The following is a 71,208-nucleotide window of genomic DNA, read 5'->3' as shown; positions in this document are numbered from 1 at the left end:
GCTAATGATGTCTTTGGAAACTTCCAGCAGGATAGATAGATAGCATCTAAGGAGTGACCAGGTGAGGTCTTCATGAATGTTCTCCAAGACCACTGACTCCAAACACCTTGATGCTAAGACCCTTGACTCCAAGGCATAAATGACTTATGGAGGACACCTGGGCACTTGTTCTTGTTTGATCGGTTCTTGGATGCCTAAGAGACACATCCACCAGATTATCATCCTCAATAAAAACGTCAGACCCCTGAGCAAAGACAAGACTCAGGCTTTTCCTTTCCAACTCTCCCAAACACTGTCTGTATCTGCTTTCTCTATGTCTTCAATCAACTCTTCTCTAATTTCCTCTTGGCTCTTGTTTGATTTCCACCCTGTATTAAGCCAAAGACCCTCTTGGTCCTCAGACCCATCCTATCTGCATCACCATGAGATCCTAGAATAGGGAACCTCAGCCTGGTCAAGGAAGGCTTCCCTGAGGAGGTGACCTGGAGCTGGTACTGAAGTATGAGTAGGAGTTCACATAGTGATGAGAATGGAGAGGAACACATACCCTAGGATGGTAAGCATTCAGTAAGTGTGTGGGACAGAAGAAGGCCAGTAGGGGATGAGTCTAAAATGGTAGAAAAGGCCAAACCAAACAGGGTCTTCTAGGCCATATTAGGAATTTTTGTCTTTATCTGACAAGCAATGGAAGCTATCAGATTTGTGTTTCAAGGGATGCCTGGGTGGCTCAGCAGGTTAAGCTTCGGCTCAGGTCATGATCCCAGGGTCCTGGGATGAATCCCACTTCGGGCTCCTTACTCAGCGGAGAGCCTGCTTCTCCCTCTGCCTGCTGCTGTCCCCGCTTGTGTGCACACACACTCTCTCTCTGACAAATAAATAAATAAAATCTTCAGGGAAAAAAAAGGAAGATTTGTGTTTCAAGCTGGTGAGTGGAGAGATGATTGGCCATGGGCCAGAGTGGATCTAAGTGGACAGTTTAGAAGGCCACCGAAGTGGTCTCAGGTAATGGTGGTGGAAGAGATGCTGAAAAGAATTCACTCTCAGGCCTGGATGAAGTCCCCCTTTTCCTACAAAAGCGGCTGAACCCACAGAGCTGACTTTCCAAAAACACATAGAGAGCCATCACTTCACCAGAAATCTCCTCTCTGAACCTGAGGGATTGGGCTGGCGAAGGAGTGTTCTGCCCTCACCTCCATTCATTCCTGCAAAGCACTGTATGGAAACATTTGTCTTAGGAATAGAGATGTGCTCTGCAGCCTCTTCCCTGGGATCCAGAGAGAGTCCCAGGGCCCTTTTTCTAGTCTAGAACCCATGTTCTTTGGGGACTGTCCTTTACCCTATGTGACTATAGGTTTGAGTCTAGATATCTGGGAATTTCAACGCTGGGAGGGATCTTGGAGATCATTTCACCCTGACCTGTTGCAAGGATTCCTCCTACATATCTGAAGATGATTCAAACAAAAGTCAATTCATTCTACCCCCAATTACACTAATGATTAAGATCCCAGATATAGCTTTCTCACCCTGCGGCACCCCCCCCCAACCTCTGGGGTCTTTAGAAGTTTAAACACCATCTCATGACCACCCAGAATAATTCCTCGCATACTCATAATACACATACCACCTCATTTGCCACACAATAGTTCCAATTGACAGAGAGGTTAAGTAAGTGTCCAAGATTACACAGTAGGGAAATTGAGGGTTGGCACCCTTTACAAAACAGCGTTTGGAACCTAATCAGAATTTTACACTGTGCATTCTGTATTGCCTGGAATTTTACAATGAACACATATAACTCTCCCGAGTCCGCACTGAGCACTCCCATCATGAAACTTTTATACTTAACTCTTTAAATTTTACATTTTAACAATTCACAGATTAAGTGTACTTGATTTTTGTCCCCATCCAAGCAAATTCCATTTTGTCATCCAATTCTCCCCATATTTTCACTGTGCTAGGCACAAGGAACATGCATTTAAAATAAAATGGACTGAGTGATAGTTAAAAGACCTCATAATTTTCAAAAAGTCATGGAAAGATTGTTTGTGCTCATGCTATGTACACACAAACATTCGCAGAAGCCCATTATTTCCACTAGATGATTTACGGCTGTGTTGAGGGACTGGGTTTTTTCCCCCAAAGTCGATCTCTTCTCGCTAACAGTGGGCTCACAGAGATGGCCTATGAGGTCTCAGGAGTTAATTGCATTTGTGTGAGAAACATTATGTACTAAACATACCAGGACACATATGAATCTTTTTGTCCAACTGAAACGTCATTGGTGACAGAACCATTCATGTTCCATTGGCTTTGTAACCACACTTGTCTTTATAGGTGGGTTGAATAGGACATGCAAGAGGGAACAGACTATCAAGAGTGGAATCTTCACCCAACACCGGCAGGACCAGGAGGATTTTGCCCAACATCCAATAAGGTACAGCAAATCAAGCTTTAACTGCCTCTGACTTCAGAAGCTTTGTACAGTCATTGAGAGTAATTGAGAGTCCCCGAATCCCCATATTCCTTGCAAGATGTCTAATTTTGCCTCTACACTGCCTACAATCAAATGAAATGCTCTCTTCCGGTTGCTGTGAACTACAGAGTTTAAAGCACCATTCTTAACACTGGCAGATAATAACAGTTACCATATATTTTCCCATTACAGTACTGACCTATGGAATTGTTTATACCACTTGTTACAAAATTTTCCCCGTCTAAGCGTTTTTCCTGTTCCTAGCAAAGGAGGGGAGAATGGCTATCAGTCAGGCAACCAGGTGTGTTCTGAAGCATGACTTCAGATCGAATGTTTTTCAGAGACTGGGAAAAACACAAACTCTTCCAGTGTACACGTATTATTCTTCTTAAATATTTAAAAAATATATTGAGCCTTTAAAACTCAGTTTCCTTACTTGCGAAAGGGGAGCATGAGCCTGTCTATCTCCTGGGGTTATCGTGAGGGTGATGGGAGCTAACGTGAGGGAGGTTTTAGCAGAGTGCCTGGTAATGTAGTATGCGCCCAACAAACGCTGGCTTTGGTTTTTATTATCTATTTGTGAATGGGTTATGTAATAGGACTAACTTGTTTGGATTTCTACTTTTGGGAAGGAGAGGCGGCTGCCAGAGGTCCGTGTCATTTCCAGCAACCTAGTGCCTAAGGGATACAGTGGAAAGCGCCCCACAGTGGCCATCAGCGGACCTGCTTCTGTCCCAGTCCCTGCTGTTTATGGGCCAGACTACTGAGAAGGTCACAGAGCAAAGAACTGCAGGATTTTGTGGGAGGTAGGTTCTGTCTAGAGGAGCTAGAACTCCAGAATGGTGCCCCTGCTCCTTTTGCTTTGATTCTACTGCCTCCTTCTTTAAAACAAATCAGACCCAAACTACCACCAGCAGCAACTATAATTAGCCTGAGTCTTAAGTTTCCTAATCTGCAATTACAATCATATTTGTCCTAACTCATATGATTACTATGAGGACCAAATTGGATAATGCAAATGAAATCGTGAAATGACATGTTTTAACTGAATCCTACTCAGCACCACAAGCTGGGCATGCATCACGTCATGTAACTCACCCACGAGGTAGTAGAAGAGACTGCTGGTTGACCCTAATGTCTACTCTCCCCCTTTTCCTTAGCAACAAGGGCCCTGATTTTTAGCCTGGCTAAACTAAATAGAGAATACACTTCCCAGCCTTCTGTGCTGCTAAGTGTGGCTATATGTCTACGTTCTGGCCACTGAGAGAGAAGTGGAATTTTAGTGAATTATTTCCAAGAGGCGTCTTCCAAGGAGAAGGACATGCTGTTGTTCCTCCCTCCTTCTTCCATGCTGCTTGACTGGAATGCTTATGTGGTGGCTGGAACTTGAAAAGCCGTATCAGATCATGAGGCAGCATAAGGGCAATAAAATGGAAGGAAATGATACATTTCTTGAAAAAGTTTTCTGAAGTACTTATTATGAGCTAGAGTTATTAGCATGCCCCTTTCCAACCTTAACTATTTCAGCATGTGCTGCTGAGATCAAAGGGATTATCTTGATAACCATAGCGTAATGATCAAACTCAGGAAATATAACATCGAAACATTATTAGTAGCTAATTCACAATACATATTCAGATTTAATTACTTGTCCTTGTATTCTTCATTATGGCTTCTGCCATTTAAGATATAATGTGGCGTCATGCATTGACTTTATTGTCACCGTTCCTGAACTTCCTTTACTTTGGAAGAAATTTAACATCTACTCATGATTAAAAACTTTTAGCAAACTAGGATAACAAAAAGCAAACAGACAAAACGTGTAATAAACATCATCCTAAATGGACAAACATTGGAAGCATTCCCTTTAAAATCAGGAATAAAATAGGAGTGCTCACTATCATTCTACTTAACATTGTGTCCAAGATTCTAGTTAGCAAAATAAGACCAGAAAAACTTTAAATTATAAGGATTAGAAAGGAAGAAATACTCTTATTATCTGCAGACAGCATGACTGTGTGCCTAGAAAACTCAAAGTGATCTATATGCTAAATTAATAAAAACAGGACAGTTTAGCAAGTGGCTGCAATTCAAATCACTGATGACAAATTGAAAGTGTAACTTTAAAAAAGACACTATCAACAACAACAAACCATAATAAAAAACATGCAAAGGTACTGATAAAACTACAAAAACTTTGTCAATGGAAATTAAATAAGATCTAATTAAATGAGAAGATATCCCTGTTCACCGAAAGGAAGACTTAATTACATAACAATGTTACCTTTCCCTAAATTAATCCATAGATTTAATGAAACCCCAATCATAGACAGATGTTCATGGAGCTTGATGAATTGGCTCTAAAATGTATAAGACAAACAAAATTTTAATATAGGTGAAAATATTGGCAGCAGGATTAGAGGAAGTGAAGAGGATTTCTTAGGCAAGATACAAAAAGTGCTAACAACAAATTAATGAAAAGATAAGCTGTGTATGGCCATGGTCGCCAAACTGTGGAAGGAAAGAGATGCCCTTCAACGGACGAATGGATAAGGAAGATGTGGTCCATATACACTATGGAGTATTATGCCTCCATCAGAAAGGATGAATACCCAACTTTTGTATCAGCATGGATGGGATTGGGAGAGATTATGCTGAGTGAAATAAGTCAAGCAGGGAGAGTCAATTATCATATGGTTTCACTTATTTGTGGAGCATAACAAATAACCTGGAGGACATGGGGAGATGGAGAGGAGAAGGGAATGGAGGGAAATTGGAAGGGGAGATGAACCATGAGAGACTATGGACTCTGAAAAACAATCTGAGGGTTTTGAAGGGACGGGGGGTGGGAGGTTGGGGGAGCCAGGTGGTGGGTATTATGGAGGGCACGTTTTGCATGGAGCACTGGGTGTGGTGCATAAACAATGAATTCTGTTACACTGAAAAGAAATATAAAAAAAAAGATAAGCTGTGAACTAGAAAAAACGTTTGCCATATATCTATTCTACAGAATATTAGAATCAAGAATATATGAAAAACCCCTACACATAATAAGAAAGATCTAATTTAGTAGAGGAGCAGAAGACATGAACAGATATTTCATAGATGAAGAAACATATGGCCAGGAAACTTAAAAAGCCATTCACAACATCATTGTAATTGGAGAAATAAAACATCAAAACCACAGAGGGATACTATTTGACATCCATTTGTTTGGAAAAAAAAAGTTATAAAATGCCAATGACATGGATTAACAAGACCTCTTACACATTGCTGGCAAGGATATAAATTGATAAAAAAGAAAACTTTAGAAAACAAATTGGCATGTTCTTATAAAATTGACCATTAAATATTCCCTTTATTCTGGTAGTTCTCTTCCTACGTATCCTCTACCCACCACCTCCCTATCCTATCCCAAAGAAATTTTTGCATGTGTGCCTCAAGACACATGAATAAGAACCTTCATAGTAGCACTGTTCAAAATAGCACAAAAACAGAAAATAGCCCATAGGTCCATCAGAGGAGGAATGGACATATAACTGGTGGTATATTCAATACAATGGAATATTTTACAGTAATGGAAATAAACATAGCTACATATGATAACATGAAAGAATCATAGTAACATTAGGAATGAAAAATGCAAGTCTCAGAAGATTACAAATATTATATTGTTCAAATATAAATTTGTATAAAGTTAAAAAACAAGCAAAAATACTACGAACATGCATGCCCATGCATGCATGCGCACACACACTTTTAAAAATTCCTTCAAAAAATTCTTTAAAGTTCTTGGGGCACTTAGGTGGTGCAGTTGGTTAAGCGTCCGACTCTTGGTTTTGGATCAGGTCTGATCTCAGGGTTGTGAGATTGAGCCCCACACTGGGCTCCATGCTCAGCGGGAAGTCTGCTTGAGATTCTTTTTCTCTCTGCTCCTCCTACCTGTGTTCTGTTTCTCACTTCCTGGCATAAATAAATAAATCTTAAAATAAAAGAATAAAACATCTTTTAAAGTTTTTAAAACCAATCAAAACAAGAAATTATTAAACACCAGATTCAGGATAGTAGTTACCTATGAGAGTAAGCAGTGGGATAAGGAATAAGGATAAGGTATTTAGGTAGATGTAAATTACCAGTAACATTCTATTTCTTGGTTTGAGTGGTAGTTTCATGGGTATTCACAGGTTGTTGATAAAGAGATGAAAAGCTCTTTCATCTCTTTGGATGGGCCATTGATGATTATGTATCATGAACTGAGGATTATGATTACTCCAATTTTATGTACCCAAATTAAAAAAGAAAATATATTAGTAACAACAAACATATTTATAGTGCTTACCATGTACCTGGCACTGTTCTAAGATCTTTATGTGTTTTAACCCATTTAGTCCTCCCAGTGAAGATCCTAGGATTATTCCCATTTATGAATGAGAAAATGAAAGCCTAGAGAGATTAACAGTAACTCTTCTGTCCATGGCAGAGCTGGGATTTAGTCCACACTGGCTGGTTTCAGCATCCATGCTCTTAGCCACTGCCCTATAAGACGTATAAATATGTGAAAGAGATAATCATATAAGGTCATAGTCATGCAGAAGTTATAGTAGAGTGCTTTCTGTAACAATGTTAAAAGGGTGAACCACATACTCTGAGTATACTAAAAACCATGGAGTTGTATACTTTAAGTGGGTGAAATTTATGGTATATAAATTATATCTTTTTTTAAAAAAGATTTTATTTATTTATTTGACGGAGATCACAAGTAGGCAGAGAGGCAGGCAGAGGGAGAGGAGGAAGCAGGCTCCCCGCTGAGAGAGAGCCCGATGCAGGGCTCGATGCGGGGCTCGATCCCAGGACCCTGGGATCATGACCTGAGCGGAAGGCAGAGGCTTCAACCCACTGAGCCACCCAGGCGCCCCTGTAAATTATATCTCAATAAAGTCGTTAAAAATAAAGGCTACAGACCAAAATAAGTAAATGACTTTAATAATGCAAGCTAGAGGGGCACCTGGGTGGCTCAGTGGGTTAATGCCTCTGCTTTTGGCACAGGTCATGGTCTCAGGGTCCTGGGATGGAACCCCGCATCGGGCTCTCTGCTCAGCGCGGGGAACCTGCTTCCTCCTCTCTCTCTCTGCCTGCCTCCCTGACTACTTGTGATCTCTATCAAATAAATAAATAAAATCTTTAAAAAAAATAATGCAAGCTAGGTCCTAACTGTATTTGCTATTTTAGGATTTAATATACGCCTATGGGTAAAATGTATGCTTTTTCTGCAGACGAACAAAATGAACCTGTCAAGAGACCACTCACTTTTATGAAAGATGAAATCGAAAATTTTAATCTACTATTGTGGGTGGGAAAATAATTCCAATTCCCAGCTTCAGGCCTTTTTGCATCTGCCAGGAAATCAACCAGCTTTCAGCTCCCAAGATAAATTTCATATTGCAATCATAATTGTCTGTGTACTGAGGATACAGAAACAATAAAATGTAGGAGGGTTGAAAGAAGACATTTGATTGAAAGCATACTGATAACTTTTAATTATGCAGTTTCTTCCATAACTTTCATTTTGCTTTTTCCTTTTAAAACTGATTTTAAAGGATATGGAAAAAAGCACTTCATATAGAAAGCTAGTTGTGGCTGCTTTCCTGCTGGGCTGTGACCTCCGGGACCTTTGAATTATAGTTTCAGGGAACCAAGTTTGACGCCAGAATGGGCTATGGTAGCTTTTCCTCAACTCTATGTCTTGGTTTTTGACAAGGCATTTCCAAGCCCATATGAAACCTTGAACTGGACCTCAACAATTCCATCACCAATGCCAGAAAAAAGGTTTAAAGTCCTGGTCTTCTAAATCCTGGATCACTTTTATCCTCTTTCAGCTCTCTCTAAAGCACATATGTGAACATAAGCTGATACGACCTCACTAAGCACCTTCATGCTTTAAAGAACACTAAGGAAATAAAAACACTCACTGTGACTACAGCATGGGCATATTTTGTCATTATCCAATTCTGTTGTGGACATACACACATACACATACATCAAGGTTCTATTTTGGCTGTTACTAAATACAGAATCCAGGGCTCTTCTGTCTACCCATTCTATTTACCAATCCTTTCAACAGCAGACAGGCTACCAGTCCCCTTAGGCAAGCTCTCCTGCCACCTACAGCTCTGTGCAGTAGCTTCCATCAGGCTCCCTGGTATTTCAAATGCTAAGCCACACTGCTAAGCTTTGCAGAGCCTTAGGCACTGCCCAGTACCTGCTCCTTGAATTCTTCCCCACCATTCTCATTCCCTGTCATGTTTGAGAAACTACGCTGATTTGGTCATTACTTTTTCTCTGGTCATTCGCTCACCTACGCAGGTCAGTTTAGGCCAAAAATAGTCACTCTGGTTTGTTTGGATTGGCTGTTACATTAAGTAATCAGATAATGGCTTAACTTCAGTTTTGTGCTGTATTTAATATAACCTTGAAACAGATTAAAATCCCCTAACAACTTAAAGCCTTTTGTTTTGTGCTTTTACAAATACTGCGTTGGTTGTTGTCTTATCTCCTAACATCCATATTTTTATCTTTAAATATCATTTCTCCCTAAAAGGAACCAGATCTCCTTGGAGAAAAGGCTGCTTTCATGTCTGGGGCAGGAAATGTACCAGATAAGCCTGGAACAAAATAACAAAGAGGGGGGAAGAGTGGGAAGAGAGTGTATAGGAAACAAGATTGACAGGAGTTGGTAATTGTTGAAACTGGGTGTTGGGTACATGGGAGTTCTTTATAGTATTCTAATTCTGTAATTTTTTTTCTATAAATTTAAGGGAAGCTAAAAGTAATTGCTATTTTAAAAAAATGGAACAGTAATAGTATGCACATGGTAAAACAAGTTTCCTTTTAATAATGCAGAAAGATATACAGTGGAAAGTTGAGTCTCTCTCCCACCCAGATCCTCTATCCGCCTCTCAGGGTGATCTTAGTAACCATTACTAAAGTACTCTCAATGAAGTTTCTATGAATATATTAACAGAAACACTTGCACCTACGCATATATATTATTTTTTTAAACCACAAATGGTAGTAAGTTTTAAAATAGTCTTAATACAGCAAGTCAGTCAGTCTACATACTACAATCACGCAGATTTTAATGCTTTTATCTATTAGGCTTCTTTCAAGCTTCTTTGATCAAATCAAGAGATAAAATTCATATTCACTTTCCTCAAGATTTCTAGAAAAAGGATGGCTACGGCAGGACTAAACATGTTGCTGTCCCAATCGTAACACAGCTTTGAAGTTTAGGTTTGTTTTGGCAACATTCATATTACCTTGAAAAATGTTAGTGTTTAAAAATCTCGTTCTCTCCTACGTATTGGACTTGAAAGAAGTGGCAGAAGAGAGGATCAACACAAGAACCCTCATAACCTCCGTCAGGAGACCTGGGAGGACGGCAACAAGCCTAACTAACCGCTGTGATGAACTCAGCACTTCCTCCCTTCACCTGACGAAGGGCACCTGGCACACGTGCTTTCTGTACCTCAACGCAAGTTGGGTTTTGGAGCGGATGATGCCTGAAGGAGCCAATGAGGTTCCTCAGGAGAGTCGGCAAGGTGGCTGTGCTACTGGCTTCTTACACTAACCGGATGCCGGGAGGTACGAGAAGCTGCAGAAAAAACGCGCGACATGTCTGCCCCTGGAGCGTCCATGTGACTATCATTTAACCGGGAGGGGCATTACATGTACGAAGCGAAGGGACCTAGATAACCGGATCTTGTACAAAATCCAAAACGCACGCGACTTCGCAACAGAAAACTGGGAACGCAGTGACACGCGCGCCTGCGGCGGGGCCTGGGCGCCGGGCATTCCCCCGCCGCTCCCTCCGGTTACGCGGGGTGCTTGGGCTGGAGCGGGGAACGCCAGAGCGCCGGGCCCCGGGCGAAGGCTGCAGCTCGGCCGCGCTGCCTCCCAGCTGCTGGTCCCCGAGAGCCCCAGGCGTTAGTGGGACCGGCACTTGGCGAACTGGGAACCCGCGACCTGGGCCAGTCCGCCCCCCGGGGACCCCAGCTTTTTCAGACTGTTCTGAGGCCGGAGGGACTAAGATGGTGTCCGCTGAGGTTCCTTCCTGAGGAATTCGCCCCGACAGCCCCTTGTCCCAGACAAGAACAAAGCAGGCGGGGCCAGAAGTTTCGAGTTCCAGGAGTCGAAGTACACCCAACACCACGCGGGATCAGATTAATTCTTGAGGAGAAAACGCAGAAAGCGCGAGGAGGCGGAGCTGGCACTGGGTCACCATCTCGCGACGTCTTAGTGACGTCGCACAGCAAGCGCGTGTTCTACTCTTTCACCTTCAGTCTGCCTCCCCAGTATGCGAGCCTTCCCCTTTAAGCGAATGACGGACAGTTATTTCAGCCTATCAACTTCCTGGTCAACATCCAATCAGATTTAAACTTCTTTCAGCCGCCCGAGGAGTTGGAAGAAGGGGTCGAAAAAGGGAGCGCTTTCTCTCTCGCGAGAACGCTGTAAGCGGGCCTCTCAGAAACAACGCCAGAACAGATGGCCCGACTTCCCAAATAGTGAGTTAAAGGACGGAGTCCCAAACCAATGAAAGGAATGAGGAGGTGGGATCACTGCTTTTACCGCGCTAGAAGTACCGTTACAGGGCAGACTTTTTGTCCAATCAACGCCTCCAGAGTTTGGGTCAGGTGACCCTAGAGTGCGAGGGGCGGGGCCACGGCCTGGCGCGAGGAACCGTTAAGATGGACAACAAATACAACCAATGAGGTACTCAGACTAAGGCGTTGGGAACCCAATAACAGTGGTTGGGCGGGCGCCTTTCCGGAGCGCGGGGAGATGTAAAGACAGACAAATCGTTTTCCCAATGAGACTGTAGAAGAGAGGAGCTAATTGACCAATGAGGACTGCGGGGCGGGATCCTTTGCCGCGGCGGAGTCCAAGATGGCGGCGTGCGGTTCCGCTGTGTGAAACGAGCGCGGGCCGGCGGGTTAATCATCTCCGCGGAGACGACCTCCGACGACCCGCAACAATGAAGGGAAAAGAGCGTTCTCCAGTCAAGGCCAAACGCTCCCGTGGAGGTGAGGACTCGACTTCCCGCGGGGAGCGGAGCAAGAAGTTAGGGGGCTCTGGTGGCAGCAATGGGAGTAGCAGCGGAAAGACCGACAGCGGCGGCGGGTCGCGGCGCAGCCTTCATCTGGACAAGTCCAGCAGTCGAGGTGGCAGCCGGGAGTATGACACTGGCGGGGGCAGCTCCAGTAGCCGCTTGCATAGTTACAGCTCCCCAAGCACCAAAAATTCCTCGGGCGGGGGCGAGTCGCGCAGCAGCTCCCGGGGTGGAGGCGGGGAGTCACGTTCCTCTGGGGCCGCCTCCTCAGCTCCTGGCGGCGGGGACGGCGGGGAATACAAGACGCTGAAGATCAGCGAGTTGGGGTCCCAGCTGAGTGACGAAGCGGTGGAGGACGGACTGTTTCACGAGTTCAAACGCTTCGGTGATGTAAGTGTCAAAATCAGTCATCTCTCGGGTTCTGGCAGCGGGGATGAGCGAGTAGCCTTTGTGAACTTCCGGCGGCCAGAGGACGCGCGGGCGGCCAAGCATGCCCGAGGCCGCCTAGTGCTCTATGACCGGCCCCTGAAGATAGAGGCTGTGTATGTGAGCCGGCGCCGCAGCCGCTCGCCTTTAGACAAAGATACTTATCCTCCGTCAGCCAGCGTGGTCGGGGCCTCGGTAGGTGGACACCGGCACCCCCCTGGAGGAGGTGGAGGCCAGAGATCACTTTCCCCTGGTGGTGCAGCCTTGGGGTACAGAGACTACCGGTTGCAGCAGTTGGCTCTTGGCCGCCTGCCCCCACCACCTCCGCCACCGTTGCCCCGTGAGCTGGAGAGAGAGCGAGACTACCCGTTCTATGAGAGAGTGCGCCCAGCATACAGTCTTGAGCCAAGGGTGGGAGCTGGAGCAGGTGCTGCTCCTTTCCGAGAAGTAGATGAGATCTCTCCCGAGGATGATCAGCGAGCTAACCGGACACTTTTCTTGGGCAACCTAGACATCACTGTGACAGAGAGTGATCTAAGAAGGGCTTTTGACCGCTTTGGAGTCATCACTGAGGTAGACATCAAGAGGCCTTCTCGGGGCCAGACCAGTACCTATGGCTTTCTCAAATTTGAGAACCTAGACATGTCTCACCGGGCCAAACTGGCAATGTCTGGCAAGATTATTATTCGGAATCCTATCAAAATTGGTTATGGTAAAGCTACACCCACCACCCGCCTCTGGGTAGGTGGTCTGGGACCTTGGGTGCCTCTCGCTGCCCTGGCACGAGAGTTTGACCGATTTGGCACCATTCGCACTATAGACTACCGCAAAGGTGATAGTTGGGCATATATCCAATATGAAAGCCTCGATGCAGCTCATGCTGCCTGGACCCATATGCGTGGCTTCCCACTTGGTGGCCCAGATCGTCGCCTTAGAGTAGACTTTGCAGATACAGAGCATCGTTACCAGCAGCAATATCTGCAGCCTCTGCCCTTAACTCATTATGAATTGGTGACAGATGCTTTTGGACATCGAGCACCTGACCCTTTGAGGGGTGCTCGGGATAGGACACCACCCTTACTATACAGAGATCGTGACAGAGACCTTTATCCTGACTCTGACTGGGTGCCACCCCCACCCCCAGTCCGTGAACGCAGCACTCGGACTGCAGCTACTGCTGTGCCTGCTTATGAGCCACTGGATAGCCTGGATCGCAGGCGAGATGGCTGGTCTTTGGACCGGGACAGAGGTGAGCGAGATCTTCCCAGCAGCAGAGACCAGCCTAGGAAGCGAAGGCCGCCTGAGGAGAGTGGGGGCCGGCACCTGGATAGGTCTCCTGAGAGTGACCGTCCCCGAAAACGTCACTGTGCTCTTTCTCCCGACCGCAGCCCAGAATTGAGCAGTAGCCGGGATCGCTACAACAGTGACAATGATCGATCTTCCCGTCTTCTTATCTTGGAAAGGCCCTCTCCAGTCAGAGACAGACGAGGTAGTTTGGAGAAGAGCCAGGGTGACAAGCGAGACCGTAAAAACTCTGCATCAGCTGAACGGGATAGGAAGCACCGGACAACGGCTCCCACTGAGGGAAAAAGCCCTCTGAAAAAAGAAGACCGGTCTGATGGGAGTGCACCCAGCACCAGCACTGTTTCCTCAAAGCTAAAGTCCCCCTCCCAGAAACAGGATGGTGGGACAGCCCCGACAGCTGCAGCCTCTCCCAAACTCTGTTTGGCCTGGCAGGGCATGCTTCTGTTGAAGAACAGCAACTTTCCTTCCAACATGCATCTGTTGCAGGGTGACCTCCAAGTGGCTAGTAGTCTTCTTGTGGAGGGCGCAACGGGAGGCAAAGTAGCCCAGCTCAAGATCACTCAGCGTCTTCGTTTGGACCAGCCCAAGTTGGATGAAGTAACTCGACGCATCAAAGTGGCAGGGCCCAATGGTTATGCCATTCTTCTGGCGGTGCCTGGAAGTTCTGACAGCAGGTCCTCCTCTTCCTCAGCCACATCAGACACTGCCACCTCTACTCAGAGGCCACTTAGGAACCTTGTGTCCTATTTAAAGCAAAAGCAGGCCGCTGGGGTGATAAGCCTCCCTGTGGGGGGCAACAAAGACAAGGAAAACACCGGGGTCCTACATGCTTTCCCACCCTGTGAGTTCTCCCAGCAGTTCCTGGATTCCCCTGCCAAGGCACTGGCCAAATCTGAAGAAGATTACCTGGTCATGATCATTGTCCGTGGTGCGTCCTAAAGTACATGTGTAACTTGTATTTACTACTTTGACATGGTTCCTGTTTTGTGATGTGTAATGGGATACAGCATCAGATGAAATTTCCTTTTGAATTAGTTTTAGTTGTAGCTTTTTTCTTTTTTATATTTTTATAAACCTTTAAAATAGAAGTCAGGACAGTTTAGCTATTATTTTAAGTGAAAGGGATGCCCCGAAGGTAGCAGGCAGATGGATTTATTTTAATTAGGAGTTCCTACTCTTTTGTGAAGTAACTTTTTCCCTCTTTTTTTCTTCAGTTTTTTTTTCCCCCTTTTGTAACCTTGAGCTTAAAAAAAAAAAATCCTCAGAGTTACAAACCCAAAATTTTCTTGAAAAGTCGGGATTTGGAGAAGAGCCCACTGACTTTTAAAGATGATATTACACCTAAAAGTGGGTTGATTGGTATGTAGGTAAATAATTCCTGTACCAGAAATGTTATTTGGGTGGCTGAAATTTGATCAGGAATCTTAAAAGTACAAGCTGGTAAACTGTATAGCAATGTAATTATTTTAATCAGGTATTTGAGTATTTCTCTTAAAGTACATGGTTTATTCCTGGAGTTTGCTTTAACATACACATTTTTATCATTAGTTCTTAAGTTCTGTATCCCGTATTTGCACTTTTGGTTTGTAGCTGTAACTGTTCAGAAAAAATTGAGGAGTAGGTTACAAACCATCTATGTCTTATGCTAGTATGCAAGAAGTGAGTAGGTGTTTTTAAAATCAGAATTCTTTGGTTAGTTATGGTGTGTGGTGGTGTTTTTACTGACTTTCAGAGAGGTATAGCAGGTACAGGTCTAATTTAATTGTGCATATTTCAAAACTTAAGTGTTTTTCATCAAAGATGAGTTTTTTGGTATCCATGCAAATTTCTGATTTCAATAATAGAAAGAAGAGTTGTCTGCAGGCTCATAAGTCAGCTTTTGTTTTAGTGGGCATTAATCAGCCATATCTGGATTGCAGAAATTTTTAAAGTCATCGTGAAACGCCTTTGACATGCTCTTTTTAAATTTTGCCTGTATTTTTATTTTCGTATATAAACAGTAGCGATGACATTACATTATTGAAAATGTTGAATATCTTTGAAATTTTGTGTTTAATATTTTCACGGGTGTCCAGCCACAGAGAACTGAAATGTCAGTGTAGGAAAACCACTTTTTATTGTTTTATTTCCCAAACACCTGAAATTAATACAGAATAATTTAACCCACCCTCACAGTTTTTTTCAAAGCTGAAGGTTATTTCAATTTCTGGTTCTTAACAAGGGCTTTTGCTGCATAACAGTAATGGATGATTTTCTTTTTTGTCTTGTTTCTTTGATCTGTCCCCTTGTCCTCACCCCTAGTTTCTCAGGTCATTAGTAAGTATATTCCCCCCCGCCCTTGATATATATGCTGAGGACTTTAGCTAAGGCCCTTGATATTTAATTATGATTAGAAACTCTAGGACCTTTTGGATCATGGTCATGTTTCTATTCTGTGAAAATGACTTACAGAAAGCCTGGCAGAACTCAACTGTTTTCTTTCTGTTATCAAAGCTGGTAGTTTTGAAATAGCACCAATAATAACCCAGGGAAATGTCATGTAATTTTTTTATTTTCCGTTATGACAGGTGTCTAATGCATGTCAGCATGAAATCCTCATCACTGCTGTGTCATCCTTTTGGTTTTCACTATGCATTTATAAATTTCTTTTTAAGTTGGGAGGTCTTTGTGGGGTTTTTTTGTTTGTTTTGTTTTTAAACTGGAAAAACTAGCTATTTTGACAGAAGGAAGGTACTAGGCAATGAGCACAAAGGTCTTTGGTGTCCCTGTAGGAAAAATATCTGAAATCCTACAAGTAAGATTTGGCTGCTTTTTGTTTTTAAAAAGCTGTGCTTAGCACACTAATATGGAGGAGACACTTCAGAAACTAACGCAAATTTGCAGTGTGTGCATACATGGGGTCAAAGTACAGTTTGGCTAGATACATTTTTCCAGTTTAAATAATCTCACTAACCATTAACTTTTGAATATCTTTTGATAAGAAGGCTGGACAGATGATTTTGCTCTTTTAGAGAGTGAAGTTCATAACATTTAATTTTACTCTAATCCAAAATGTGGTTTTTCCCATTTTCCTTTTTATCTCTCTCTTTTTTTTCTTTTTTAAGTTGATGTGACAACTTACCGAAGAGTACTGTGGTTTTTGCTCCATGTTTGTTTATTTGAATCTTTATCTGACATGGCGGCTTTTGTTAGATCTGGGCAATTTGTGCTTCTGTTTTTGAAACAATGGCTTGATACCATTTCTAAATGTATGTATTAGAAATAACTAATTATGTTTAGTTTGGTGCTTACCTACAGAGTGCCATCATTCAGATGAATTTCTTATTTGTGTTGCCCATTCTGTTGTGCCGGTTCATAATACTGTTAAACTATTTAAGCCTTCAGGATGGAATGAAAGCGAGAGTCTAAAGCTATCTGGTTCTAATTCTCATTAGCCAGAATTTCATAGTCTCAATATTGGATGTTCTTTGCAACAACCACTTGTTTCTTTTACTTAAAAAAAAACAAAAAAACAAAACTCGTTTAGCTAAATTGATTTTTCTGGAACTCTGTTGAAATGAATGCAAAGAAAATTGCAGTATATCATTTAATGACTTATTAAGTATTACTGATGAAGAACATCAAACTAATTAAGACTTAGATCACAACTTCAAAGTTTATGGAAAATTAAACAATCATTCAGCTCCTAGCCAGTTTTTTAAAGATTATTTTGTTGGTTGTAACCGGGATTCCTATAAAGCGTTTTCTACACAAACATTTAAATTCCTGGTTTAACATGTATACTTGGACTCTGTAGATTGAGTTTTCCCTTTAAGGATTACATCTTAAAATGTCCATCCTCTGGCTGGCATAAGCTTTTGTCACATTTTGAAGGTAACATACTCTGGCCCTTAATTCAGTTAGATCATTTGAGATACAGTAGGAAAAGTGAGGTGTGTAAGTGTTGCTTTCAGAGTCAAACACTGTTTCGGTTTATTTAAAAATTTTATGAGCAGGTTTTCACTGACAGTATTTGTTTTTTTACAATTTGAAATCCATGTCCTTTAGACCATGAAATTGCTCATTATGCAGGTATAGCTTGAACTGCAGTTTGGGTCCATATAGGAACTATTCACCAAAAACTCTGGTAACAGAATCAGGAAATCCTCTTGAGAAGAGGGCCTTAATGACCTTTTATGTGAAAAGTTTTGGAGAGAATTTCGGGACTTCTTTTTTTCTGTCTCTGCTGTGGTGTTTGGTTTTGAGATGGCAGTTAGGTATGAGAACAAGAGAAGTGGAGCTGACCCTGTTAATGTGCTGGTTATAATGATGTCCCTAAAGGGAGAAAATGATTTCAGGTAACCACAGTGAACTGTCTGGCTAAATAAAAAAGGTTTCTATGTTTGATTTAAATAGTTGAAAAGTAAAAGTCCTAAAATGTTCTTTGGCTGTTTAGCAGTTGTTCGTATGAGTTTTCTTAAAAGAACAGCTGCTGTCTTTGGTAACATGGATGAAGGTGGATTTTTAAGTGGCTTCGTATCTTGACCCCTTTTTACAACGGAGTAGTTCTGGATTGTTCCATGGAAATTATGGAATGAAAACAGAGGGGTAAAAGTTTGACTAAACTCCACCTTTTTTTAGTTTAATTTTTTAAGTTATATTTAGGATATATTGATCATAAATTGGTTATAAACGTCCTTTCTTCTGAATTTTTTTGACATGTTTTACTCAGTTACATGAGTATAAAGGGTATTTTCAATCCTATGATCTTTGCTTAATTGCAGTCCTTAAAAAAATCCACCCTGTTGTTCTACTTGTTATTTGTCTATTCATACAGTAAATTCATTCAAGGTATGTGCCAGTGGGTATTATTGGTGCTTTTTGAAGTCAAGCTGGACTATCCAGGAAGGTCTTGTTAATGTTATGTTCATCTATAATGGCATAGGGGAAATATATATATTTTTAATATTGTAAACATTTGTACTGAATAACCTTTTTTTCCCCCCCCGCAAGCAAAACTGGTGAACTGCGGATTGAAGATATGGAATTCAAAGCTCTAATGGACCTTTTTGAAGAGAAGTTGTGGCTTATGTGGAGTTTACATGGGCCTCTTGATGGAAGAAAGCTAATCTGTTTAGTATTTGTGCATTTTACTAAAATGGCAGCTTAAAGTTGTGTATCTGCTATTGTGATGCCAATGCCGGTGTTTTAAGTGGAAAAAAAAATGACCTCTTGCTTTGTGCTGTGTACACAAGATTTCTGGAAAAGTAAAGAAAAACCCTTTTTATGGCTCACACAGCTTAAAAGTAGCTGTCACTCAAACGTGCGCTCACAGTTGAGCTGCTTTTGTTTTATTCTAAATAAATTGTTTCTTTTGAGGAAAATGTTTTTCTGCCTGGAAGTGAATTGACGGCAAACCTTTGACCCCTTTGTTTGCAGCCGAGGGGGTACATGCTGCTGCTCAGATCTTGTATGTCTTGAGCAAGAAGCAGGGAGACCATCATGTTGACTATCACGGTGTGTCAATTCTGAAGGATCACTAGTGTTACTGTGACCCCCTTTGTTTGCAGCGAAGGGGATCTTTGGCCTCTCAGTCCTCAACTTGATGAGGAAATGGTGCTGTTTGCTGGCACACAAGAAGCCGGGGCAAGCACCGTAAGCCTCACCACAGTGCACGAGTCGGGGGCTTTGCTGGTTTGAAGAGCCGGAGTTGCTGAAATTTAAGTTTTGATTTATTTTGTTCACCCGTCACGTTTGGCCTTAGTTTCATTTTTAATTTGAAGAGAAGTTTGAAATTGCTTTATCTTGCACTTAACATTTGCACCAAATTGCCAAAAGAAGGAGAAATGCTCCGATTGCTTTTTAAATGTTAATGATGATGTTAATAAAGCCTTTCCTGACACATTTGAGGAGCTCCTCCGTCTCCAGGGGCTTCTTACCAGAGTTATGCAGTGATGGGTTTAGTTCTGAATGGATGAAGAGTTCCTGAGAGCTAGCGTGTGTAATTAGAACCGTTACTGTGGTATCTGTGCCTTATTTGACCTGTGGTTCCACATGCCTCGGATGTGCATGCACCGTGACGGTTTCGTAGGTACGAACGCACACTCAGGCCCGGTCACTTCGGTTGGTAGTACAGAGTGTGAGGAAAAAATGGAGGCGTCCCTAAGGAGGAGAAAGTGTTTGCCTTTAGTTCCTGCGTTATCCTGTACAGGGGCTCCTGAGCTTTGGAAGCTGTTCCCAGTACAGGAGAACAACTCCCCTGTTTGCAGCAGGAGACTTCGGTGCACAGTGACAACGCTGGAGTTCAAGAGGAAGCCAGCAGTGCTGCACCATTGGCTTCAGACACCACTGTTGTTTGCCAGTTTTAAACTTACCTAGTTGCAGACGAAGACCACCTTGAAATGCAGGCTTGTTGGGCTTGTTTTGAATTTTAACCTCGGATGGAAGAGCCCTAGTGCTGTCTGTCTCCATGCGGGATGATGCTTACTTAGGCAACAGGTGATTATCAACAAAGGATGGCACGGTTATACTCTGCAAGGTGGTGTTCCAGTGGCAAACAGCTGTATAAACTTGTAAACAGGTAAGAGGGTTTTTAGAGGTCAAAAATGCATTTGGTTAACAGGGTGAGGGCTTTTACTGGTGGGGATATTGTTTCTCTGATTGGAAGTCTTGAGGCACTCTGCTGCTATCACTAGCTTCCTCTCCTTACCAAAGTGTTGTGTTTGTAAAATTCTGGGCCAGAACTTCTGTTGTACTTGGTGTTTATATGTATGTATTTTTTTTTTTTTTAATTTAACGTGTGAAAAAGATTTTGTATCATGGAAGCGAAAAGTGTTAAAATCCTGGTTATGGGTTTAGGACTTAACAGCCTGGTGTCCTTTAAAGTTTGGACATTTTCCATTAACCCTAGCCTTCACCCTCTGTGGTGATTTAATGGTACTGGAAGAACTTGCTACTGTAAAATGTTGCCATTACAAACACTGATTCTAAACCTCTGGGTTAGTATATAGCATCAAAAAAGAAAAAAAAAGTACCATCATGCTGGGAATGATAGTTTAGCCAAAATGGTTAGTTTTCTTTTTGGCTTGCAAAGAGATTGAATTATGGAAATAGGCAGCTACAGTTTTGGGAAGTGAATCGGCAATGTTAACGAGAAATCTAGCTTTTGTCTGCTCTTACCATTTTTGTTGTGCCTCTAGTCTACCAGCCTTCTGAGCCCTTCCAATTCACGCCCCCCCCCACCCCCCCGCCAATTAATCTGGTATGAGGCTTTGGCAACTTGATATAAGCACGGCTTTTTTAGTGTATGATTAAACAAGGTTTCCTTTATTTTAAATAGGGTTGAAATGTTGAATGTTTCTTTTTCACAAAATTCTGGTTTTTCATCTCTTTCGAAAGGGGAAAGATGAAGTGCGGTTTTGTGTTTTTGCCTTTCAGTTTGTCATTGTGTGATTTACAAGTTTTTAAAACCTCTGCTTATGAGTTGGCTGTCATCTAAAACTGCTAGATGATCTCACCTACATTTCTTCAGACGTTTTATACCTGTTGGAAATGTCAATTTCCTATGTATTTTCTTTCTCTGGCTAGTCCACACTGAAAGCCCATTAAGTAGTTTTTCCAACTAGTAAGCAAGTATTTTAAATCACTATAATGATTTAAGGAAGATTATGTGACACTGCGTGTTTCTACACGTTTGGTATCGTTCTAAGATCTCAGGTTTCATCTCAAGAACAAGAAGAAAAGTTTGTGAATAGAACATTTATTTGTATATGAAAGCATATCATGCAAAATGGTAGGGTACACAGCATGACAATCTTTTGAAACTATTCATGAAATCATTTTATTTCTAGCTATACCATGAGGGAAAAATTATTAATTGGGCTGAGTGTTAGATCTAGAGTTCTGGTTTTATAAATTGGGACCTGCCTGTTTGAATTCTTTGTGTGGTTTCTCAGTATCTTTCATAGGGTCTAATATAGGATTCTACTATAAAGGAAATTATTCCAAGAAAACCTTTGAATTGACTTGGGCTTATTTTGAAAAGCCTGGCTGTGGTATTAAAATGAGAATAGGGAGTACCTGGATTTTAGTAATACAACTAATAAAAACAACTTAGAGTCTATAAATTGCCACTTCTGTAGCTTAAGTCACGTTCTGGTTTACAAGCTGTTTATCTGAGGCAGTAAATTTAGTGCTTATGGCTGGTTGCAGCATCTGTTTTTCTTTTTACAATGGGTTATCTGATTATGGCTTATCTGACCACCACTTACATCTCCCTCTGGTTCCCTAAGCAATTTAAGGAATGACAGAATTCCTTCAAACTTCAGACAAGATTGTCCTTAGCAGCCAAGAAGAGATTTTGACCTTCAGGTCAAATTACTTAACATGCTTCTACTCAAATGCCATAACATTAAGCTTTCAGGTAGAGTTGCTGTGTAATCATTTGAATGCTGATTGTATCTTAAGAAGTAAGGTGCTGAGCATATAGAGGGAAAATATCAAATAGGCTCTACCAGTATCAGCAACCTATACTGTCATTGGGGACACTAGATATAAACAAGTAAATGGTTAAATATCGGGGAAAATTCACAGTTTAAGACCGTTGTAAGAGATGTCACAGGCCGGTTTTTGATTAATTGCTAATGAATTTTACAGGTGATATGGGTCTATGCGTATATGAATTTAAAGGTTCCTTTAAGCTGGGATAGTCAAGAAAGACTTTACAAATAATTTGTTAGTTGGAGGACGATGTGGAATGATGAGGGAGATTGGGATTGAAATGTTGGGCAGATAAACATGAATAACAAAACAGCTTGTTGATCAATGGAAAAGTTGAGCAGGTGGAAGCCTGGAAAACTTGTGAAATGGTCAGTTTAATGGAACTAGGGAGGGAATCCTGAAAGGCAAGGCAGTTTGAGGAAGGTGGGAAGTGAGGATGCATAATTGAGTTTGAGGCAGGTTGATGGAAAGGGACAGTACTAATAATAGCAATTGTTTATTAAATACCCACTTAGGCCAAGCATTCTGCCAAGGCCTATGCACACATTGTTTCAGTTAATTTTCACTGCAGACCATAATCTAACAGCTAGAACTGATAGAGCCGGGGTTGTGACCAGGCCTTTGTTTCACCTAGAGTTCTTGGTTGCTGTGCTGTCAGAACTTACTGCTTTTTTCTGGAGGCTGGGATGGGATAAAGCTGAAAACTTAAGAAAATGGGCAGTGGGTTTCCAGCTACAGAGTGTATCAGCACTTGTGGTTTTTGGGAAGCATTCAGGCCTTTGACTCCTACCTCATGCATTCTGGGATTTGTTAGGGCTGGCATGGCCCAGGAGTCTTTGTTGGTCTATGAGCATCCCCGGTAATTCTGATGGAGTTTGTGGTGGTTGGCCACATGTTGAGCATCACTGGCCCAGATGCTAGTGAGTAGAGTGCTGAAATATAAACTCTGGGGTAATGTCATGTATAAGGCATGGGAAGGGGAGATGGTGTGGAAAAGATTCCCAAGGAGAAGAGCCAGAGTAGTGTTCTGTCTCTGAGGCGGAGGGGAGGTATTTCCAGAAGATAAATTCAGAGCTGTTACGGAAACAAACAGAATGAAACTGCAAATGCCAGGGAACTTATCACTTAAAATTGTCACTTAAGTAACCGTTATAGTTGTGTAATTATTTTTCCAAGGAATTCAATCTAGCTTAGTATGTGATTTTTGCCTTATAACAGTCTGTAAGAAGGGCCACTCTTTAAAAAGTTTATAAAATGCTAAAGGAGTACCAGGAAAGTTTTGTGAGTTTGGGTAGGGGATACACAACCAGAAACTGATAGGGGTATCCTTGAGGTTTCAGATGTTAATCTAAAAATACTGTGAATTCAGTCTATTTTAAATTAAAATGAAAGCGATTCTAGGATTATGAGTATGTGTATGTACACGAGCAAGTTTTCCATGAATGAACCGGCACCTATATATACTACCTCTGAAGCAGGTTACTGATAGGATTGAGACAGAATGGAATTAGGAAGTTGAGTGTATCTTTGACTTCTAGATGGTTGAAGGATTTCCTATTTTGGGTTATGTAACCTGGGTTTGTCTTCAATTAGTGTAGAATTAATTCATTCTTTAAATATTTAGATACCTGTTACGTACCAGGAATTATTCTAGATTTTGGGAGTATATTAGTGAAGAAAACAGACAACTTTCTCTTTTCTCATGGAGCTGACATTCTGATGGAAGAAGGGAGATAGTGAACTGTAAGGGCCAAGTTGCCAAGGACAAATGCTGAATGCAATAGAAAGCCATTGAAAGTTTCCAGGGGGCGGAGTGATGTAATTTGATCAAGATTTGACTACCTGTCTCAGGAAAGTAACACAAATTTCCCTCAACTTTTCCCAAGATCTAGAATAATGCCTGGCAGATAATAGCTACCCAAATATTTGAAGAATTAAGTAGCTACATTAATTGAAGACAGATGCAATATAAGTGATTCAAAATAGGAAATCTTTCAGCTGCTGACAAGTCAAAGATACTATTTCCTCCAAAGATATATTAGCATTTCCTATTCACTGTAAGACTGAAAATGTTCTTGTTCAGAGATCAGGGGTGTTCTTTTATTTAAATAAGCATAGTAGAGATTGTATTTCTTCTTCAGGCTCAGAGTTGCTGGCCGCCCTGAGATTTCACATCAAAGCAGTCTTCCTCCTAGTACATCTTATTTCCTCAACATGTCGTCTCTTATTTTCTGCTTTCAGGCCATTGTCAGAAAAGCTTCTGCTATAGTCATACACGCTTCCTGCTATGTTACATTAGCTTCTACTTTAGCATCACCTGAGGAACTTTTTAATGCCAGTGCCTGCAAATCACTCAGATTCATTTAAATTGATCTAGGTGGAGTGGGACTTTGCCAAGGCCCCGGTATTATTTTTTTGTTTGAGGTGCCCCAGATGATTCTAATGTGTAGCTGGGGTTGATAACCATTGCTCTAGAAACAGGTCTTAAACAGCCTCACGAACACACATAATGAGCCTCTTAAGCACTGTTTGAAAATCAAAACCAAAAACTTTCAGAGTACAGTATATATATGTTGCTTAGTCTTTCAGTAGCCTTAACCCTTTAACGTGTGGGCCTCAGACCAGTAGCATTACCATCACTTGGAAACTTCTTAGAAGTATAGAATTACAGGGTCTTCCCCGGACCCATTGCGTGAAATGAGATCCCCAGGTAATTTGTATGTACTTGAAAGTTAAAGAAGCAGTGCTTAAGCTATAGATACATAAATATTTTCTATGCTAAAAATGGATGATTAGAATCTTACTCCTCATGGGTAAGATTTTCTGATTTGTTCATTAGGATGTGGCATTTACTTGAAAGCATTCAGAAAATATCTTCATCAAGAAAAGTAGGAACAGAGTTCTTAGGTAGTGAGCTTCTGGTGACCAGGAAATTACTAGAGGTCTCTGTCCCCAAGACAGGGGGAGGGGTTGTTGTTGCCTGTCTTGGTTAGTTCTTGCTTATTGGTTCTTGCTTATTTTGTTATGCTTCTTTTTTCTCTCCTTCCTATTCTGTTCTAGTCTACTCTTTTCATTGTGAGATAGAACATGTTATTTTTTACAGACATGGGTGAGGATAGTTGAGATGCTGTTTGCTGATAGCTGCCTCGTACTTTAGAAAATTTGGTAGAGGTAGGTTTAGATCTCTATGAGGATGAATATAGACAGGATGGAGGAGTGGGTTTGAATTGCTTTGATTTTTAATTGTAATGTGATAGTAACTTCATAAATGAACTGATTTTCCCCACATAGCAATAAGAATCAAGAATCTAATTCATATTAACCAGTGATAAAAAACTATTAATAATAAATATAAAAATAATAAATATAAAATAAAAAATAAAAATAATAATAAATATTAAGATCCATATATTAAGGAGAGTGGTCTGGTATGAATGATCAGGGACTACTCTAAATTGCAGTGTATCAATTTAGATATAGGAATGATTTTTACTGTGTAAATTTTCATGATAAATGACTCTAAAAAACCAAGCAATCCTGTTGATATCAAATGAAGAAATGCAGCAAGATTATTCACATTCCACAATGTTTTAGTTTTTAAATTGACATATTTGCTTTGGAGGCAGTCAGCTTCTCCAGAAAACTTTTCTAGGTTCATTTCTGATTTATAGATTTCTCCTGAGACCTGAGATGTTTGTTTTTAGTGGAGACTTAACCTATATCATCATTTATCGCTCCTGACAAACTTCATTTGTCTGCAGTGTTATAATCTTACTGAAAATACATTTCACAGAAAAGAATGAATTCATCCAACTTTTAAGGTTTGGTGGTTGACAGTACTTTATTTCTGTGATATATGAGTGGTTTTTTCCTTCAGTGTGTGGGTGTAAAGGTATTTTGAACCTTCAAAGACACCTTTTCTTAAATTTGCTGCTCCTTAAGTTTAGAGATATCTGAAGCTCTAATAAAATGTTTTTAACATGTATGGTATTGGATCAACCTCCTCCACCTTTTTTAATAGCCAAGTTTAAAGGAGGGAGAATATTTAAGTACAATAATTGGTTAAACATCTTTTTTTTCCTCCTGGGTTTCTTTTTAGGAACTACTGACAATCAAAAACCTATAGCCGACTTTGGGATATGACTTTATTATTCAGCAACTAAAAGATGAGTTCTAATTGGCAGACTTCTGGCACTGGCACTTGTCCTCCTGTTTCTATAGAAACTGGGTTGGAAGTCAGAGCTGCACAAAGGGAAAGGGTAAGTTTCTTTTAAACTCCATATTTATAAACCCATATCTTATTAACTGGCATGGTGTCAGTTTTCAATAAGGAAATACGTCGGTGAACTAGAACTCAAACATCAACTACTAATTTTCACTTGAGTGGAAACTGACATCAAGTCATTAACTGTAATAGGAGGGTTTAAATATGGATTTATTTTTCTTGTGACTCTGACTTCACATTTCTTGAAACAATTGAACTCAGTATGACAATTCTCACTTTCAGTTATTTTTAATTTGGGGGTTATAAAATTGATTTTTATCCTCTTAGATCTTATTCTATTGAACCTTTCTGGTAAGTGAAAATTGGAATATAAAATATATACAGAGGACATTTTAAAAGTCTGCATGAATTACAAGTCTCTTTTGAGCTAAGTCCTATTCTTTCCATTATAGAACAAGTACTGTACTACTGACCAGTTTTTTAGTTTCTCTCCTCTCTTTGCCAAGCAGGATGAGGTCGTCTGTTGGGCACATACATTTGTTTTCATCCAGGTAGACATCCATTATTTGTAGACCTTAAGACACCTGCCACTTGGTGAGTCATCTTACTGCTATGGCTTCAGAGGGCTATGCTACACAACTGGGGCATTTAGTCTTGAAATTATTTAATCAAGTGTGATAAACTCCAGTCTATAGGTTGACGTATGCAAATTATGCTAAACTCTGACTGGCTTTGAGATACTGGAAGGAAAACAATTTGGCCCTTGCTCTTTAATACTTAATTTTCTCATTTCCTTGGTCCTGACAAACTTCTCTTCCCTGCTAACACATCCCTGTTGGTTGACATGAACCAAAGAGTTGGGACATCTTGGCTTTACTTCAGCTCAAATTGTCACTTCTGTAAAAATAGTAGAAGTGAAAGCTGGAAGTCTTCCATTACTTCCAAGTCCCTGGGCAGTTAATGCCTGAAAGTGGATTCTCATTAAAAATGTATGCCTCCCTTCCTTAACTACTAATGTGTAGCCTGTTTCTGTTTGCTCGCTGGGGCTTGACTGAGGTAAAAATAGAATTGAATTTGTGGTTTTCTTCTTTTTGGGGGGGGGCAGTTGCTAGAAGAAAACTTCAGGTTTTAGCTTTGCGCTGTCAAATATCTAGACATTCAGAGTATAAGGGTGGCCAGCTCATTTTGGTTTTGAAACTGGAAGTCCAGTGTCCCAGGAACTCTTGTTTCCAGCCAAACCACATAGTTGGTTACCCTATCTAAGTTTATTCTCTGTATCCCTAAAGAAAAGCTTCACTAGCTTACCATTGATCATTATTTTGTGTAGAAGATTTCATAATATCCCAGCGTCTGTTGGAATGTTACCAGGGATTAGGTTCTTTTTCTTTTTCCCTTTTCTTTTTTTTTTTAAATTAAAAAAAAATTTTTTTAAGATTTCATTTATTTGAGAGAGAGAGGGAGAGGGAGCATGAGCAGAGGCAGGGCAGAGAGAGAAGCAAACTCCCCAATGAGCAAGGAGCCCATTGCTTCTAGGCTCTGCTGTGAGGCTCCAATCCCAGACCCCTGGGATCCTGACCTGAGCCAAAAGCAGACACTTAACTGAGCCACCCGGGTGCTCCTCTTTCCTTTTTTTTTTCTAGAAATGATTGTCATTTGTCTCAGTAACTGTAGGTAATATCAGCTTACCTCTCAGAAATAAAACATGAATTTTAACTGATTTACTTACAAAGTTGATTCCAGTCACTTCTGTTATTTTTCGTTTGTGTATATGTTAAGACCTTAGGTATAAATCTGAGAGAGTTAGGTGATATTTGTGGAAAATGAGTAGGCAAATGAGGTAAGTATGTGTACATAAAGCCTCCTACAAGTTAGTTTTGGGTTAAGAGAAACATTTAAGGTTTTTAAAAAGTATTGGGCTTTTTTTGTATTCAAGTCTTCAGAGAAACCACTGTCCTTGTTTTGTATTGTCTTGCATAAAAATAACTAAAATCAAATACTAATACATGGTGTGTTTTTTCTTACGGAAAAAGCTGATTTTACAGTAGGACAAGTTTATTAACTAAGCTAACTTTTTGTAAACAAGCATAGCATCACATATATTAATATGCCTAGATTATTTGGAAAATATCACAAACCACCTCAGTCCATTTAAGTGTAGTTGTTGCTTTTATTAAATTTTAACCTTCTAGACAGTCATTAAAGAAGGGAAAGCCAGGGGCCGTGATCTAATCAACACTGGTAATTGGGTTTCAGAATTGGCTCTATTAAAGACTAGCTTTGTAACTTTCCGCAAATAACTTGGTTTTCATTTGCTTTTGTTCCTTAAGTATAAAATAGGAATAATAATACCTATTCAGCTTCTTTACAGCCTTGACATGATGATAATGAGATAATGGGTAGGAAAGAACTTTCAAAAGTTAAAGGTACCATAAAGGTAGAGTTTTAGTATCAGAAATAGTACTTCATGATCAACATACGTAGAAAATTCCTTCTGTTTTGTTGATAGTATGGCACGTCTTAGAGTAATAGCTGCAAGAAATGGTATCTTTGACAGCTTTATTTTTTTTTAATTTTTTAAAAGATTTTATTTATTTGAGAGAGCACAAGCAGGGGGAGTGGCAAGCAGAGGGAGGGGAGAAGCGGGGAGCCTGATGTGGGACTTGATCCCTGGACCCTGGGATCATGAGCTCAGCTGGTAGTCGCTCAACCAGCTGAGCCACCCAGGCACCCAAGAGTTTCAAATATAAGCCAGTAAGTGGCTGAGAAGAAAGTATGCTGAACTTTTATGTTCAAATTTTCATAGCTCTACTAAATACAAAAATACATTTATGTATATTTTAAGGCTTAAAATTTATAAACATTCCAACTAATATTTTAGTACTGAGGAGCTAATTACAAGTGGCCTATACTCAAGCATTACCATCTTTGGTAAGATTAGGTGAATATTGGAAGACCTAAAAAAGTTAATTATCGTTACAGTTACATTGTTACTGCACTGTAGCAGATGTGTTTTGTTGCTTTAATTTGTTCTGGTTCTTCGGTACTTTGCATTCTCCTTTTCATTTCAATCTAGATATTATAAAATTTTATGCCAATTTGAGTTAGAACAAATTTATAACTGCTTCCAGTTAAATCAGCTTCGTAATCTTGTGGTGCTGGCGAGAAGTCAGGGTGATCTAGGGGAAACAGTGTAGGGTTTCTTGTCAGTTTGTATGAATTGTGACTTCACTAGTTACTGGATGTTTAATTTCTTTGACTTTATTCGTTGTAAGATGGGCATCATGCTATCTGTTGAGAAGATTAAATAATATATAAAATGTGCCTCCCTCAGTGATGGGTATATATTGGATGTTGAAATAAAGTAGTTGGGGTGCCTGAGTGGCTCAGTGGGTTAAGCCTCTGCCTTCAGCTCAGGTCATGATCTCAGGGTCCAATTTTTTAACTTAATTTTAAATGATTTATTTTAATTATTTAATTTTGACAACAGTAGTTTGAAGGAATCTTGTGAAAGAGATTATAAGGGAGCTTGGTGTTACAGAGATCTCTAGGTATTTTCTTCCTCTTAAAATCACCCAAATAATGAAATGAAGGGCTCTCTAATCACATGTAATTGCTTAGTCTGAGTGACATTATTAACTAGTTAACATAATTATTCCATATTTTAAAAACATAGTTTAGGGGTACCTGGGTAACTTATTCTATGAGTATCTACCTTCTGCTCAGGCCATGAGCCTGGGGTCCTGGGATCTAGCCCCATGTTGGGCTCCTTGCTCAGTGGGGAGCCGTCTTCTCCCTCTCCCTCTGCCTGCCTTTCTGCCTGCTTGTGCTCTCTCTGTGCCAAATAAATAAGTAAAATCTTTAAAAAAACAAAACAAAACATAGTTTATCTTTCATTAAAAGCTACTTATTCAACTTTCATATAAAACTTGTAGTTCCTTTTTTCTTTTTTTTAAGTTTTATTATTCATTTGAGAGAGAGAGAGAGCATGAGTGCATAGCTGAGAGGCAGAGGGAGAGGAAGAGAACCCCACGCAGATTCCCTGCCAAGCATGGGGCCCAGCATGGGGCTTGATCCCACAACCCCAAGATCATGACCTGAGCCAAAACCATGAGTCAGACACCCAACCACCTGAGCCACCTAGGTGCCCCTGAAACTTGTAGGTCTAAAGACATATCTAGATCATTAAGCTTGAATATTTTAGATTATTAGATATAATGAAAAGTAATATTGCTTGGATGGGCAGGAATACTATTCAGATGATCTTGAAATAAAGGATTTTTTTTTTAAGATCTTATTTGTTTGTCAGAGAGAGAGAATGAGAGTGCACAAGCAGGGGGAGCCGCAGGCAGAGGGAGAAGCAGGCTCCCCACTGAGCAGGGTGTGTGCGCAGTCTCACAACCCTGAGATCATGACCTGAGCTGAAACCAAGTCAGGCACTTAACCAACCGCACCACCCAGTTGCCCCCCCTCCTTTTTTTGGCAATTCTTATTTTTTATTACATAGCAATATACATTTTTCATAGAAAATTTAGGGAACAAAATAATGAAAACAGAGGTTACTTCTAATTACTTCTAATAAGGAAAGATAACTTTCTGGAGAATGTATACCATACTAGTCACTCAAAAAGGCTTTGATACTCATTCAGATTTCAGAGTCCTAGTCAGCCAGTGGCTACGTTTAATACTTCTTTAAGCTAATGATAATGGTTTTTCATCTCCACATATTTTAGTGGCTGAATTATCAAGGTACCATTGAGAGTTTGGTCAATTTTTTATTAAGTACATTCGGATTTTTACTTAATACCTAAGGTAGTTGTTTTGACTGATAAATATTTTAGTCTTTTTGATTAAATACTAACAAAGGCTTAGTATAAGTGGCTATTATTCTTTTCTCACTATTAATTAGACATTCCTCAGAATGCGAAAGCAAAAAGGAACCTTAAAAATGATCTTGTTTGCCTTCTTATTTTACAAATGAGGAAACTGGCTTCTTCCAAGCTTTTGTTTCCAGTGACTTCTTAGTTTAGATTGTGTTTTGTTAAGCACTTGCTTGATTGCAGTCCTTTTCCTTTCTGGTCAGGCTCTGTTTTTCCATCTCTCGGCCAGTGGTACAAAGAACAGGGAAACTGAAGAGAGGAGAAAGCATGTGCCAGAGAAGTAGAAGGAACCGGTGTATGTCTGGGTGTGATCATATAACCAGCCTGGAAGGAAGGAGTGGTCTCTGTTAGTGAAGCAGACCTTTCAGGTAGTAATTGTCAGCCATCTACTCTGTCGAGGGAAGGAGCCTTTTGTCTTTGCTAGTATGTATTGTGACCCATTAGGAAGTTAGGCTAGCCGCTTGCCTTATTTTCTATTGATGAAGGTAAATCTGTTCCACCTTGTTAAGGACTTAACCCCGTGGGGGAGAAAGTCATCGTGGACTCAGAACTCATCTGCGGTCTTACAGCGGAAACTGGGGAAAATTAGGGACGTAGACCCTCTGATTTTACGATACATATATATATTTTTTAAATCTTATTTATTTATTTGACAGAGAGAGACACAATGAGAGAGGGAACACAGGCAAGGGGAGTAGGAGAGGGAGAAGCAAGCTTCCCACCAAGCAGGGAATCTGATGCAGGGCTCCATCCCAGGACCCTGGGATCATGACCTGAGCCGAAGGCAGATGCTTAACGACTGAGCCACGCAGGCACCCCTATGATGTTTTTTTGTTTTGTTTTAAGATTTTGTTTATTTGAGAGAGAGAGCACAGAGAGAGAAGGAGAAGCAGACTCCCTGCTGAGCAGAGAACCTAATGTGGGTCTCGATCCTAGGACCCCAAGATCATGACCTGGGCCGAAGTTAGATGCTTACCCAACTGAGCCACCCAGGCGCCCCTGATTTTACGATGAATCTTATTAGAAGGCCACTATTCTTACAAAGAAAATAATAGCGAATTACTACTACTTTCCAAAGAAAAAAGTGATAGTAGTATCTTTTTTACCTCACTGAAACTACATTCCCAACAGTGTGCTAGTTGTTGGAGGAGAGAATGGTAGTGAGCCAAAACAGACGTGCTCCCTGCCCTCACAGACTGTACAGTTTCATGTGAGTTGGGTATTAACTACAAGACTTACATATGTCATAAGGGCTATGAAGGGAAGGTTCAGGAGGCTGTGAGAGCATGTGAAAAGGAAGTGACTACTTGAGACGCCTGGGTGGCTCAGTTGGTTAAGTGTGTGCCTTTGGCTCACGTCATGATCCTGGGGTCCCAGGATGGATCCCCGTGTTGGGCTCTCTGCTCAGCGGGAAACCTGCTTCTCCCTCTGCCTGCCACTCCCCCTGCGTGCATTCTCTCCCTCTCTCTCTCTGACAAATGAATAAATGAAATCTTTAAAAAAAAAAAAGGAAGTGACTACTTAGGTTGGTTAAATGATGACTATAAGTCCCCCTGAAATCAAATGTTCTTTTAAAGGAAGAATGAGTGGGTGTCATTGGCTAATGGCACATACCAGAACTTTTTAAATGAAACACTTTTCTTAAAAAACTGAGTGTATGGTGGCAAAGAATATTTGTGCAAGGAACTGGCTTTTAAACATGTTGTACAAGTCAGCCCTGTGAAATGGCAAATAACATCCTAGTATCATTATTATGATAGTTTTGACCTCCAAGGCTTTGTAAAAAGGTCTTAGAACTTCCAGGTGTCCACTGACCACACTCAGAACCTTTTTTCTAAAGTAGTATATGCATATTATGTTTGTAGATACAAATTGGCTTTTAATCCCAAAATACCTTAAAAAGTTAAAGCTGTTATTTTGATTTCAAAGAAGATTTGGTGCTATGTGCCAAACAGTTCTAGGTACTGGGGTTGTATCTGTGAATGAAACAGATGGAAATATCTGGCCTCATGGAGTTTATGTTGTATCTTTTCATTTATATTTTGGAACATGATTTCTCACTGAATGTGTAGCAAGTGAGTGTGTATACCCTCTTTTCTCTTTTTTGTCTGATTGTGTATGTCTTTATCTCCTATACTTTGTTTTTTTGTTTTTTTTAAATTTGGTTCTGATATAAACATTTAATTTTTTATTTGCTTCATTAGCTTTATGTTTCCTGTTCTTTTTTTCTTTTAAGATTTTTATCTATTTGTCAGAGAGAGAGAGAGAGGGAGGGAGGGAGGGAGCGCAAGCTGGGGGAGTGGGAGAGGGAGAAGCAGGCTTCCTGCAGAGCAGGGAGCCCAACATGGGGTTTGATCCCAGGACCTTGGAATCATGACCTGAACTGAAGGCAGATGCTTAACGACTGAACCACGCAGGTGCCCCTAAGTTTCCTGTTCTTGACGTAATGAATAAATGGAATGCTTTATAGCCTCTTAAATTCAGCTACCTTTAACTTGCTTTTTACCTGTTAACTCCTTGTTGGATCAGTAACCTCTGACTAGTTAAATGTTTCTCAGTGTTAAGCAAAAAAGTGGAGAGAAACTGACTAGGACAAGTCTTTGTATTAATGTTGATTGTGATTGGCCTTGAGATATCAAAGAGATGGGTAAGTTACAGTCTCAAATTTCTAGAAAGGAGGAAGTACAGAAAGCACCAGCATCGCATCCTATATTCCTCGTCATTCTTGCTTTACTCTCACCAGTACAGCAGATATATCGAATTGTAAGGTAAGCATTAGAAGTAATGCTCTGGAAAAGACTAGTAATTCTTAGTTAAGGAAGTAGATTGTGCTAGAAAGTCAGGAGGGTGTAAGTAAAAATAGCGGAAAATGGGGGGTGGTGATGGTGGTTGTCTTTATAAATCCTAGAAAACTGGTAATACACCTTTCATTTCATATACACATTTAAAGTCAAAATGTTTCTGAAAGATTAAAATATATTTAATATATTTTCTTACCAGGGCAGGGAATTATTTAGCATAATTTAGAGCTTTCCCTTTATTTCCATGCGAAATTTAATGAAATAATTAGTTTTAAATCTGTTTCTCTTGGGGCACCTAGGTGGCTCAATTGCTTGGGTATCTGCCTTCGGCTCATGATCTCCACGTCCTGGGATCGAGCCCTGTGTTAGGCTCCCTGCTCATGATCTCTTTCTCTTAAGTAAATAAAAATTAAAATAATAATAATAATAAAATCTGTTCCCTCTTACTCTTACTTGATAACTGAGAAAGTAGTAAACTTTAAAAATTCTATTTCTAAGATCCACTTGCCATTCAGTAGGTTAATCCTGTGCTGCTGAGTATTTAGTTTTATATTTATATTTATAAAATTTGCAAAATACGAATGAAATGTAGAATGTAGGGTTATTTCATATTATTGACTGTTTTGTGAATGTATTAGCTATTATAAGCTTAGATTTACATGGCTACTAAGTAAGTTAAATTCAGAGCTTCGTTGGTATTGAAATACCTATTTGGTTAGAAAAATCAGTCTTTTCCCACCACTAAAAGTAAAAGAAGACTGTATATTTGGTCTGATTTTATTCGATCTCTGTGCTTTTTTGGTAACAGTATGGAAAAGCTGTGTACAAATGCACTTTCAACCCTGAACAGTTCAAGGCTCCTGTGGGTATATATTTTTTTAATTAACATATAATGTATTATTAGCCCCAGGGGTACAGGTCTGTGAATTGTCAGGCTTACACACTTCATAGCACTCACCATAGCACATACCCTCCCCAATGTCCATAATCCCACCACCCTCTCCCTCCCCCCCTCCCCCCAACAACCCTCAGTTTGTTTTGTGAGATTAAGAGTCTCTTATGGTTTGTCTCCCTCCCGATCCCATCTTGTTTCATTTTTCCTTCCTACCCCCAAGTCCCCCACTCTGCCTCTCAAATTCCTCATATCAGGGAGATCATATGATAATTGTCTTTCTCTGATTGACTTATTTCGCTCAGCATAATACCGTCTGGTTCCATCCACATCGTTGCAAATGGCAAGCTTTCATTTCTTTTGATGGCTGCATAGTATTCCATAGTGTGTACGTGTGTGTGTGTGTGTGTGTGTGTGTGTACCACATCTTCTTTATCCATTCATCTGTTGATGGACATTTAGGTTCTTTCCATAGTTTGGCTATTGTGGGCATTACTGCTATAAACATGCGGGTATGTTTTTAAAAGAAAGGATTGTTGGTAGTTAAGAACCTATCATAGTCTAACTACTTTAAAGGTAAACACCTAAGTTGACATTTAAAAGACAGGGTTCCTTTGTGGTCATAGCAAAAGCATTGTGAATGACAGAGAAAGACAAGATAATACACCAGCCATGATCCAAAGGAGTGTTGCATCCATCTAAGTGTCTGCTGCATGGAGCCAGCAGTCTGAGGAGTAGTGCACTAGCAGCTGGTACAGACTACCTAAGCTACAGTGCCGTGTAAGCACTTCCTCAGTGTTTACAGACTACCTGCCTCAGATTCATCTGAGATGCGAGTTCATCGTGCAGAGTCCTTGGCTTCCCTTAAGCATAATTCATCATGGGGTGACCCAGTCGATTCTCATGCACAAGAAAATTGTGGTCCAAATTATTTTGCTATGCCTCTGGCTCTAACCCTTATTTTAAGCAGGGATGTCTAATAATGTTTCCTTTTGATAATCGAAAACAATTAAGGACCTAGGGCTCAGCTTCCATAAACAGTTTCGCAAATGAGTTTTTTTAATAGTCTATCAAACCTGATATTAAAATAGGGTTCTAAATTTTTTTAGACGTCAACACTTTTAAACTATTCTGTATCATTTTATGGGTAAAGCCATACATATTTAAAAATAAGGGTAACATCCTGTCTAAAAAGTACCTCTGGGGCACCTGGGTGGTGTAGTTGGTTAAGTATTTGCCATCGGCTCAGGTCATGACCCCAGGGTCCTGGGAGCAAGCCCCACATCAAGCTCTCTTCTTAGTGGGGAGCCTGCTTCTCCCTCTCCATGCATCTGCTGCTCCCCTTGCTTGTGCTCTCTCTCTCTCTCCGTGTCAAAATAAATAAAAATCCTTAATAAAAAAATAGTACTCCTGATATCTCAGAACTAGATTGTTGAGCTGAGTAATGAATCCTTTTTTTAAAAAATTAATTAATTAATTTTAGGAGAGAGAGGGCATTGGAGCAGGGGGAGGGCCACAGTGAGAGAAACTTAAGCAGACACAGTGCTGAGCATGAAGCCTGACACAGGGTTTGATCCCATGACCCTCAGATAATGACCTGAGCCAAAATCAAGAGTCTGTTGCTTAACAGACTGAGCCACCCAGGTGCCCCATGAATCCTTTTTATTAGGATTGCTACTGTAGGTATATTATTGGTTATCTTGTTAAAACTTGAAATATACCCATAAGGCCCTTAATTCCCAAGTTCCTGGATGCTAGTTCAAATTAGTGGTTGAGAATTCCATAAGTGACTAGTGGGTGTTGAACCAGAACTTCCAGCTGTTGGGCAGACTTCCAAGGTGTAGAGAGACAATGATCTTGTCATCACTGGAGCCACTGGCTGGCTATTACTACGACCTGAGCCAAAACCAGGAGTCAGCTGCTCAACCAACTGAGCCACCCAGACCTCCCAAACCTCACTGCCTTTTAAGACAGGAGCTCTCTAAAGTCCCTATGTAAAGAAGATTTATCGGGAGTGCTTTATGTATTTGCTTTATGCTAGGAATTTCATTAAAAGGATTGTGCCTCTGTGTAAGGATTTTGAAGCTTGATTTTTTGGGCTTTGTGAAGAAAAGACTACTCCACCCTGGCCCTCTTTTTTTTTTATTTTTTTTATTTTAATAAACATATAATGTATTTTTATCCCCAGGGGTACAGGTCTGTGAATCGCCAGGTTTATACATTTCACAGCACTCATCATAGCCCATACCCTTCCCAATGTCCATTTCCCCACCACCCTCTCCCGTCCCCCTTCCCCCCCGCAACCCTTAGTCTGTTTCTTGAGATTGAGTCTTTCATGGTTTGTCTCCCTCCCAATCCCATCTTTTCATTTTTTCTTTTCCTACCTCCCCCCAACCCCCCTCCCGCCTTGCATCTCCACTTCCTCATATCAAAGAGATCATATGATAGTTGTCTTTCTCCGATTGACTTATTTCGCTAAGCATGATACCCTCTAGTTCCATCCACGTCGTCGCAAATGGCAAGATCGCCCTGGCCCTCTTTTTAACCATAGTAGAGAACTGTTTGGAATTTATTTTTGAGATTTTTGTAGGGATTCATGAATCTTAGGAATACTGAATCAAATTACAATTCTTTGGGGCCTTATTGTTTATGGGGAAAATAATCACAGAGAATTAATGATCTACATTATTTTCTTTTGGTTCTTCAGGGTATAATATATTCCTCAGGATTTAGAGTATAGAGAACTCTGCCCTGCCTTCTTACTTATCTCCACCTACCCCAGCCTCCAAAGTGGGTTTATAGCAAATCAAAAGGTTGAGTTGTTTTATTTGTTTTCCAAATAAAATTTCAGGTCATAGAGAAGTTTTCAACTGATTGGCCAAGGTGATAAAACTGTAGAGGGCAGGGTTGATAAAAGGTGGAGTGAGGAGCCAGAGGGAGTTATTTGTTTCACATTACATCTGAAATGAGGCTCCAGTAGAGAGAGAGAGTGACCATTTCATGAGGAGATGACCTTATCTGGATGAATGGGACAGAGACAAGCTTAGATGGATGAATTTCCATTTTAGCCATTGTCTGCTCTTATAAAACACAGATGAAAAATTAGTGTAAAATTACCAGTTTCCCTCCATGGTATTTCTGATGAGGTGTGAGGTTGACAAGTAATAGCAAGATTCTCTTTTTTCTTTTTCGGAACTGTGTAACTTACTCTGGAGTAGAACTAGCTTATAGTTTGCTCAGCTTTAGAAATGGCTCTCCTTGAATTTGTCAAAAAAAAATAATTTTTGTGAAATACCTACTTGAGAGAAGCTTCAATATTTTTTAAGGTCATTTTTATTATACCACAGCTCGGGATGCCTTTATTTAAAGGTAAAACTGTGTGTATGTGTGTGTGTGTGTGTGTGTGTGTGTGTGTGTGTGTAAAACATGGAATGTTACTCAGCCTTCAAAAAAATGACCCATTTGCCACGATGTAGATGGAACTCTAGTGGGTATTAAGCTAAGCGAAATAAGTCAGTCAGAGAAAGACAATCATTGTAGGATTTCACTCATATGTGGGATTTAAGGAACAAAACAGAGGAGCCTAGGGGAAGGGAGGGAAAAATAAAATAAGATGAAATCAGAGAAAGAGACAAACCATTAGAGACTCTTAACCATAGGGAAAAAACTGAGGGTTGCTAGAGGGGAAGTGGAGTTTGGGAAGAGGTAAATGGGTGATGGGCATTAAGGAGGCCATGTGGTGTAATGAGCATTGAGTGTTACATACAACTGATGAATCACTGAATTCTACCTCTGAAACTAATAATATACTTTACGTTAATTAATTGAATTCAAATTAAATTAAAAAAATAAAGGTAAAACAGAGTCAACCAGTTTTCACAATAACCAGGTTAGAGTGACTTAACCAAATTTTCAATTAATGAAGTAGAGAAAAAATGTACATTCTAATAATTCTAAATTTGAAGGTTCTAGACTATTGTCCTCCGTATTAATTTCTGGTAGTGTATGTGACAGTGCTATGCCATGACCCAAGGTCCTGTGGAAGAATTACAAGAATAACTTTTGTCTTCTCTATGTTCCCCATAGCAGCTAGGAGAGTGCTGTGTTAGTAAGTTGTTTGATAGCTATTGAATGAATTCCAAGTTATAATCAAATAATTATTGATGATGGTTTAAGGGAGTTTTCAGATTATATTTGTGATTGGTTTAAATATATATAAAATATATATTAGCAAAATAAAAGGATTCATCAGTTGGCAGTGGGTGAGGTGTGTGGAAGAGAGGGGAACTGCATTTAGTTTTATTTTATAGGCAGCTAATATGGGCCCTTGGTGGTTTTATTTTTAAGTGAAACTGAGCCTTTAGCATTTTTGAGTTTACATATCAAATGCCTTGGATACACGATTAGAAATTTCACATTCCTGTATATGTGTTGGGGAATATGATTATATGCTTTGTTTACTTAAGGCATGACTTTTGTATTTATATTGCTTTTTACAGGTTCATTTTTGTTAACAGGGATTAACTAGAAATATAATAAGGTTTTAAAATATCATTAATTTTCTACAACCTTCCAAGGCCTCCACCTGGACCAGTTTGTAGCTCTGGTTGCCATCCACCTGCAAAAAATAGTACTGGGGTTTGAATGAGCAGTGACATTTGGCTTACGCTTAGGTCTGTTGACCACCTTTGGTCAGGAAACCTAGAACAATCCTAAAAAACTCTCCTAATCTAAATCAGATCCTGGTATTAACTAACATTGAATTTGCCATGGAGTGTTAGGAATGGCAGGGACTGTGGGATGGAAGAAGCAGTGTGTGTATGAGGAGTCATTTTTCACTTTTTTCCATTTCAGTCCCTGTCTGTTATTTTCATTCAAGATCTGATACATGTGTTGCTACTGTGTTTCTTATCATATTCGGAGTTAATGAAGGTCTATAAATAATTTTCTTGCCCATATACTCTATTTACATTTTTTAAAAGATAAGTGTTCTTTATTTTATTTATTTATATTTTATTTTTTAAAAGATTTTTATTTATTTATTTGACAGAGATCACAAGGAGGCAGAGAAGCAGGCAGAGAGAGAGGAAGGGAAGCAGGCTCCCCACTGAGCAGAGAGCCCAACATGGGGCTCAATCCCAGGACCCTGAGACCATGATCTGAGCCGAAGGCAGAGGGTTTAACCCACTGAGCCACCCAGGTGCCCCTATTTTATTTATTTATTTGACAGAGAAAGAGAGATCACAAGTAGGCAGAGAGGCAGGCAGAGAAAGAGGGAGAAGCAGGCTCCCCGCTGAGAAGAGAGTCCGATGCGGGGCTCGATCCCAGGACCCTGAGATCATGACCTGAGCCGAAGGCAGAGGCTTAACCCACTGAGCCACCCAGGTGCCCTGATCAGTGTTTTTTAAAAACTCAGTCATATGATTCCTATGGGTTTCTTACACTTTTTTCTTCTTTCCTCAAATAATTAAAATATGCTGTGTAGGACTAACTTGCTTTTCTTTTTCATGTTCATACAAGAAGGAGAAAAATACTGTTAATGTAATTGCTAATACAGTTTTAAACTAGTGTTTTAACTGAGGGTTATTGTGAAAAATTTTACTGTTTCTAGATTTCCTAATTTGAAAATGCCTGTAATCTTTTATAGGAATTTCAGCTTTTGCAATTTGATAATAACAGAACTAGGTAAGTACAAAATGAGGTCTCCTACATTGGGAAAATCTCAGTTTGGTGAGAATGTAATATTTTATAGCCAGTAAGCCTTTTGATTTAGTTAAAGCTGAAGATGATAAAGTGACTGCCCATAACTGTCCAGAGCTGAGTGAATCTGGAAATCAACATCTTTGATGTTTCTTTGGTCCTTGCTGCTGGAGTCAAAAGTTATGAGCAAGTCTAATGGCCTTTGTAAAATTCTCTTTGTTGTTTTTGTTTCACAGAGGAATGGTTTCCTTGAGTAAGGACTTTACTGAAGTTTCTCCCTTTAACAAGATGCTTAGCATAATGTTGCAGTCCGTGAGAGATCCTGGTATAGAGAAGGAAATGTAACTGAATTTTATATTATTATAATCCTGTTTAAGATACTGTGAGGAACTCCCAGACTAAAAATCTATATATAAGCTATCAGCAATAACCTATCACTTCCTTTGACTATTTTGTAGAATTTATAAATTATGATCGCCTAGATAATATCCTCAGAATTAGTGGGTAAAAATTCTTCCATTAGCTCTCCTTATCCTCACATATAGTGCTAGGGTATTGTGGACATTGGGTAATAAAAGGCTTGTAGATTTTTTTTTGACTCACTGACCATAAGAAATGTTTTACGTCACATATATTTTATATGACATAGGTGTGGGTGTGATTTTTTTATATGAACTAAGTGTTTAAAATAAAGTGATGCACAGTGTTTTTTAATCTGTTCTGCTGTAGTCTGTTTTTCTTTTCCTAATAAGATTTATTTATTTTTGAGAGCGAGAGAAAGTGAGAGTGTGTGCACGTGCGTGCCGGTGGGAGGGACAAGAAGTAAAGAGAAACTTAAGCAGACTCCATGCTGAGCACTGAGCCTGACACGTGGCTTGATCCCAGGCTTGAGATCACGACCTAAGCTGAAACCAAGAGCAACTGAGCCACCTAGGTACCCCTCGTCTATTCTTTTTCACTAAAAAAATTAAAAGGATCATGACCCAACAAATTGATTCAAGACCCCCACACACATCTGTTGTTCTTTCCTTTAGAGTGTTAGTCCTCACAAAACTTGCCTTGTCTTCTCATGTATTGAACTCTTTCAACATTTTAAGATGTAGGGGGTGCCCGGGTGGCTCCATCAGTTTAAACGTCTGCCTTCTGCTCAGGTCATGATCCCAGGGTCCTGGTCGAGCCCTGATTAGTGCCCCACACTCGGGGGAGCCTGTTTCTCCCTCTCACTCTGCCCTTCCTGCCTGCACTTGTGCATGCTTTCTCTCTCTGAAATAAATAAAAATTTAAAAAAATAAATAAGCATTTTAAGATGTATATAAAACATACAAAACTTGAAATCTCTAAACATGTTACATGTTTTTATCGTTTGGATAAGATACTCTGTGCCCTGGTATTTGTTACCTCCCTATATTTGGGGCCTAATAGGCTTGGAACATTTCAAGGTGTCCCTGGGATGGCTGTAGAAGAAGGATCAAGATTGAGAAGATGCATCGACAAGCTGTATTTGAGTTCTGTTTTTTCTAGCTCGCTGACCTGGGCCCCAGCCGTAGAGCACTTTGCTAAGCGTGTCTAGTGTTTAGTCTCCTATTACCAGCCCCTACATCACAGTTGTGGGCCTGACTTTAAAATTCGAGGCTGCTTTCCAGGTGTGAGGTGTAACTGAACTAGACCAAATGGGTAGAGAAAGGCTCATAAACACAAGTAGGAGTTGGCTGTGTATTTGTATAAACTTTTCCTTTAGAAGAGGTACACCTAAATTGAACCTCAGGTAATGGTATGTTTTTTACCATCAATAATAATTTTTGTTACTAATTTTATACTTTCCCTTTTGCTAGTTGCCTTTTCTAGGTCTTAAATTTAGGTGCAAACCTAAATAGTATTTAGTTTTTAAACAATGATAGTGAGGCAAGATTGTATCTTTTTTCTATCTCACTTCAGGACTGAAGGAAGTAAAAGAAAGTTTTAGGCTGAATGCCTTTTTGTGGATGATTGGAAATGCTATAGTAACTTGGACATTTAAACACTGAGAACCTGTAGTGTGTGAAATACTAAAGTTTAAGTCTGTTCCCTAGAAATATTTCTGTGTGAGTAGTATTTTCAGAGTCTTAGATTAAATGTTTAGCAAGCACAAAATGTCCTTAAGTTAAAAGTGCATACAAAACAATGCTTTAGTCTAAAGCTAGCTTAAATATCAGAACTCCCTCAATTTTTCCTGTACTCATATTTACTAGTCACCAGTCGTTGGCCTCACACATCCTCTCCGCAGAGATTCTGGCCTGTAGGTCAGGTATCCTCCCACCTTCTGTCCAGATAGGGGATGGAGGGCCTCCATCATCCCTCTTGGGAAATCAGAGATGCTGGGAAGCCCTGGACAAGCTGTGCGAGTAGCACATCTGAACAGCAGAGGGGTCAGAGAGCCTTCATGGTCTGTAATGACTCCTGCTCAGATGAAAGATGCTAGTGGTTGTTTGGTTGGTTTAAGGCATCATCAGTTTTTGAGAATCTTCTAAAACTCTTAATTGTCTCCCCAGGCAAGGAGATATACATATAATTCCTGCTCTAAGACTCTCAAGATATTGTAAGAAGCTGCTTAATTAACCACCTGTTATGTGTTGAGTGAATCCTCAGATTCTCCTGGATTGGTGATTGAATGTGAGAGTGAGTGTAGGAACAGTAGAGATGTCTTCAGGTTTCTGACCTGATACTGTTTATTGAGTGTTACCATACATAATGGATCAGCATTTTCTTTCATAGCTGTTGAAGTTTGCTCAGAATGTGGCTAAGCTGTTACCTGCTATAGGTGGTCCAGAAAGGACAGCCATCCCAGCAAAGAAACCGGCAAGTCCCAAGAACCTGTGTACTCTAGAATTCCCAGACAGATCAACCTGTAGGGATTAGAATCCAGTGTTAGCCATATTGAAAGCAAAACTCTTGTTGAGACCTATGCCTGCAAAGTGATAAATACTATGAACAGTTGACTTCTGAGGTGATTTTGGATGGCCTTTTGCCTTGGTATCTTACAAGAGCTGAGGCAAACAGGGAAGTGTTACTGTGCCAGGCAGGCAGTGTTTCCATTGTATTAGTAAGGAACATGGGGTTTCTTATTTTAAATCTTTAAGGCAACACAGGGGTACCTTTCTTCCTTGATCCTCATGGCTATTCTCTATTGGGAAATGGTATTTATGTTCTGATCTGACTATGGTATTCTCAAATCCACCTATGGCTAAATACCGGCCATTGGTTTGTAAGAAGTCAGTTTTCCCAGGTTGATTTCAGCTTTAGAAAGTTTGATTTTTACATAAGCTTTGTATAATATCCTACAGCCCTTATATGAATATTGACGTCAGGCCGGAAGAATCCATGAAATATTTGTATAAGTATTTCCGTTCCTTTTGTGCCCAGGACTTGAAGTCAGTTTGGAGTAAAAGTAGAGGAATTGATCAACATCCCTATTAAAGTACATAGGACTAGTCTCAACAAGAGAGAAGCCACACTGGTCAGGAAGTCCCTTTTTTTCTCATGGAATTCCTCAAGATGGTGTCTTAGAAGGAGCCAAAGAAATTTCTGGAGCTGAAAGAAACAAGTAAACACAACCCTAACCTTTTGGGAGACAGAAGCAGAGTGGAATCCTGCTGATCCCTTTTTTGCTTTCATTTCTTTTTTGTCTCTTGTAGATAGTTCTCTCACCATTCCTCCCACAAAGGTAAGATGAAAAGTGGGCAGGATACAGCACCAGGGTTTCTGAGGCCTTGCATGTGGGTTTTTTTTTAATTATAAAATTAATACAGAATACGTAATCTCTTTGGGAAGGTTATTATTAATACTTGCTTTTACTAAATGGTTTAACAGTGTTAATGAGTATATCTACTCACCAGTACAGGAAGTAGCACTGCCAGGTAACCACCAGTGAAAATGGCAAAGAAGACGGTATAGGTCATCAGTAATGGAAATGTGGTGGCCAGAGGAGCAAGCAGGTTAGTGATGCCGCAGAGGATGAGGTAAGACTTGTGGTAATGATACCTCTTGATCCAGTTTTGATCAGCAACCCATCCAGAGATTATCTGACTGACTGTCTCAGTGATACCTGGAACAAGATTGAGAAGACCTTATGATATCCGAATTCCGTTTCCCTAGCCCCTTTGGAAAGTGTAACTGCCCAAGACCTCTTTTCCTGAGTAATACAACTTCTTCCTGAGGTGAGGACATCTGAGCAAAAAATGGTCTCATTTATGTTTGTCAGTAGATTCAGTCATTTATTTACCTACTCCAAATACATCTAATACAGTGTCAGAAAGACTCCTCCAGAGCTGGGTAGGAGACCCCTCAGGTGTTTTGTTTGTTTTGTTTGTTTTTACCCTCATCAGGTTTGGAAAGCTTGTACCACCTAACTGGGAATCCCTGGTTACAGAGGCCCGGACGCTCGGGCGGCCTTCCTCAAAGAGGTTGTGCAGGTGAGGGAGTGAGTTCTAAAAGACTGGTAGGCCCTTGGGGCAGTGTGCTGGGGAAGTCAGATGGTGGAAGACTGGACATTATAAATAATAAAGTCTATTGTTGAAAAAAAAGTAAATGTTGGGACTTTTTCTTATGATTGTACCTGAGATTTTGGTAATTAAACTGCCCCTATTATGCTTGGAAATAGGAAATCTGTTTTGTTTGTTGTTTTGTTTTGCTTTTTTTGGAAATAAGTAGGAAATCTGGAAATGTGTCATCATTTTGAACAATGGAGCTATGGTGTAAACTTGAATAAAATTTAAGAACCATGTTTTTCATTCAGTTTCACAGTAACAGAATATTCTCATTTTTTTATCGATTATAAACTAGTGTAGCAGTTAAATAATAGAACATTTTCACCAAGAGTGGCATGAGCTACAGTTGCTTTGTAGTGTAAATTCTTCCTAAATTGCTTCACAAAAAAGGAAGGGGGGCAGAAAATGCATACTACTATTTCTATTTTTACAGTTACTTCCTAAGATACATATGGAAACTTTTTGTTATGTTCTTTGGTCCCATTGCATAGCCTAATCTGATCTAAATTGATGACTATCAGACATTCTAATAAAAAAATTTAGCTATGTATCTTTTCCTTGTGTACACAGGCTTTAGTTGACCGAAGTGGGGTATCTTTGCAGTTGGAATGGCATATAGTCAGTTTTGTAAGGATTGTGTAAGCAGTCTTTTCAAGAAATTAGGGAGAGAAAAGTTAACATCAAGCTACATAGAATTTCCAGATATTTAGAATAGTCCGTGTCATCCCTTTAATTTTTTAGGCTCCCTGTTTTGTCCATTGAGAGAATCCAGATCTTTTGAATTAAGCATTTTTGTCTCCTTACATTTTTATAAATACTCAACTAAAATGATTGTTTTCATTTTTAACTTAACCTTGTAATTTTTTTTAAGTATCAGCCTGGTCCATTAGTGAATGGCCTTAACAGGCATATTTATCTGTCTTAGTGCGAATGCAAGGGCAAAAATTCTTAGCTACCCATACTATAGAACATTACTGAATGCTTATGATGGGCCAGGCACTATTCTAAACTCTACATGCATTGCTCATTCAGTCTTGATAACCTTATCATCCCTATATTACAGATGAAGAAATTGAGGCACAGAAAACATGCGTAACTTGTCCAAGGTCCTACAGCTAGGAAATACAGAGCAAAACCCGAACCCAGGAAGTCTTAAGTTCTAGAACCAATCCTTTGAACCTCCGCCCTCTGCTGTCTGCCTATGATTTTCCTGCTTCCTGGAGGTGTCTGTTGCCAGCTTTTTAAAATCATGTATTTATGCCACAAATACTTAATGTGTACTGTGTCAGACAGACACTGACATGAAAATGAACGAGGTTTGCTTAGGGGCCACTCTCTGATAAAGAGCGCCTGTGTGCAAGGTGCGGTGACAGATCTGTGGAGGGACAGGCCTGGTTCACCCACCAGCCTCAAAAGACTTCCTTTTTTCTGGCCCTCCCATAACTCCTTTTTAAAAAAATTGTTTTTCTTTAGTTTTTTATAAAATTGAATAAATTTTTGTAAAATTAAGTTGTTTTCCTTTTGAGTTTGAGGTCAAAGTATACTTTCTTACCAGCTACAGAAACAAGGAAGGAGGCATCCGTGATGTCAATCCCCAGTGTTCTGGCTCTGGCCACCAGGTGGAAAGTAGGGATGAAATATGCCAGCTGACTGAAGAGAAAAGACCAGGTAAATATGTAGAAGAAAGGATTTTTTAAAAGGGAGATGTCACAGAGTTTTTGTTTATAGCTGCTTGAAGTAGCCTCTTTCTCATAACTGTCCCCATTAGGCTCGTTGTTGAACTCTTTGTTCTGTGAGACTATTAAATTTGTCCCATGTTGTCTGGACTTTTGCATTGCACTCTCCGTGGTGGTAGCCTCTTGTGTCTCATCGCAGGATGACGTTTCTGTCGTGCCCACTGCCCCTGGATTACTTGCAGACAAGCTGCTGCCTTTATTTTTAATATCAGAATTGTTCTCGCTTTTGATATGGATGGATCTTAAGAGCATACTTGAAGGCACCAAATTTAATGTGATCCCTCCAAGTAGTATAAGGGCACCTAAATGGGGGAGAGACAGCGAGAAGTTAGGTTAAAAATTACCCATCTCATTTCACAATACTCTGTTCTTAGGCTTAGAAGGGGCCCCACCATGAATATATTCAGTCATAGTGCAATAATTCCTGAAAACACTACTTTGTCCCCTAAATTTAACTAAAGTATCTAAATCTGTTGACTTTATTTTTAGCCCTACACACCACTGTATCCTTGTGAAAACAGGGCGTCCTTTGAAAATAGAAAACCAGAAAGCTGCACCAGGAGATGACCTGGAGGGAGAGAGTGTTATTTATGCAAGAGAAAAAAAGAATAGTTTTTGGGGGGAGTACGGGGGGGTGGGTGGGTATTTTAAATGTTAGAAAATTACTGTGTGTTTTAAATAGGGATTTAAAATATTCTGAAGTGGGGATATAGATTTCAGGACAGAAAATACAGAATTCTAGAGTTAGATGATGAGAGTCATTCAGAAACTGCCTTAGAAGAGGGGCCAGTCTTTCATCTCATTCCATTTTTAATTTCCTTGAAAGAAGAAGGATGTCAGTCTTGGTTTCAGTGTGGTCTGACCAAAGCTGTGGGTTGTGTGCGATGTTTCCAGAGATGGAATTGGCTGTAGGTTCTGCTCTCCTGTCTCAGTTTACCATGAGACCACTGGTAGTTTTTCACTTGGGAAAGGAAGGAGGCAGCAAAAAGGCTCTGTAGGTAGAAATAGGCTTGTATGTATCCCTATATATGTACATGTACATATACATATATTTTTCCAGTGATTTAAGATTATTTAAATCTGAATGTTTTAGGTCAGGCACAAAGAAAATTGTGGAGTGAATGGTTTTCATTTGTTTGTGAAAATTTTATATATAGAGGATGGTGTAGAAGAGATTAAGGTCTATTTTAGTGAGTCAGATGGAGGAGGCATTTTTAAAAGAGAATATTTGAAAAGAGAGTGCTTCAGTGGTACAAGAGGAGAAGGGAATCCGTGTGTCCCCAGGGGTATCACTTTCCCTGCAAGGTGTTTCTCCAGCTGCACAGAGTGGTCTCCATCCCCGCAGACGTGAATCCTGTGAATTCTGAGTTGCTTGTGTGGTCTGTGGTGAAGCCTCCAAATAGTTCAGCATGTCTTCTGCTGTGTGTTCTCCAAGGAAGAGGAGGTGCATGTTTACTTTACTGTAGGAATCCTGCTTATTTCTTCCCTGGCTCAAAAATTCTGCACTTCCCACTTATTTGAGGGAGAGAGCTGAACGTACCTTGTGGAGTTGATAGTTCAGACACAGAGTGACTTACCTGTCCAGTCATACAGATCTATCAGGATTTTTGTAAAAGGCGCTATCAGAAACGTCAGGCCCATCCCAGAACGGGCAATAGCTGTGGAAAGAGCTAATCGTTTCTTGAAGTATTTGGTAGTTACCACGGCAGCTGTTTGGTACAGGAGAGCAGAACCCAAACCTAAAAAGAACAGTAGCTTGGAATCACATGAAGTGGCTTGGTACCAGATGAGCTATTCTCCTGGACCTGAGATAATATAAGTAAGCCTCTTGGGTCCATGGACAAGACAGTAGAAAGGAAGTTTCTTAGTTTCATCTTCTATAGTCTTATTTTTACAGTGGACTCACCAGGTAAAAGTCCCATAGTCACACAAAGAAAGGGGATGTTAGTAGCCAAGCTGCTGATCAGATATCCACCAGAAACAAGGAAAACCCCGAGAATGGAGGCAGTCTTTTCTCCAGTTATTTCACTAATAATGGCAACCAGGGGACCTCGGAAAAAGGAAGAAAGGCAAGTACTAGGTAAATACTCTCTGGCATTTCTTATCTTCTGATGTGCAATTTAAATGAGCAACTGAAGGAAAACAAGAGGACTTGACTTTGGAATATTGTGTATCCTTCAGAAAGGTGTCTGTATTGGGCTTCATAATATTCCCAGTCCCACACTATTGTACTTTTTGGAAAAAGAGTTGTTTGTTTTAAAGAGGATTGGAAATAGGTTTGAAAAATGCATTATAAAACCGCAAAATGAGGGGTGCCTGGCCAGCTATGTCAGAAGAACATGTGACTCAGTCTCAGCGTCATGAGTTCAAGCCCCGCATTGGGTGTACAGATTACTTAAATAAGTAAAACCTTAAAAAAAACAAACCCACAAAATGAGATTGCACCTAGTTACCTATGACTAGAACAAGAGTCAATCATTAATCTACTCTGTCATGTTTGAGCCCCAAATAGAAGCAAGGGAAGAGGAATTGGTTCTCTGTGTTTTGAATATGCTTAGATGTTGGGCTTAAGAACTTCGTGGTCTGATTTCCCAGAGAGACTGGCTCATTGAACCCGTGTTCGGGCACTGTGAAAAGAAACAAGGCATGAAAAATTGAATCATGGACTTTAATAGTTGGATTCTTAAGCTTTTTTTGAACCCCATTTCTTCTGATTTTGCCAAGCCAAGAAGAGGCCAAACACTTCGAGTCCATAACTTTTCTCAGCTTTACGTATTAATGAATCTGGGTTTTAGCAATGCTTCAGTCTTAAATGACTGACAGACAAATCTTCTCAGGATTGCCCTTTGTGGTACTTTTCCTTGGACAGCAAGCTTATTGCCAGCTTTATACCTGCAGAAAAACGAAGTGATGACATGATGGATCCAATCCAGCCAGTTTGCTCTGAGGAGCTTTCAAATTCTTCTTGGAAGACCACAAAGAAAATGGCGAACGTCTTGATCATCCCCATCAGAAACACGTTTACCTAAAGCAAAGCAGACCAAAGAGTCCAAGTCAGGTGGTGAGTGAGCCGTCACAGAGAAGGTTACAGCTGCTTGTGCTTCTGACCCCATCCCCCTGGCCCCAGGTCACCAGTATTTACCAGTGTGTTAGTTGGTTCCACATTATACACTTTGTATTTTGTGGAGCGGTCCTACTCTTGGAGTATCTAAGTGCTTGACACAGGAGCATCTCCTTTAATCCTCATTACAAGGCTCTGGCAATCAATGTTTTCTTTGGAAAGTGAGGTTTAGAGAGATTAAGTCACTTGAACTTGATATGGGGGTGCTGGAGGTGAGATTTGAACCCAGATAGACTGACTCCAGACCAAACACTGTACTGTTCTGTCAGAATCATATCTGTTAAAGACAGCTAGTTGCATTTAACTCTTTTGAGAGAAGCACATTGGTCCAAAGGATGAATTGTTCCCAGCGGCTCTTAGAGGAGCTTTGCTAACTTTGCTCTTAAACTGAGTACTCTTCCTCACTTGGTATATAAATAGGGTGGCCCTATACTGTCCCAACGGAAACACTGGAGGGCAGAAGGGAGCACTACTAACTGATGCTAGAACAGCGAGCGTAAACAGGTTGGAGAGTCAGCTTCTGGTTGGTCACGTGCCCCATCCTTCCTTTTGTCCCAACTAACCTCCTTGCCAGCACTACCCTTCTCCTTCCCACTAGGAGGAATATCCCTTTTGAGGTCAAGTTTTCTTTCTGTGGCATGCTAACATTTGTTGCTTAGAATTCCCATTACCCTGGGGGCAGTACCCTGGGGTCAGCAGGAGGAACTGGAAGGGAAGCCACCAGGCCAGAGTCTTGGGGCACTCAGCATAGGAGCCATGGGCACTCACTGTCCCCAGGGGCTTCCAGGCTTCCCCTTTCTTTTTTCAGCGTCTTTAGCTTTCCAAGGCCACTTTCTCTGCTTTCAGCCTGGCCACACATCACTTAAGAACCACAGACCCTGGGCTTCCTTTCACTAATTCCACTTTGCCTGGTGAGTATTACCCACTGTCATTGACTCATCCCACTCTGTACCTGGGCCATAGACAGTCGTTCACTTGAACCTTAAGATGCCCACATAGTCATAGTGTCATGGTGAGGAGTACTGTTCTGAGGTCAGCGTGCCTTGGCCTGAATCCTGGCAGCACTTTCTCTGAGGGGTGTGACCTTGGGCAAAGTACTTCACAGCAGTTAAGCTTTCTCCTTTGTAAAGTGAAGAGAAAGGAGATACTATGCTCACAGAACTGAAGATTGAGAAAATTCAGATAAAGAATAGCACTAAATACTGAAACTGTTAACTGTGGTTTTGTTACCTCCTATAACCGTTTTGCTTTCTCCAGAGCTTCAGACTCATTTGTATAACCACCGTATCTTACTCAGGTCAACCCATCCAAAATTAGACTTTTTTTTCCCTTATCCCACACCTGGTTTTCCTTTTCATTTCTCCTTTCATTGGGATCAACCCAGTCTTGGTCACCTGAGTCAGAGATCTGCATCCTCTTGGGCCTCTGTTTCCCTCAGCCCCCACGTGCTACCTAACCAGCAGCTTCCCCTTCCAGCCTCTTCACTTGACTCTTGTTTCAAACTAGTATTTTTTTCTTGTCTGGAGTAAGGGACTAAGAACCAGTGGTGTCCCGAGGTTGCAAAAGTCGGGCATGGCGAGAAGGGGGTCCCTTCATGTATTTTTCCTGTTTTGATTTGATAGCAGCACAAAATTGTCCTTACTCAGAGTGAGCAATGCCACGGAAACCTGGGCTATCCATTCACAAGTGAAGAAGACATTTTATCAGGCCCTTATTCAGGCAATTTATAATCCTATTCCTCAGAGTTGCTTCTATCAGGAACTGAGGCTAGAAAGCAGAGCAGACCTCAGGTGGCTCCCACTTGTCTTGCCCGGTTCGGAATGCAGAGTGGCGATTGCAGCCTCTCATGAGCAGGAGACACCACAATGAGGCATCATTCTATAAAGTACCCTTTCTCTTTCTGTGGACTTGGGTTCTGTGCTGGTGTCTAGATGGTGCTGACCTCTCCTTTCTTAGCTACCTGAAATGGGCTAGCTCCTTGTCCCCATTCCCCCATTCCCAGTTCAGGACCTTTTCTCTCTGGTCTGTCCTTGATGTCTGGGTGGAGCAGCAGTGAGTGGCTGGGGCTTGTCTCTGATAAGTGGGTCTGTGCTTTTCACTGTGTGTCAAAAAAGCCAAGGACGCAGCCTTTGCATCAGCTCTCCCTCCCTCCCTCAACTTGTAACCTTTCAACTTTGTTTCTATTTTGACTCAGATATCAAAACTCTTTTTCCCAAGATCTGGATTTTCCTTTGGTTATCCGAGCAGACTAGGTACATCTCTATTCTGCTACTTCATTACTTCACCCTGACTTTTATCTAAGGTAGGTGGGTTTCAGCCCTTTTCCAGAGTCTATCTCAGACATTGTAAATGGGCTCACCCCAAAATACAAGCCCCTAGAAGTTCTCCCGTGGCTGACCCAGCCCCCTCATTTTCTTTGTACCTTTAAGAGCACCCCTCCAAAACACACACTCACACAGAGCTCCCTCACCAGATCACTCTCATTAGAAAATTGTCTTGGGAAAGAGGGCTGGATCAGCCACAGGGCCCCTTTTGAATAGAGAGCATCAGGCTTTGTCAGAAATGATTGGGTGATTGTTTAACAACAACTTCCTTCTACTCTGGCTCACTCTCTCTTATCCCCCCAGCTCCTCCTTATGGGACTACACAAACTAGAGAACAGTCTGTTAGGTTATCCCTGCTTCCTCACATCCCACCATTGACTGTAGGGATGCTCAGCGAGGCTACCAGAGGCTTCCTTTTTGGTGAACTGACAAACCCCGTCATCCATTCTGTGACGTCCCGCCTCGAGCAGCATCTGTTCATCGTTCTTTGCTCCTGGACATAATCTGCCTTTACTTCTGGGATGCTGCCTCCCTGCTTCTCCCACTGGTTTCCTCCATGGGACACTCTCTGCCCAACCCCTAACATCAGTTTTCCCCAGGATTCTGCTGAGTGGCTCTTCTCCCCCTCCCTGGTGATTTTACCCATTGTGCCTGTTGGTTCAAGCCAACCCCTGTATGCCGATGACTCACAGATTTCAGTACACAGATCTGGCGCTCCACCTGCCTGTGGGCTGCTGACATTACTGGTAATGTCGCAGGTCGCACTGTCCCTGCCCAGGATTAAGCCATCCAAGTACCTTCAGATGTTCTTCCTGTGTCCTCCAACTCAGTGAATGACGCACTATCCTCCAAGTTGCCGAAGCCAACAACCCAGGACTCCTGAGTCCCTTTTTCCTTAATACTCTGTTCCTGTCCAAATCTTACAGGTCCGTTTCCTCCATATTGCACTGACCTGTATTTGCTCCATCCTCACTGCTACTGCTTTCATTTAGGGCCTTTTTTGCTCACCTGGATGATCACAACACCCTTCCAGTGGTCTCCGTGCTTCCAGGCCTACCCCCTGCCAGTTGTCATCCACCCTCCAGGCAGAGCTGTTTTCCTGAAATGCACATCTGATCCCACCATTCCCCTGCTTGCTTTTTCTCATTAGCTCCTTAGCCTCGAGATAAAAACCAGTGTTTTAAAAATGTCCCTACAAGGGCCCTGCCCATTTCCAATTTCCTCATTATCACTTGCTTTATTCATATGTGTGTCCAACAGTCAGTTCATCCATCCCTCCATCCAGCCTACCCACCCACCATCAGGTGTTTACTGAGTGCCTGGCACGTCCCAGGCTGTTTACTATGAGGGGCCAGGCTTACAGTGGTGAGCAGGGTACCTGCTGCCATGGGACAGTCAGTCCAGTGAGACAGAAAGCAGAAAAACAAAACAAAAAACTCATGCAAATATATAGTTATAGAGTATGGGAAGTTAGAATGAGTCCTTTTTAAAAACCTTTTACTCTTTTGGGGCGCCTGGGTGGCTCATTTAAGTGTCTGCCTTTGGCTCAGATCATGATCCCAGGATCCTGGGATCGAGTCCCACATCAGGCTCCCTGCTCACTGGGGAGCCTGCTTCTCCCTTTCCCTCTGCCTGCCACTCCCCCAGCTTGTGTTCTCTCTTTCTGTCAAATAAAATCATTTTGTTTTTTTTTTTAAATAAACTTTTACTCTTTGTAAAGATTTTATTTTTAACTCATCTCTACACCCAACATGGAACGTAAACCCATAACCCCAAATTCAAGAATCACATGCTCCATCAACTGAGCCAGCCAGAATCTCAAGAATGAGCCCTCTTAAAGTACAGCACTCCCAAAGAACATTTTGTTACTGGATTTTTCTCTTTTTCTTTCTTTCTTTTTTTTTTTTTAACTCTTTTTAAAATTTAAATATTTAAAATAAATAGATTTTATTTATTTATTTGACAGAGATCACAAGTAGGCAGGCAGACAGAGAGAGAGAGGGGGAAGCAGGCTCCCTGCCGAGCAGAGAGCCTGATGTGGGACTCATCCCAGGACCCTGAGATCATGACCCGAGCTGAAGGCAGAGGCCTAACCCACTGAGCCACCCAAGCGCCCCATTTTTTTTTTTTTAATTCTTAATAATTGTTGAACGAGGGGCCGTACATTTTTATTTTGCACCGGACCCTGCAAATGATGTAGTCACCCCTGCCTGGATGTCAGGGCTGTTACCACCCCTCTTCTCGGAGGGTGAAGCTGCCCTTGAGAGGTTAAATCACTTGCCGGCCCACAGCTACATGTCAGAACCAAGATGAGCCCTGGAGTATCTTAAACTCCATCCCTGTTTCCTTAGGTTCTGGCTTCTTGCTCACTCATTTTCCTCTCCCATGCACTTGACTTTTTAATACTAAAGGGCCTCCAGGCACCTGGGTGGCTCAGTGGGTTAAAGCCTCTGCCTTTGACTCAGGTCATGATCCCAGGGTCCTGGGATTGAGCCCTGCATCCAGCTCTCTGCTCAGCAGGGACCCTGCTTCCCTTCCTGTCTCTCTGCCTACTTGTGATCTCTGTCAAATAAATAAATAAAATCTTAAAAAAAAAAATAAATAAACTCTACTGAAGGGCTTTTCCGTACCCCTCATTTATGAACTGGTTAAAACATAATTATTAGGCTGGTAATCTGAAAAGAACATTTTATAATAGGCCACAGGATAGACTATACAACTGTTCTGTCCAGTACAGTAACCTGTACATGTGGCTGTTTAAATTTTAATATTAAATGAATTTCAGTATCATTTTAATTAAGTTGGAGGCTAATTCTCATTTTGTGTAATTTTAATTAAGTTGGGTGCTGCATCAAAATATACTGGGGCTCCCTTTTTCAAATAAAGTGTGCATGGTTGTATATGGAGGGATGCTGGGGTCCCAGAGTGTGAGGTCAGGACTAGGGAAAGGGGTGTGGAGTTCACACTTGACTTGGACGTGCCCTTGAGGGTGTCTGTATGAATATATTGCACACTCCAGCCCCTTGTTTTGTTTAGTTATTTCACCAAATTACAGTGTTTCAGCCCCCTGCCCCTATAATGTAGGTTCTCATTTGCACTAGCCACATGCTCCAGAATTTTTCACTCACCTATCTATTGTAGAAAAATATACTTGTAATTCATGCAGACAGAAAGCCATAGTCCTGTAAGTATCCACGTACCCACTGCAGTCACTTAGCCAGAGCCCATTGTTAACGCTTGAGGACTCAGTATATTCCTTGTGCTTCTGTCACCAGCATCACATCCAGAAAAGTGGAACACTGAACACCGTTTAATAATCTGGTTATTAGGTAGTGTTTCTTACCAGCAACTACATTCATCAAATAACCTCTCCCCAGAGAACCATGTCGGGAAAGTAAGGCTCGTTACTGGGGAGAAAGGTGGGAGATCTGGAGACCCTCACCAGCAATGCTAGTTCTGCAAAGTCCGTGATCTGGGGACGTGGCCCAGCCCTTGGGAGGGCTCTTGGGCTTAGGCCATCCTTAGCTTCCTTATTAATAACATGTCTGGGAGAGATTAAGAAAAAGTGAGTACACATTCTTTGGTAATGAAGCTAATGTTTAACTAATAGCCCTCTGGTAAGAGATTTGTATTACACAAATCCCGCCTGAGGACCTGTGCCGCTACTTTCACCTCTGTCATTAGGGAACAGGAGGTATGATGTTTTCCCATCATCCTGTTCATGGAGCTCTTGTATCACATTGCGGGTGCAGGATTATTAACTAATAGTCACCAAGACCTGCAGTCCTGTGTTTGTGAGCCTCTTACTGTAGGGTGGAGCAGGGGAGGAGGACAGGAGGGAAAGGGTACCTTCATGAGTCCATCTCAAAGTGAACTGATTTTGGAACACTGATGTGGAATATGGAGCTGGTGCCACTGTTAGAGGCTTGCTTGGGGCACAGCTGGGATGGGACTCACCAATATTCTAGAATGGCCATGCTGACATTTCAGATCACCATGTCTCATAACAACCTTAAGAGCCTCTGGGAGGATGAGAGAAGTTAATTAGGAAATGGGAGTGCCCAGTCCAGTTGCTTACAAAATGAAGGAGAAAAATCAGGTCCTGATTTCAGAATCCACATACTTCTCTCCCTTTCCAGACATGTCAGAAAGACATGCTGGGCCGAATTATAGCATAAGTTAACGGTTGCAACGTTGGGTTGGGAAGTGGACAGCAGGCAGAACAGAGAGACAATGGCCCCATCCCCTGGGAGAGAGGGAGGTTGCTGCCCTGTGTATGCTGGGCTGAGCTGGGAACCCACCCAACAGCACTTTTCCAGCGCCTCCCACTGCTACTTCTAGGATGCTTCAATGTATGATTATACATCCTAATTGCCGTGCAGCCAGGGTAGAGCTGCAGGTGGTGGCTGGGACATTCTGTAGGTTTGGTGTTGGTAGCGAAGAGGGGACTGGAGGGGAACAAATTGTCTTTCACTCAGGGAGGACATTTTTCTCCTGAGTTCAGTATGGGCCGCTGACTTGGGCAGCTGTTGGCAGTTCCTGGCTTTGCTCTGAGCCTTTCTCCAGAGGAGCCTTCTTGGGGGCAGTAGAAAAGGGGAAAGTAAATTCTTACCAGGAAGAAATGAAATACAATCATCCATCCCCAACCTCCATCCAGGGCTTCAGTGTATGGTTGGGCCTTCCCTGCCCTCTGCGTCATGATGCTCAGTCTCTGTGACAATACCAAGACAGTTGACTCAGTTGACAAGAAACTGATCTAAACTTTATTTTTCTCTGTGGTGTAAAACCACTTGTAATTTTTTTGTAACCCACCCCTTTAAAAATAGATGATTTCCTCATTTCTAAATTGTTTACAGGCTCTGAAATCAACCTCAAAAATGCAAGCAGGGCTTTGTACTATCTTTGGGGATTTTTCTGGAGGCCTGCTGCCTAACTTCACCTGGCAAGTCCAGAGGCCTTTGACAGTTATCTTGGGGTATGGCCTTAGTTACATATAAGTCTGTCAGACTATTTCTCCCTATCCCTGTTTTTTCCATAATCACAATCGAGGCAGAACCATGGGAGAGGTAAGAAAAAGCTAATGAAAGGCCATTAATTTGAGAGACATCAAAGCCATTGCAGAGATATGAATGGCATCTGAAAGATGACCACTCGGTCATCTTTACTATTTCAGGCAGGAATTACAAAGGAGTTAACTACAAGCCCACCTCGCTATAGGGTGGCCTGTTTTAGCACTGGCCTCCTTGGCCTAGGTCTGCAAGCCACATCCTAGGGGAAGTCATGCATCACTCTCTGGTCTTCTGGGTGAGCTCTTGACCTTAGAGAAATAAGGAAAGGAGGAGGAACCTCGGGTTTAGGAATTCCCTTTACAAAGCAATTGCCAAAATGAAAATATTCTAAGGGACTAACTAAATAGCTGTGACAACAAAAATGCCGTGATCGTTCCTTGAATGAATCCTGGACCAGAAAACAAGTTGTAAAGGACTTCGGGAGGTCACTCGGGGGAAATTCTGGCAGTCCACTTCTGGACTTTCTAGTATACCATGTGAAATCTCTTAAGGGTGGTGGTGGTCTTGTGGTTCTGCTAGGAGCATGTTCTTGGTCTCAGGAGTGAAGTATCCTAGACCCTGCTATTTTCTCCCAAGTGGTTCAGTAAAAAAATACATATAAAGAGAAGTAGCAGAAAGAAATGCAAATGTTCTGAGGATGGCATGCATGCGGTATTCTTTATTTCCCACCATCAGACTGGCAGGCAGGCTGCTGCCTCCAGGACGGGACAGGCTGTGGCCAGCGCATGTGGAATGGCAGGCTGTCTGGTAAGCAGGCCGGGGTGGGGGGGGTTGGGGGGGGATTCCGCTCATTCAAAACATTACAGAAAACTAACCCCAGCACACAGTCCCATTTTTTTCTTACCTTTGATGTGGACTTCAGCAAAGGAATCCTTCAGCGATGAGGCAATGAGGCAATCTGGGAAGAAAAGAATAGGACTTTTGACAAAGTGACTCCTTTTTCTAAGGCATTTCATTCGGCTGCACTGTGAACACAAGCAAGCATTCTAAGTCTGTGAGGCCGAGCCAATGTGGTCACTCCTGCCAGTGGACTTTACTTCCTGAGGGGAGGAGGAAACACTGTGATCTGACATCATCCCAGGCCCTCCCTCCACCCATCCAGACTCAGAAAGTAGAATTTGTCACCATAGGCTCAGAAGCAAGCATCAGAGTAAACCAAGTGGAAAATCCTTTCGGTAACTATGGTTAAGTTAATTAAACAAGGAGGCCCTTACATAGAGGTGAGTCTAATGCCAGGGGGGTTTCTGGAAACAACCCAAAATCTGAGCCGGTCAATGCCACAGAGGTACCAAATTAAAATGGTAAAGACAACTCATCACGGTGAACTAGGCTTTCAACCATAGACTATCAACAAGTTCCTTGCTGGGTTGCCTGGCTGGTTCCTGTCGGTGGAGCCTGTGACTCTTGATCTCAGAGTCCCGAGTTCAGTCCCATGGCAGGCATAGGGCCTGCCTAAAATCAATAAACTATCTTAAAAAACAAAACAAAAATAAACCACCCAAAGCTTCCTTGCTTGCTTCCACCTTTTCTCTGTAAAAGCCTCCCCCTGAATTGATTTTTCCTCAAATAAACTCTTAACATATTTATTTAATATGCCTCAGTTTATCTTTTAACAATTCTGGTATCAGAAGAGAGAACCAAGGAAGGAGACCCCTGACCACCCACCCTGCCGCCACCCCCCCCACCCCCACCGACTCCACGAGCAGGGGGCACGGGCACCTGCCTAGCACATGGAGTTTAAGTCTGCTCACTGCCTCTGCAGGTCGTAGACAAGTCCCTTTGGGTCCTAGCTCCACAGCTTTGGTATTCCAAACTGTCAGACTTCACCGAAGTATTTCTTTTTAGGGACTGGGTCCAGAAACCGACTGCGTTCAACTTAAACACCAGCCTGGGTCTGGGGACGGACTAGGTCCAGTTTAAACTGGGCTGGGTCCAGTGTGAGGCCTCAGCTGAATAAAAAAATGTGTTCAAGCTGAACAAGCAGATTAGCCTTACCAAAGGTAATTGTGAATGCCAGTGGCCACAGTGGAGAATTTGTAATTTAGGTGAACATAAATTACATTTATGCAGTTCCCTTGAGAAAAAAGGGTCTAAGCCAAACACTCACTATAAAAGGTGGGGGAAAATCATTTTTCCTCCTCTGCAATTTCTGATGACCAGAAGGAGACCTCTTGGGACACCCCACTCACTCCAGAGCCTACAGACGGGATCCTGGGAAAACTGACAGAAGCCAGCAAAGAGTTAGAATTCCTACCAGAGTTAGCTCTCCTGGATCTCTGTCTGTGGTGCCTGTTTGAGAGAGGATGATGAACTTCGTGCTGTCCCTTCCTTTCCGAATTCAGGTTGACAGGAGGAAAACATTTGTGAGAATTAGATCTTTGAATTGTGGCTCGTGGATTTCTGTTTGGGTACCTGCTGGGTATGGAGACAGATAATGCTTTTCCCTTTGTGTCATTCTGTGTCCTGAGAACTTGGCTTTGCTTTTCTGCCTGTTGTTGGGACACGAGGTTATTAGTTCTTGCAAGTGCAGGCTGGAGAGCCTAAAACTATGGCTGCCAGAAATATGGGTTGCACCCCATATGTGGCTCATCTCCTGCCAGCCATGCCCAGCCGTCGGGGTTTGTCCGAAGTCTTCCTTTGGGTTCTCTTTGGGAGTAACTCAGGGTGTCGGGAGATAGCATCTCTTGTCCCCTCCTTGGGAGTACCTCTTCTGTCCATGGTTAAGTCATAAAGGGTTTGATAGTTTGGGTTTTGAGTCATCTGACAGGGATACCTCTGGCTTAAAAGAAAAAAAAATATTTACTGTTTGCCCAGCTAAAAAGTATTGATAAGATACTTGAAAGGATTTTTAGTGAGCTCTGCGGTCAGAAGTTGGCCAGATTCAAAACTGATATTCAGAGCCTAATTGGAACTTAAAAAAAAAAAAAAAAGAGCTTTTTCCCTAAGTGAAACTATGTAACCAAAAGGGAAAGAAAAACATTCCCAAGCCACTGTGAAAGGATTTACTAAATCATAAAGGCACACAGCTCTAAATCTAAAGCGTAAGAATCTTTTAATTTTAGTTGAAATCCCCCTAATGGGGGCGCTTGGGTGGCTCAGTCAATTAAGTGTCTCCCTTTGGCTTGGTCATGATCCCGGGGTCCTGGGACTGAGCCCCCCCCCCATCGCATCAGGCTCCCTGCTGAGCATCTGCTGCGTCCCCTGCATCTCCCTCTCCCTCTGCTGCTCCTTCTGCCTGTGCGCTCTCTCTCTGTGTCAAATAAATAAATAATATCTTTTTTAAAAATCCCCCTAATAATAAATGAAGCAGCAAATTGAAGATCATGTAGGTGGATGGGAGGGTCAGTCAGCCTCTTACTCATTCAGGTTGCAACCCAGCTCTTTGAGAAATTGAAAACAACTGTACTGTCCTGACAAATCTCGTTTTTCAAGAACAGAAATGTGGCTCTACAAACAGTTCAAAGCCTACTATCCATTATACCATCCCCAAAGCTCTCCTGCTCATCTCACAAAGCTTGATATAAAACATCTGGATTTAGGGAACAAAAGTCCTTTTTGATGGAATTTATATCTTCTCCCTGCACCTTTGAGATGTAAATGTTCTACTTATGTTCTCTAGGTATCCAGAGCCATTTCTTTGAAATGGGGACTTCAGGGAGGTAATAATTACCTGAAGGGACAGAAAAACTGCGGCTAGGGGTGGGGATGCTGCTTGGAAACTAGGAGAAAGTTATTCTAAGTTAGATATTCATGGAATATCTACATTGTTTCCAAATAAGATAAAATACTAGAATATCAGTTATTGAACACAAGTTTAAATACTTTTGGCTTTTTATACAGAGAAACTAAGGATGTTTGAGTCTATTGGTAAATTTGTTTTGTGCCACACTGAAAAATTTGCTGTGAAGAGAGATACACTACTAGAAATGATGAAATGTATTTATAAATCTGCCAGTCCCCAGAATACTAGTGTAACAGTCCACTATTGCTTACTTCCCTGTTTTCATAAGAAAGTAAGGATTCTATGCAAGCTGGTGCAGCCACTCTGGAAACAGTATGGTGTTTCCTCAAAAAGCTGAAAATAGAGCTTCCCTACGGCCGGGAATCGCACTGCTGGGTATTTACCCGAAAGATACAAATGTAGTGATCTGAAGGGGCAGGTGCACCCGAATGTTTATAGCAGCAGTGTCCACAATAGCCAAACCATGGAAAGAACCTAGATGTCCATCAACAGATGAGTGGGTAAAGAAGATGTGGTGTATATATACAATGGAATACTATGCAGCCATCAAAAGAAATGAAATCTTGCCATTTGCTACAAAGTGGATGGAACTAGAGGGTATTATGCTGAGCGAAAATAGTCAGAGAAAGACAATTACCATATGATCTCCCTGATACGAGGACTCTGTGAGAAACAAGGCAGAAGATCATAGGGAAAGGGAGAGAAAAATGAAATGATGAAACCAGAGAGGGAGACCAACCATAAGAGACTCTCAGTCTCAGGAAACAAACTGAGGGCTCCTGGAGGGGAGGGGATGTGAGGGATAGAGTAGGTGGGTGATGGACATTGGGGAGGGTATGTGCTATGGTGAGTGCTATGAATTGTGAATGACTTATGATTCACAGACCTGTACCCATGAAACAATTCATTATATGTTAAGAAAAAGAAAAAAAAATAAGGATTCTAAGGGTTAAGAATTCTAATTAATATATGTAATTAAAACTACTTAGAAATAGTAAGGGTGAAAGAAAACAATTGTGTATGAAAAGTAAGGAAGGAAAGTAGAATGTGTTTTTTATTTTTATTTATGTTTAAATTTTTTGTAATTACTTGAATAATCTCTACACCCAACATGGGGGCTCGAACTCACACCCCCAATATCAAGGGTTGCATGCTCCACTGAGCCAGCCAGCTTCCCGGTATAAACTTTAATATACCTTAGTTTATTGTTTAACACTATGCTGGAGGCAGGGCGTAGGCCCCCAGAACTTTGATCCTGTGGGCTCTTCAGGATATGCTTATTTTACAACTCTCCCAGAGCTGGGAGATGTGTTTCTTTGCTACAAATGGTGTTCTGTAGTTCTGCCTATCTGTGTGACCTTTTGTGTATTGACTAATTTTACTTAGTAATCTGGAGTTGAAGCCCCATTTCAATTCCTTTTTTAAAATTCTCAATTACCTTAATTCCAAACCCCTCCTGTGGAACATATGTACTTGCAGTTTTAATGAAGCCTTTCTTCTTGCATTTTGGAAATGGTTACGTTTCCTCAAAAATGACGGGGATAATTCGGCTTTCTTATCCCATTTCCTTCCTCTGTCCCACCCTCCACGTCAAAAAATAAAATATAAAAAAGGCAACAGGAAATTGCCTTTCATCTTCCCAGCACCAGCTTTCTAGGTTTTGAACCAGAGTGTGTTTTTCTTGTTTTATCCAGAAAACCTGCACATATTTATGCTTCCTCTCTTAAAAAAAAAACAAGGGGTTTCTCAGGCTCTTAAAACCAAACTCTGTAATACTTTCTGATGAAAGTGCTGGCAGGAGCAGAGCTTCGTGGTTTGGGAAGATGCCTTGCATTCGGGTGGAAAAACTTATGCATTTGTGAGGTGCTGGTGCCAAGGTCCAGCTGACCGACTTTCAGCAGAGGGCAAAAGCCTAAAGAAGGAAGGTGAAGGCTTTTCAGACAATTATTTGTGGTTACTAACAATGTTCCTAATTGTTAGTGTGTTGTACTTACATACTAACAAGCATTTTCGAGGAAACATCCGTGGGACTAATTTTGGGGGGGGTGGTCTGGGGAGCACTTGTTGCTCTTTTAAAGCAGGGCACTCTATAGTTCTGATAGCAGGATGAGCTGAGGCTAGGCTTTATATGGATAGAGAGTTCTGATGCTGAGGGCGGGAGGGAGGTCAGGTTCAAAGTGTGCGGGAACAGGCAGTCACTCATGGAGGCTGAGAGGGATGCAGGGTCCTCCAATGAACTGCTCAGACAACCTGGGGCGTACAGGGAGTTTTCAAGTGTGGTGGGAAACGCAGACTTGGTTAGAATCTCGGCTTTGCTGATTTTTTAAGCCTGGGGACTCCGGATGGGTTACCCTGAGTCTGTTTTCAGATCTGTGAGATGTAGCTAAAACTACTTTGCAAGTTTTTTGGTGAGGACTAACAATATAGAGAGATGGTTGAAGAACAGAACTGGTAGGAGATCTCTGTATATGCACACACAATCCTACTTTGGCGGCATCAGATCACACACAATCCCACTTTAGCTGCAGCTCTGTACAGACCCGAAAATCAGTGGTCTCTAACCCTGAGCTCTTTGCAGCACTCTTTTCATCAATAAATATGGGGGCCTCTGCCCCACCTTGAAGGTTGTTATGAAGAATAAAGGAGGAACTATGTTCATTAGTTTCATTCAATAAAATTGCCTTCTTGTGTGTCAGGCACTGTGCTAGACAGAGGGGCTATGTGTGGGCAGAGGGTGGTCTGAGATGTGGCATAAGGGGTGGCCAGGGGCCGGAACTTGCAGCGCGTGGGAGACCATATAACAGTTTCAGGTTTTGTTCTACAGGCAATGGGAGGTGTAGCACTGTGTCTGCTACAAAGTGAGCACCTGATACATATTTCTTTCTGAACATTCCCACCAGCATTGCCGTTAGAAATTCAAGTTAAGCATATCTAAAATCAAACCCAGCCATCTTTGCTCTCTGACCCTTCCCTCTGAGTTGACTGCTTCTTTCCAAGGCACCTAGTTCTTTCTATCTCTAGAATAGACAATGCAGTTATCTTCCTTTGTTCTCTTTTCCTTTCTGCTGATTTAAAAAAATTTATTTATTTATTTATTTGACAGAGAGAAATCACAAGTAGGCAGGGAAGCAGGCAGAGAGGGGGAAGCAGGCTCCCCACTGAGCCCGATGTGGGGCTCAATCCCAGGACCCTGAGATCATGACCTGAGCTGAAGGCAGAGGCTTAACCCCCTGAGCCACCCAGGTGCCCCATCTGCCAATTTTTTTCAATTGTCTCTCATGTTTGATCACGAGCTAAGGACTTTATCCTACTGAGCCTATTTCTTCCTCTGAAATGGGGGCCATAGCTTGTAAGAGGATTAAATGAGCTAATACATGTAAATTGTTTAGCATGTGTCTAGCGTGTAGCGAATCTAAAGATCGGCTCTTATCACTCAGGGTTATGAACTGGAAATAAATACTAAGAGCAAGTTTTTCAGCTTGAAAAGAAGTGAGTTTGGTCTACCTCATCAGATTCACCTTTAAGCTCAGATTAGAGGCTTACTTATTCCGAACTCCATATTGCTAACAGGATAAGGCCCAGGATTCTTAAAAAGTAGATATTTAAGTTCCTTCCCTACCTCCCAGCTTTTTCATCTCCTACCTTAGAACCAAACTAAAACATTTAGTATTACATAAATAGTCCTCCTGGTCTATCACTGGTGTTTGCTATTGCCACTCCCTCTGCCTGAGAAGGCCTAGGTCCTTCCATAAATCTCTCTTCTATTAGTTATATAGTCTATTTGGCAAGTATTCAGAGCCTACTGTGTCCTGGTACTAAGTACTTGGAATACACTGACTAAGACAAAGCCCCTGCCCTCAAAACCTATGCAGAGGCAGGCCAGACAAATACAATGTAACATACAAACCATTTTTAATATATAAAACAAACATATGTACTACATGTCAAGTATTGGTGAAGACAATATATGTGCACATTCCTTCTATCAAAGTACGAACTCAAAGGCTGGAACCAGGTCTTAATGCAAAATCTTTGTATCCTCTTACAGTATCTTGTATTTGGAGGTGCTTGATATTTTGGAATAAATAATATTCTGGAGATTTTTTTTATACTGTCAAATACTAAATTGCTAAAAAGTAACAGGACTGCATTTAAATTCAACATAATGAGGTCATCTGTGCCTGCCTGTGCTCCATTCTGCTGTTGAGAACTATAAAGGTTAAAGAAAAGATGATGTTGTCTTCTACGTTCAGGTGTTAGATTTTTTTTTTTCTCACCAAACATGCCTATTTTTATAATGGTCTGGTGTTCAAAGTGCAAGCTCAGAGTTGGGAGTCTTTTTTTTTTTAAGATTTTATTTACTTATTTGAGAGTGCAAGAGAGAGGGAGAACATGAGCGGGGGGAGGGGCAGAGGGAGAGGGAGCAGCAGACTCCCCAACGAGCAGAAAGCCCAATGTGGGTGGGACTCGATCCCAGGACCCTGGGATCATGGTATGAGCCCAAGGCGGACGCTTAACTGTCTGAGCTGCCCAGGCGTCCCTGAGTTACTCTGCAAATCCCTTAGCCTTAGTTACACAAAGGCAAAATGGGGCAGCTAAGAGTACATATAGAGTTATCAGTGAGAATTAAATGAGTTCCTGGTATCTAATAGGTACTTAATGATAATAGCTATTATGTTGTTATGGGGTGGGAATAGGCTTAATTGGTTTTTAGTATCCATGGACACTTGTGTGAGACTGTAGTTCAGGAAGCTTCTGAGAGAGAAGAGATTGACTTGGAGCAAAGACTTAAAAAAAATTATAATTTGGTAATTCAAAAAAATGAACGTTTGCTAAGAATGTAAAGAATCCAGAAAAGAGCCAAGCTTTCCTCTGACCAGATTTATTGAATGTAAGAAAATTCTATGTACAAAGTGACTGGGACCTGCTGCTTCAAAACATGATCCTTTCTTACTAATATTTGGATAAGTCATCCATTGAATGTCCAAAAGAAGTGTGCTCTAAAATTAAGAGAAAAGTGCCCAATGCACATGAAATAAATGGCCTGACTACTAGGACTGGTGTAGTTGTCTAAGATAATTTACACAGGCAGGATTGAGCCCCGTCGATAGGCTGCTGGAGAACCGCCATGAGCCATCAGGAGGCCATCTTGTGCACCGCCACGGTGATGCCGTCATGTTTCTGGATCATGATGTTCCTGAAAGGCAAAGATATTCCGTAAAAATGTTACAAGTGGGAGTCTGCTGAAGATTAAAGACACTGTTTGGTTTAAGATACAACTAAAAAAGTATTATTTATCATTTTTTAAGGTATAAAAGCAATATATGAATATAAGAAAACATTTGGGAAATACAGAAAAGTATAAAATATACAAATGAATCTATAATCCTACAGCTCAGAAACAGGCACTACTGTGTTCTGTTAGCTGCATGTATACCATCCGTGCGTTTGTCTGCTCTTTTTACAAAACTGATCACACTGCACAGTTCCGTTCTCTGCTTTCATCACTTACTATTACTCCGAGGATGCTCACCCGGAACAGCTTTAGTATTTCTATTACTATGGAAGTGGTTTCTGTTCCTTGATTGGTCTTTGCCTATGCTATTTATTACTTTCTTTTTCTTGACAGTCAGGACAATTCTTACTCTTCATTTAAATGTCACTATGGTCTGAAAGCACATTAAGCTTCGGAGATCAGTCTATTTTGTGGTCCAAAGAGTGAAGAGCCTCCTTCCAAGTTCTTTGAATGCAAATTGCTAATAACACAGGGCAGGCCCCACTCAACCTTCCCAGCGACTTTTCTGATTAAAAAGGAAAGAATCTGTCAACATGTACTCACCCATTATCTGATTCTAGACACACCACAGGGATATCAGTGGGGTCTGAGGTCAGCTTAGCTGCTTGCTGGGCTAGAACGGATATCACCCCGGCATGCTCATCTGACAGGGTCCCACGGCCTGGAAGACAGAGATGTAATCGTGTCAATGAGTACACAGCTATAGTAGAATCTCTCACTGATTTATTCACAAAAAGAAGGCTCAGTTCATGGTCTTTTAGGTTAGGTACCGACATGAAATGATTTTGTCCTGATACTCAGCTGGTTACATCAGCGAGAAAGCCAGACAACAGTTCTTAAATCAATAAAGCGTCAGGAGACACTCAATTTCCAATCACTCTCATCACCATCTCTGAACACCTTCTCACGCCTATAAGGAAACTGTAATTCAAGTCAGTCTGAAAGCCATAAATGCCTTTTACAGGAAGCTTTGTGAAACCAACAAGACACTCAAAGGTGAAGTTGACAAAAAGCAGTAAGGGCAAGAGACTTGTTGAAACGAATAATTTTCCTCATGGGAAATCTGATTTTCTTTCAGCAAGCTCAACCTTAAAGGATACAAGTCTTTACTCAGGAGTTCAGTTGCAAGATCACCTTGTTGACAGTACACGTGAATATTCTGTGCGCAGTTATTTCGACTTGAATAAACTGGCTGTTTTCAAATACAAACTTAACTGGCTTTTTGTTAATATTTGTTTTCGCCTGTAGATAATCTTGGGTGCCCCATACAAAAGGTAATTACTAAGTTTACACTTCCACATACAAAGGCAGCACAAGCTCGCCTGCTTGGAACTATGGTGGATAACAGACACACCAGTGTGGTAGAGCCGGCGGATTTCCTATGGTTACAGAAAACGCTAACTGGACAGACGGTGCAGTCTTTTGGGCCCTGAAGGTTTCTTGGAGGAACTTACCTCATTTTAGATTTCCACACCTGAATTTCAGGCTTTCCATCAACCAGCACCTCAAGTAAATCTGCCTTTTTTCTCCCAACTAGATTTGTATAAAATCTGAGTTACACAGATTACCTCTTTCAGTTACCCTCCCAGCAGAAATTCAGAGCTTTAAAAATTCCTGCAGTAAAGAGGAGTAAGGAAGGAGGAGTCCTTGGTTTACGAGTTAGGACATGAATTAGCTGAACACTTTAGTTACTTACCTTTCAGGATTTATCTCCTCATCTGTAACTCTTACCATTTATTGAGCATCATGTCTGGGTTCTGTGCTGAGTGTTTCACACACATTATATAATCTTACAACACTGTGACTAAGAGGTTTTGGAGCCAGACTGAAATCCTATCTCAACCCTAGCTCTGTGACCTAGGGAGAGTTACTCAACCTCAATTTCTTCATCTGCCTCAAAGGGCTGCTACAAGGATTAAATGACTTAGTTTGGGGAAAGCACTTAGAGTGGTGCCCGGCACATAGCAGGTGCTCAATAAATGCAATTCTATAATTACTGTCATTATTAAACCACAACCCAGTACAGAGATCCTGGGTTGGCATAGCCTTGGCAGCTCATGTCCTTTCCACCCGTGTCAGCCAACTGCCCTAGACCTTTGCTGCCCAATGCCCCCTCGCTGGCCAAGGCCCGCCTGCTCAGCACCATCCTGTACCCCACAGAGGCCCAGATGAGGGCTGTGCCTGTGCAGGCGGCCTCGGTGCTCATGCAGGGTCCGGGCAGTTCTACAGATGGGCTGCCAGTATCCTGATGTGCCTCCTCTGACATGAGAGGGAATCAAAGACCATGTTCTTTATAAAAACAAACAAATCAAAGTCTTTAAACTCAATGAAAAAATCGACCCAGAAAAGCTCTAGGTAAATTCCCATTTGATGAAAAGAACAAATGGCTTAGACCGTGTGGACCAAGTGGAGATTATCGTGGCCATGGAGGAGGACTTTGGGTTTCACATTCTTGATACAGATGTGGAGAAGTTATTGTGCCCACAAGAAATTGTATATTACACTGCAGATAAGAAGGAGGTATATGAATAAAATATCAGACCCCTTTCTCCACTTAGAGAAGACAAGGAAGATACTGGTAAGTATCTGGAAGTGACATTATCACTGACTTTGACAGAGTAATTCTGTTTAGACTTGTATTTAAGAGTTTTTACCTTTGAAAAGAAATCTATACAACCAACCAATTAGCCAACCAACAAAAACAACCCAGCAGAGAAACTGAGGCTCAGAATTTTTGGTCCAAGGTCACACTATTAGCAATGGAAGAGCAGGGGGCCGACCCCATGCATTCAACTCTGAAGCTCTCATTTTTACCGCCTACTCTCTTACTCAGGTGTATTCGGACTACAAAACAGCACTGTCCATCTTCCTGGGTTATTGTGAAAATCAGAGATAAAGTACACAAAACCCTAGCAGTCTGCACCCATTCTCAACCTATGGTACCTGATGTCATTATCTGAGGTCCTTACTAGACCCAATTTAAAATAATTCAAATACTATTTTAGTAGAAACAATTTCTAGTGCTAGAACTGCAAGGACCACTTCTACCTTCATCAATACCAACTGAAAAGTTTCAATTTTCTAATCCTGTTTGGAGATAAACTCTACTCTCACCAAAGAACCCAGAAAGCGGCAGGATAACAGGAAGTACAAAAACTAGAGAACAGCACACTAGGCTCCTAGTCAATATCAAATGCTATGCAATCCACCAGAGTTGACCGTGACATACTTACAGCCCAGATTAAGTCCTTGTGAATCTGTGCACAGGACTCCAACAATGGATGGATTCTTCATTCTAATTCCAGGAGCACCAGAGGAATGAAGGAGATGATGTCAGGAAATGAATTTAAATAATTATAACACACACTTACAGGTTTTTTTTATGTACCAGGCACTGTTGCGCTTTAAACCACTGCTTTTTTATCACGCTGAGAAAAATTAAACTACAATGAACTACTTTAAATTTAATAGTTAAACCAATGTACGTGTGATGGGAGAAAAGATTATGTCAGGTACTGCTGAGCTTCCGAGAGCCGCAAACATGACAATTTATCAGTATTTTGTCGCCGTTGTTCAAAATGACGAAAAAACACTGGTTGCCTCCAGGAGGGGAAGTGGGAGAAACTGAGGAGCGCTGGTGGGAGGGAGCTGTTTCCCGGTGCGCCTATCTTGTACTTTCAATTTTACACCCTACATGGATATTACTTGTTCGAAAATTTGAGAGGTCTTTCGTTTCCTCAAGCACCAAGTAACTGGTTACACACGCGAGGAGAGACTTGTGTTTATGTTCACGTTGCAGGGTTCGCTTTGCACACCTGGTACAACCTTCCCCCAAATGAACCCGTTTCCTAAAACTACTGAGGAACGACCCTGCCATACAGACAACTGCAACACGACGGGCGGTTTTGGCCTTGGGCTGCGGAAACTAGCTCCCGGAGGGAGGGTGCGGGGCCCCGGCGGGATTGCGGGATTTTAATTCCGGGTCACCCCCTCCACCCCGCGGCCGCGGGACAGGGCTCGCCGCGTCACCCTCTCCCCTACCCCCAGGCCCGAGGGTCGCGCGGCGTCCCGGACACGCCCGGCCGGCAATCTCAGCGCGCGCCCCGTGTCCCGCTCAAGTCCCCCCGCCGCGCTACTCACGTATCCTCCAAGTGCTGCTCCAAGGTGGCCTCCATCCCGCCTGCCCGGCCGGGGATCCCTCAGCTCGACACCTCCTTCTCCGCCCCAGGCCCGGGGCGCGTCTCGCTCACGTGACCCGGGCCGGGCGCAGCGGGGGACGGCGCCTCCGAAGGGACAAACTTCGCTGGGCGACCTCCGCGCTGTGTTTGGAAAAGTTGGTTCTGCCTCCGCCGCCCAGATCCGCAACCGGGTGACACGAGTAGTTCCCGCACGAGGAGAGGTGTGCGGCCGGGCTGCACGGCCTCAGTTCCGGCCTGGCACCGTGTCTCGGCGTTGTCGACCTTTGCATTCCCGTTCAACCGACTCCGAAACCTTCAGGCCAGATCTTGTTTGCGTTTTGCAATAACCGGGCGGGTCAGACAGGGTGAGATCCAGGCGGTGCGGCAGGGACAGAGAGAGACGCAGAACCCTGGTGCACAGTCGTGTAGGGGAGGTGACGTGCGCGCGGGGGCTAGAAGACCACCTGCAACTCCGTGAAAACCCCAAGCTAGGTATTGGGAAGACATTGGTTCTTCCTTTGGCGAGGGCGCAGGAAAAGAAGGTGTCACCTGTAAAGAAGACTGGGTAGGACTACTTAAAAATAACTTTAAAAGAGCAGTTGTGAAATAAGGAAAGCCACCCATAGTCTGTCCAGAGAGGACTTAAAATCCCGTGGAGAGGGGCACCTGGGTGGGTCAGTGGGTTGTCAGACTTCCTCTTGGGTCTTGATCTTGGGGTCCTGGGATGGAGCCTCGTTCCTCGTGCTGTGCTCCCAGCTCACTGGGGAGTCGGCTTCCCTCTGTCTCTGTCCCTCTTCCTCTGCCCGTACCTTGCTCATGCTTTCTCTCAAATAAATTAATAAAATCTTTTTAAAAATCCCTTGGAGAATTTTCAGTGTTTTTATTCATTTTTTTCTTTTTTAGGCAAAATTGACACATAATGGACATGCAGGTCTG

The 71,208-nt window shown here is 41.6% G+C and overlaps 3 protein-coding genes across 8 annotated transcripts; 1 reads left to right on the top strand and 2 right to left on the bottom strand.

Moving 5' to 3' along the window:
- Positions 1–11,372: 11,372 nt before the first annotated feature.
- On the top strand, positions 11,373–19,122 carry RBM15 (RNA binding motif protein 15; the record flags this gene model as incomplete). Its single annotated transcript, XM_080802011.1, has 2 exons — positions 11,373–14,238; positions 18,303–19,122. 2 exons carry the CDS (start codon positions 11,373–11,375, stop codon positions 18,347–18,349), a joined length of 2,913 nt encoding a protein of 970 aa, XP_080658137.1. The 3' UTR covers positions 18,350–19,122.
- A 626-nt stretch (positions 19,123–19,748) lies between these two features.
- Positions 19,749–58,440, bottom strand: SLC16A4 (solute carrier family 16 member 4). 6 transcript variants are annotated; one of them, XM_080802013.1, is made up of 10 exons: positions 58,271–58,440; positions 57,901–57,954; positions 56,600–56,698; positions 49,435–49,567; positions 48,449–48,592; positions 48,120–48,281; positions 46,359–46,844; positions 44,153–44,364; positions 43,072–43,165; positions 30,768–31,214 (listed from the first exon to the last, which is right to left on the bottom strand). In XM_080802013.1, the coding sequence occupies exons 3-10, from the start codon at positions 56,684–56,686 to the stop codon at positions 31,090–31,092; spliced, it is 1,443 nt and encodes a 480-aa protein (XP_080658139.1). In that variant the 5' UTR covers positions 56,687–56,698; positions 57,901–57,954; positions 58,271–58,440; the 3' UTR covers positions 30,768–31,089. The 6 variants fall into 6 exon arrangements, with proteins under 6 accessions (XP_080658140.1, XP_080658139.1, XP_080658138.1 ...); XM_080802015.1 differs by lacking the exon at positions 58,271–58,440 and adding an exon at positions 39,153–39,201 and having other exon boundaries at positions 30,776–31,214; positions 57,901–58,050; XM_080802014.1 differs by lacking the exons at positions 30,768–31,214; positions 58,271–58,440 and adding an exon at positions 19,749–19,858 and having other exon boundaries at positions 57,901–58,050.
- Positions 58,441–65,664: 7,224 nt separating this feature from the next.
- Positions 65,665–70,542, bottom strand: LAMTOR5 (late endosomal/lysosomal adaptor, MAPK and MTOR activator 5). The gene is made up of 4 exons (XM_080800882.1): positions 70,235–70,542; positions 69,328–69,389; positions 66,638–66,755; positions 65,665–65,995 (listed from the first exon to the last, which is right to left on the bottom strand). The coding sequence occupies exons 1-4, from the start codon at positions 70,267–70,269 to the stop codon at positions 65,935–65,937; spliced, it is 276 nt and encodes a 91-aa protein (XP_080657008.1). The 5' UTR covers positions 70,270–70,542; the 3' UTR covers positions 65,665–65,934.
- Between the last annotated feature and the right edge of the window lie 666 nt (positions 70,543–71,208).

Source organism: Martes martes, assembly GCF_963455335.1.
Source record: "Martes martes genome assembly, chromosome: 4".
NCBI classification, from domain to species: domain Eukaryota; kingdom Metazoa; phylum Chordata; class Mammalia; order Carnivora; family Mustelidae; genus Martes; species Martes martes.
Note: the sequence above shows the minus strand (reverse complement) of the source record. Positions and strands in the feature narration are given on the sequence as shown.

Excerpts from the sequence above, each read along its gene's own strand:
- SLC16A4 (XM_080802013.1), bottom strand. The coding sequence starts at position 56,686 with ATGACGCAGAGGGCAGGGAAGGCCCAACCATACACTGAAGCCCTGGAT. Across the intron at positions 43,166-44,152 it reads CAGTGCTACTTCCTGTACTG|GTTGATCTGTCTGGGAATTC; the intron begins GTGAGTAGATAT and ends TAATCCCTACAG. Across the intron at positions 31,215-43,071 it reads TTCTGGACCACCTATAGCAG|GCTGGTTATATGATCACACC; the intron begins GTAACAGCTTAG and ends CCTTCCTTCCAG.
- LAMTOR5 (XM_080800882.1), bottom strand. The coding sequence starts at position 70,269 with ATGGAGGCCACCTTGGAGCAGCACTTGGAGGATAC. Across the intron at positions 66,756-69,327 it reads ACAAGGACTTAATCTGGGCT|GCCGTGGGACCCTGTCAGAT; the intron begins GTAAGTATGTCA and ends TCTGTCTTCCAG. Across the intron at positions 65,996-66,637 it reads TGTCTAGAATCAGATAATGG|GAACATCATGATCCAGAAAC; the intron begins GTGAGTACATGT and ends TTTGCCTTTCAG.